The following is a 72089-nucleotide window of genomic DNA, read 5'->3' as shown; positions in this document are numbered from 1 at the left end:
AAGTGACAACAAACACAAAATCCAACAGCATAAATAAAAGTAGCAAACAGTAACAAAATGAAAATGAACACTAAAACTTCCATAATTTATTCATGCCGCAGTGCATGCTGGGAATCTGAGTACGTGAGCATGCTGTGCATAGTTCTGTGGACTTTTTTATTTATATATTTATTTCAGCTAAATAGTTTTTCTAAGTTCAATAACCTATCCTAAATTCAGCCAACAAAAACTTGGATAATTGAGTTGTCTCAACAAGATCAATCAAGGGCAGTTAACTCTACATTTTAAGTTATGATAACTAAAAGGTAAAATTGTGTGTGTGTGTGTGTATTTAGTCAATAATTTAGTCATTGCTTAAACAAAAAAGGAGGAAATTAAAGTATATAAAGTATATAAAATCACTTTTAGGGATGCTGATTCAATAAAACTGTACGCTGAAATTAAATTAAAATATAATGATATTCATATGACATTTAAATACTGTATAAAAACAATAAAATGTGTGATTTTTCATTATAATTACTTAATAACTTTTAAAAAAGTGGTGTTGGATAAGCTTGTTGGGGAGAGGTGTGCTATTACTTTTCTAAGCAATCAGACTTACGAGTTTCCTGGTAAATGATAAAACAAACCCCATATTAACCAGAATATCACAGAAACTTTGGTGTGGGTTATTTTGACATGGGATAGTAAGTAGTAGCATAGCAATGCCCTAGGAACTACGAAGAACACCCTAGCAACCACATAGCAATGTCCTAGAACCACCCAGAGTGCCCTAGCATCATGGCATTGAGTATTGCAGCGGCAAGTACCACTCATATTTCCTTCAGAAAATGTCAAAATTAACAATTCGACTGTACATGAAATAGGATAATTTAAGAGGGAAAATTGAGATGTGAATTTTAATTCTCCATGATTGCATTAATTGGATGTCTTACCCAAAACTGTACAAATTATTGTGGCTGCACTGGGAAAAATATTTTGTCAGGTAGCCTAAACTTAAAAAAAAAAAAAAAAAAAAATGCCATTCATGTTATCATGTTACTATATTAAATGGTTATGTCAAATACAAAAACAATAGTATTTTTTATCGCTTTGTTTAAATAGAAATAGATCCTTAAGGTAACAATTGGAGGTTACCACATTTTTCAGTGGTGTAGCCATTCTATCAATAAATGGACAAAATTTCAGCAGCCTCCCTGCCATGCCAGCTTTATCTTTGTGGATTCACATCTGTTGGACATGCTTCACCTAGTTCTGACCTATCACTACCTGACCTGTAGGGGGTCCTTCAGGCATGTTGGTCTTCACAGCTCAATCACTATGAACTTACAATGCTGTCACTCTCTTTCAATATCAACAGCAAAGAAAAGAAAGAGAGCCTGCTCTAAAAACTGCTCTAAGAAAACATTTCAGAATTTGTGGAGGTGTGAGTTTTAAATTTCACTCTCTTTTATTGCAGTAGCTTCAAAGCAATGACCAAATACTGTAACCAGGCCAAAACGTAATGGAGTCGAGGTTTGGATAAAGAGTGCAGAAGTAAAGCGGAACACCAGGTGAGAAGGAATTCAATATCACACTGCACTTGAACAAAACCTAACACAATAGCACCTGCACATGCACAACAAATGCAAACACAACAATGCAATCAAAAACAATCACAGTTACTGTGAGAATTTTCTAAAAGTCGTATTGTACAATGCAATGAATGTACAGTGGCCGCAAAATGAATTTGCACACTTAAGCCACACTTGAAAATGTATTAATTTAATTGCACTAAATAATAAAATATATAACCAAATGGTAAACAAATAATGCTAGACAGTTTGTTTAAATGACATTTTTGTGGATATTTTTAAACAACTGGTGGAAAGGTGATTTTTAATGGTTGTTTAAAATTTTTATGAACTTTTTAATGTGGCTCAACTAGCTAAGTACTATAAACTGTAACAGTGGAATCGTTATTAACTTTGGTGTAACACATTGTTCTATTCTGAATTTTTTTTTTGGGGGGGGGGGGGGGGGATTTGATTATGTTTATGTCTTGACTGAGAACTCCACTGGTTTACAGCTAGCCGTGATCTTCCTAACTAAGTGTGTAGCTGGCCATAAATCCCCTTACTAAACAAAAACAATGCACACAATTAGATGAGCAAAGTGTAAGGAAAGCTAACAAAGTTGGCAAATTTAATTACTTACCAAGATCAGCTGCAGAGGACAACAGTGATTCAGTGTTTGTCTCTGGCGTGTTTGTCGCTGAATTCAGTGCCCCGGTTAGTTAGCTGGCTGGTCGGTGTCCAAGCACAGTGTCCAAGACATCACAGTGAATGGTTTTATTGCTCTTTCCACTGCCGCTTTTGCTTAGGCCCATGTTGTTGTTGTTGTTGTTAAAGAGTGAAGAAGTACACCTTCCTGCAGATGGCTGCTAGCTAAAGCTAGCTAAACTGTAGTTGTTTGGAACACTTTACCTGGTGACGACACATTATTCCGAATCATGTCAGTGGAAAGGGTTAACAGGTGTCCTAGCAGGGTACCAAAAGGTGTAGTTCAACACATTAACTATGGACCTTTTCCACTAACGTTTCACAACCAGAAAATGTCCAAATTGTTTTTATCTTAATTTTGAATCGTACAAATATTTTGTTTTCTTATTTAAAACCTAAAAATCGTATTTTTGTGATTTTTATTTATTTTATTTTATTTATTTTTTTGGTTGAAAAGTGTGCTTGTGAAATCTTTGTTAAAAATAATAATTGATATCTAGTGCACTGACATTCATCCATTTTAAGTGTGGCTTCAGTGACCTTTTGGTGCCGCAGTATTAGAGGTTGCACAGACTATTCGACTATAACTAATATAGTCGACACTGTCAGCCTGAAGTTGACTAGACATTTTCCATGTTATTTGGCGGTGGGTGTTATACAGTGGATGGCGGATTTCAGAAACATAGGATGGCAAGCTAAAACTCATTCATATTAATGATGAAAGCTCTAACTGATTTGTTAGGGTCATTTAGAGGTTGGGTTATAGTTTCTCTGACCAATCAGGTAGCGCTTTCCTGATGAATATTACTGAATCGTCCAATCAGTTATAGCTTAAATCATGAATATAAATGACTCTTCCCCTGTCATCCTACATTTCGGAAACTTGTCAGCAGGTTTTCAGGCTGATGGCTCTGCACTGAAATAGCTAATTGCCTCAAATATACTTTTGCAAATAGACACATTTGCTACAATTACATCCAATATTATGCAAAGTGGCCTATAAATATAACAGAAATACTAGTGTTATGTAATGCATAAGCGATTCGGTTAGAAAAGTGCTTTAAGTTGAAGAATGATGACATGACGGAATGCATCCCCATCCTGCACGCTAGATCCTGTGTCCAACAGTAATCATCTGTACAAGTGGCTGCAAATGTAGGGGGAACCGCCAGCAGCTACATGAAGTCCAGGCTACACTAAAATATGTTCAGACACTTATGTTAACTTTTAGCTATGTTAAAGCTTGACATATGTCTATATTTTGTTTCACATTTCTAATAAAAATGTGCTTACGAGGAGCTAAAATAATGGTTGATGTTTATTCCATCCGATCCGTTCACATACAAAGCAACGCTCAGACCTTCACTAATAATTTTCCCCTCAGGTGTCAAATTACTACTTGTGTTTTCATGGCAACCTGTAGGACCCCAAGCACAGCCTAGCTGGCTTTCAAATGCCTGATGACATGTAGCAGCATTGATATTTTTTTTAAAATGACATATAACTAACCAAAATTAATTACATTGTAGTGAATGTAGACCTATTTATTGTATTCTGTAAGAATACAATAGGGGGGGGGGGGGTTGCCAATTACTACTCGAGTACTAAAAATCAGTAGTCGTGCAACTCCTACGCAGTATATTGAAAACAAAGGGTAAGGGATAACATTATGGCAACATTAGTAGAAAAACTCTCATTCCAGTGAATAGGTGATTTTAGATGCATTCGCTCTTTTCTTTCAACTTTTAAGCACATGTGAATCAAATGCCTAATGTTTGGGGCAAAAAATTATCTGTAATGCAAAATATTATTTAAAAAAAATGGCTTTATAATGATCCTATGCTGCTGCTTTCATCTATTGTATGATGTATGATAAAATACTGATGACACACTGACCACACACACACACAGGTTGGCCCCAAGCCCTCACTGACAATGTACTACAAGATGAATCATAGGCAGAAGCCGAGGATTATTTTACAAAGCAATATGAAAAGCTGCACATCAAAAGGATCTCTCAACATTAAGGTCAGTGTAAGGCCTCTCAACTCCCAGCAGCCGCTCGGTTTCTGAAATTATTATTACATCTCTGCAAGCCCTGTTGCTCTGAGGGAGGACAGCTCAGATAATGATCTTATGATCCATAAATGAGATGTCTCTGAACAATGCTAGAGGGCTACAATTCTTCATTATCACCACCAAGCAGTCGTGGTCAACTTTAGCACCTTAGACAGATCATTTTGACCATTTAAAGAGGTTTCGTGAATCTGCTTTAGGCCAGATTTGCTCTGTCTAAAGGAAGCCATCGATAAAGGCACATTGGAAAGGTGTATAATAATGCTTTCTGCTCAGGGACATAGCACATTCTCTTTTAAACAAATAGAATGCATCAATGTGTCAAAGTTCTGACATTACATGGATAAAACCTTGGCAGGTGGTTAGCATTAGGCAATGTAATGCCTTTAATGTTAGAAGCCAGAGATATGAAGTAGGAATATTCCACATCTGGTTAAAACCCAGAATAAGATTGCAAATTAAAGCAGTTGTTGAAGGGTCATATGTTTGGGCAGTGCTTATTTCTTTGGGTTTCCTGTTTCTCCTTCAGCCAATTGCATTTTTTAGAATATGATTTCCATGTGAATGTGCACTAAAATCCCTTTTCTTTTTCAGGTAGGTGCAAAACTAAGCCCTATGACTGCTGTCATCATATTCTACATCAAAATGCCATTGAGAGCACAAACAACCTGACCTTAGAAAGATTATTTCTAAAAATAGCCGCCATCAGTTTTTTGCTAAATCACAAGCTTGCATACTAAATATAGAAATGACGGAAAAAGAGTGTGACGCATAGTGAAGACGCATAATGTAATTTAAATAATCACAGCTGCATCCCACCATTCTCATTACATGGCTCTTAACCTTTATGAGAATGTAAATTCAATCCAGAATAAGATATGATTAAATAAATGAGAGAGATTGTGACGTTCAGACTCGACACCATTTCATTTTGGTTACCCAAGAGATTGTGTTAACGTAGCAGGAGGAGACAGAACAGGGTTTTTATGTAACCATGTAAAGGAGAGAATTACAGAAAGAATGAGTGCTTCATTGTGGCATTTTCAGGAATGGGACATCAATGTGTCCAAGCAACACAAAATGCATCCATCACTGCGCAACAAGCTGAACAGCAAGGGTAGATGCACACACATTCACAAATAAGTTGGTATTAAAATGGTAATCACATAAGCCTATCATGTAGTCTACAAGTGTTGTTTTCATTAGATGTGAGTCTCATCACTCAAATCTGACAGTAACATTATCAGTGCATGTGCATTTTCAATGCATTTCAGAGCCGTCATTTATCATTTTATCATTTATCATGTTCACAGCAATGCACCGTAAACCAGAGTTGTTGTAAAAAAACAGACCCTTCAAAACCCAGACCAATACCATATTCCATGAGACCCAGATACAGACCAGTGCCAGACCCTTCAAGACACAAATCCAGACACATACCAGATTCCCTGAGACCCAGATCCAGACCATTCCAGACCCTTCAAGACCCAGATCAGTACCAGACCCTCCAAGACCCAGACCTATAGCAGATTCCCTGAGATCCAGATCCAGACCATTCTAGACCCTTCAAGACCCAGATCAATACCAGACAATCCAAGACCAAGATCCAGACCAATACCAGACCCTTCAAAACCCAGACCCAGACCAATACCATAATTCCTTGTGACCCAGATTCAGACCACTATCAGACCCTTCTAGACCCAGATCCAGACAAATACCAGATCCTCTGAGACCCAGATCCAGACCAATACCACACCCTCCAAGACCCAGACCAGTACCAGATTCCCTGCTCTAGACTATTAACAGACTCTTCAAGTCCCAGATCCAGATCAATAACAGACCCTCCAAGACCAAGATCCAGACCAATACCTGACCCTCCAAAACCCAGACCCAGACCAATAACATATTCCCTGTGACCCAGATTCAAACCAGTACCAGACCCTCCAAGACCAAGTTCAAGACCAATACCAGACATCCAAAGTCCCAGAAAAAGTCTAGACCCCTTGCAGCCCAGATCCAGACCAAGCCTAGACCCCTCGCAGCCCAGAAATAGACCAAGCCTGACCCTAAAACTAATACCAGATTCCATAAGACTCAAATCAATTCAAATTCCAGACCCCTAAGACCCAGACCAAGACTAGACCCCTCGCAGCCCAGATATAGACTAATATCCGATCCCAAGACCCAGACCAATACCAAAAGCCATGAGACCCAAATCAAGACCAATACCAGACATCCTAAGACCTAGACTAATACCAAATCGCTCACAGCCCAGATCTAGACCAAGATCTGGCCCCAAAACCCAGACCAATACCAAATGCCATCAGACCCAAATCAAGACCAATACCAGACCCTTTAAGACCCAGACCAAGACTAGACCCCTCGCAGCCCAGATATAGTCCAAGATCTGACCCCAAGACCCAGACCAATACCAAATGCCATGAGACCCAAATCATGACCAGTACCAGACTTCCTAAGACCCAGACCAATACTAGACAGTTCACAGCCCAGATATAGACCAAGGTCTGACCTTAAGACCCAGACCAATAACAAATGCCATGAGACCCAAATCAAGACAAATACCAGACTTCCCCAGACCAAGACTAGACAGCTTGCAGCCCAGACCTAGACAAAGATCTGGCCCCAAATCCCAGAATAATACCAAATGCCATGAGACCCAAATCAAGACCAATATCAAAACCCCTAAGACATAGACCAAGACCAGGTTGTCCATTATATTTATCTGAAAGAAACAAACACACTGCACTGTAGCACTGCAATGTACAATAGTTGTAGTAAAGACTAGATGCTCCAAGACACAGATCCAATACCCAGGCAAAAACCTGACACATTGCAGTCCAGATCCAGACCAAGACCTAACCTCAAGACCCAGACTTGCAGTCATGTTGGTCCAATAAGCAGGTTGTCCATTTTAATGAAGTCAAAGATATTTTTTCTTAAACAATAAGCCACTTTGTACAATGACAAAGTAGCCATTCAGATCCATGGAATTCTTGTGAATTCTCTGTAGCAGTGAAGAAACCATGCAGGCTTGAGGTTAACATAATTATCACCTTTAGTACAGTGGAAATAGACTACAGTCATGTCTAAATGCATAGGCCAAGACCAGAGCAGTCTCAAGAGGGTCTCAAGAGGCCTCAATATCAAGACTCTAATTCTGCTGTGAACACAAGAAATATGCATCTTTTGTCATGCTTAGTTGTTCTGCCTACTCTAGTATGTAATTGTGGGAAACTGAAAAAACAAAGTATAGTTTATGCTCAAATCTCATTAGTACTGATGCAAGTAAAGAGCATAATGTAGTTGGGTTTGGTCGTCAATCACCCCTTCTTCCTTCTTGACTCCAGCTCACCCAGCTACCAGTAGGTTTTATCCTACTTGCAGCAGCTGTCCCTTAAAAAACCTGCTGATTCATTCACAGAGATCTCACTTGTTTTCTTATCATCCCCTAGCTCAGATAAACATTAGCATTTATTAAAAAAAGATCTTTAAGCTCTTACAGTCTTAACTTAGCAGCTCTGTATCACCGACCTGAAGGAAGGACTTCAAATTCTGAGTGAAAGATATGAGTAGGATCATTTTATACAGTTCTTAAGAGCCCGTTTTTCACATAGAGCGGACAGCCTTAGCTGCCCTACACCCATAATACCCGATCCCAAATTCACAATTCTCTGTAACTGCGCTCTGCTATTAACTCATTCATTTCCTAATTGCTTATGCCTCAAAAGTATATAAAATGGCTATTATTCCCCACAAACTTTGCTTTTGTGATCAAGACAATTTTACCTATTTTCCAAAACATTCCAGATAGATTCAGTGCTGAGCAAACTTGGAGTAACTTCTAGAACTTTCTAGAACTTTCCAGTAATATAAATAGTAGTATAAATACAGGGGCCTTAAGCCCACCCGTTCAGTTTTGTTCCAGCTGCCTAAGCGGATACATATCTGCATTTTTTTGAGATGGCATCAAGAGGCTGCAAGCATCCGGCAGATGCATTTTGCTATGTCTGCGGCCAATTTATCAAGACAAGAGCGAAAAAGTACTCCGTGGAAGCATCTGCTAAGATGTGTGAGGCCTACAAATCATATTTCGGCATGCCTGTCGGGGATCAAGACAAACCCTGGGCACCTCATTTCACCTGTGAGCACTGCAAAAAAACTCTGGAAGGTAAGATGGACAACTGTTGCTTGGAATTTTATGTTATAAAATTTGTTAATTTTTAAAATTGTAAAAGTTTTTAATTTTAAAATGTTTTTTTTGGATGCCTTTGGGACAGCAGGGACACCAAGCCACACTACCACAGGCGGGACTGGCCACAGTGGACCGAGTTCTCTGTGGGGAGGAACAACATTAAGTGGGAGCCACTGGTGGATCCCCGGAAGGTGCTGATGCCACCACTGCACATCAAATTGGGCCTTATGAAACAATTTGTCAGAGCTCTAGATAAGGAGTCGGCAGCCTTCAATTACCTTCAAGACTTCTTCCCTAAGCTGTCTGAGGCAAAGATCAAAGCCGGTGTCTTTGTAGGACCACAGATAAAGAAGATCCTGGAGTACAATGACCTCACTAGTAAGGAGAAAGCGGCTTGGAACAGCTTTGTCGCAGTGTTTCGGGGCTTCCTGGGCAATCACAAGGCCGAAAACTATGTGGAGCTGGTTGAGACTCTGGTGAAGAACTACGGCACAATGGGCTGTAGGATGTCCCTCAAAGTCCATATCCTTGATGCTCATCTTGATAAATTCAAGGAGAACATGGGAGTGTACTCGGAGGAACAAGGTGGGCACTTCCATCAGGATATACTGGACTTTGAACACTGCTACCAAGGACAGTATAACGAGAACATGATAGGAGACTACATTTGGGGCTCATTCATGAAAGTGATTTACAGTATAATTGTAAATCTCGAAAAACTACTCACTTCTAAATCTTTTGTAGTCATTTTTGTATTACTTTAGTATAAATATATGTTAATTTGGATTCAAAAGTTGTTTTTTCTGACTTTATGTGAACGAAAAGACACAAATTCACCCGTTTTCTCATTGGAAATAGGTCAGTTTCAAAATATCACTCTCCTGGTCACAAAAGCAAAGTTTGTGGGGAATAATAGCCATTTTCTATACTTCTGAGGCATAAGCAATTAGGAAATAACACGTACTACCCAGGAACAAAAATTGTGTTACATAGTGTAACAAAAGACAAATTCAATAAAAGATCTGTAAAACAGTGTAAATACTGTTTTATCCACATCAATAGACCTTAGCTTCCTAAGAAGTACTGTTCTGTTCTCAGTTTTCCACCCACTTTAATTTATTATCAATTACTGTGCCGAGATATTTATAGGAGCTGACCGTCTAAACCTCATTACCATCAATAATAATTTAGGTACTAAAACTTTTAATTAAATCTATTATCATAGCTTTAGTTTTACCCACATTTATAAAAAACAAATAATAATGTTTTGCACCAATCAAAAACATACTTAAAACAGGTCCATGTATACTCTTCCCTGTTTTAAGAGACTAAGAACAACTGTGTCATCTGCATATTTAATAATATGCCTATCCGGGTAGTGACTTCTACATCTATCAGTAAAGAGAATAAATAACAGCGGTTAAAGAATACAGCTCTGTAGAGAACCTGTAAAAGAGAAAAGCTCCTGGGAATATTCTCCATTTAATTTCACCCTTAGAGATCTTCTTTTTTTTTCTTTTTTTTTATCTACAATCCAACCTACCAGACTCTTACAGTAAAAAAAAAAAAAAAAAAAAAAAAAGGGAAATCAGACAACATTCTTTCTGCTAAAGTATGTGGTTAAATTGTATTAAACGCTGAAGAGAAGTCAACAAAAAAATAAACGTGTGTAAGTCTAACCAATGTCTACAGTATATGTTTATATGTAAAATACAAAAGAGTTAGAGTGGCATCCTCCACTCTCCTATTACTCCTATATGCAAACTGTAGCTGATCTCCCTATTTACTTGTTTCTTGTCTAAAGTTGTATCTTGATGAAACAAACCTAGCTTCTCTTTGTTTAAAACATAATTCAAAAATTTTGTCACCCAGGGCTTATTGTTCAGGCAAATTTTTATACAATCATATTCATATTTGTTATCCCCTAACCCAACCCCATCCCTAAACCTAACCACTAATATAAAAAGAATATAACCAACCAACAATATAAAAGACATAACAAGCAGATACAAGTACAGTCCCAATAACTTACCATGCTGCATTTAAAGTCTTCTGAAACCATACAATAGCTCTGTGTGAAGAACAAAGTGAAACTAAAGGTTTTAATTGCTGAAAATGTTCCTCTTTGTGAAAATATATCCAAACCTAGATTGTCACAGTCAATCACATGACAAGATCGGTCACATTACACGCAAGAACCAATGGCATTTGACATTTGATGAGTTGAATAGACGTATGAGAGTGACATTTCAGTAGTGCAGGCAAAATGTCCCTCCAGTGACATTTGGTCATGACAGTGTGAAGGCACATGCACGAATGAAATGCGCAATATTTTCAGGAAATAATTAGTCAAGTGTTTTAAGTTTAGGTCTGTTTCTCACTCAAAACTATCACATGGCTTCAGAAGACTTGGAATATAGTGTATGAGTATGGACTACTTTAATTTTGCTTTTATGGAGCTTTTTTGTTTTTTGGAGTTGTTCACTGTATGCTTTCATTCTATGAAAAAAAAGAAATTGTAACATTCTTCAAAACATATTTTGTGTACTAAAAAAGAAAGAAAGAAAGAAAGAAAGAAAGAAAGAAAGAAAGAAAGAAAGTGAGAGTGGTCAGTGATTACAGCTCAAGCTTGCTAAGTCGCTGTTGTGTTTTTCCGTAATTAACGGAAAAAATGACAAACTACAGGTAAACAAGCACATTTTTCAAGCATTAGTGCACATATTCAGGAATAAATCACTGTTACTGCAACATTTCCATAATGTTAAAGATATAATGTGCCATTTCTGCATCACCAAGCACTTGCCAAATTGCAAAAATAATTTCCCAAACACTCCCCCCATGTGCTACTGGTCAGAAGATAGTCTTGCTTCAATCTCATGCCATTGGTTGAGCCATGTTGCTGTACCTGGCTTCTCAAACAAACACAGCACTATTTTTAAAGCACCACAGAGTCACAGTATTCACACTGTTTAAGGAAATCTACCTAAAAATGTTTTACTACTTATCTACACAATTCACCTTTAAATGCATAACTTTTGAGATAAAGATAGAATATGGAACGTGGAACAGGCATTTTCTATTGAGACAAAACGACTTTATCTTCTTTTAAGTGAATACAAATATACGTCAAGACAAACATTAGTGCAAAAGAGCCTTCATGTCATCCGTGAGGCATGAGCTGCTGAGTTTTTCTGGAAGGTCGTATTGCTATCACACAGGGCACAACCAGAATGATGTCTCACATAAGCACACACACACAATCCCACATTATAAATGATGGTCATTCTGCGTACATTTCAGAGAGTTTAGGGAACAACAGGCTTCCAGCTAGGTGCAATCTGCATTTCTCCTCTTCTTCTCACATTACCCTTCAATCATACCTCCTCCTGGGAGCCATAATTATAGGAATGGTTCTGCTGTTCTGGTTTGTACATTTGTCCCCTGGATCTGTACTCCTTTGCCACTCCAACACCTGTGGTGGGAGGAGGGAGACTTCAGTAAGAAAGTCACTGTGTTATTGGGTAATTCAATACTCTGAACACTTGAAGCAAGGCTTGAAGCAAGGTTAATGTTAACCATTAAGCATCATTTGTAATTTTGCTCAAATTTCTTACTATAAGTTCTGCACTTTGACACATAACTCGTCCTGCACCGTTTGTGCTATGGATATGATTGATACCTCAAATAGTGCAGATTCTTGAAGGAGGTGTGCTATTAAGGGTTGTTGTCACAAAATGCCTTTTTTGTCCGCTGGTACGTGGTAGCTGTGCAGTGTGTAAACCTCACTCCCTGGTCTTAATAGACACACTAGTGACAGAGGCTAAAGGCCATGGCTAATAAAGCCTCCTTGCTAGCGCATCCGACTCCCATGCCGGGGATCGCTGGTTCGAATCCTACTCGGGGTGGGTCGAGTTGGACCGGTGACACTGCTGCCATGACTCAGATGGGAGTGAAGTGCGTGTAATGGTAGCCAGCTGATACATGATAGCTGAGCAGTGGGTAAACCTCACTCCCCTGTCCTTAAGAGACACACTAGCAACCGAGGCTTGAGGCCATGACTTCTATAACCTCCTTGCTAGCATGTCCAAATCCTATGTCACCGGTTCGAATCTCGCTCGGGGCGGGTCAAAAAGAAGCGGTGACACCTGCACTCTTTTTCCATTGTTTTTTTATGCAAACAATTTTCTCAGTTTCCTTGGCTCTGCAGGTTTTACACATACACAGGAGGGGATGTCAGTCTTGTCCACAAATGAGTGCATTTGCCACCAAAGCATTGCAGGTCACCAGCCCCAAACCAGCTATCTCATGTAAATGATTAACGTCACCCCCCTTCACCTCTTTCCGTCAATTAAACATTTAGTGGCTGGAATTACGTACTGCTGTGAGAGGTTTGTTAAGCGGAGATGCCACAAGCACTCACTAACACACTGTGACATACTCTGACTTATTGGAGAGGTCTTGAGATTCAGGGTTGAATTAGATGTTAAAGGTTGTTAAAGGGACAGTTTACCTGAAAATGAAAATTTTGTCATTGTTTACTTACCTTCACTGAAAATTTAGTCAGGACCACTTCCGTCAAATGAATACTAACTTGAATATTTAAAGAAATACTTTATTGACTTGTAGACAGTTAAAGCATCTGTTGGTGTTGGCGGTATGGTTCTGTTCTGGGCAAACTCCCTGTCCATCAATGCAGGCATCATGTACTGGCGGCTACTGTTTTTTAAAAATAATTACAGAACAGTTCTGGCAGCAGGGTTGTACATGTTACTGGCAACAGTTTCACCAGTTATGAACTGTTTTTTTATTTTATTTTTATTTTATTGTTTTTATTTTTTTTTTACTGCTCTGTAGCTCTTACTGTTGTAGTACATTTTAGTATAGTACTTTATTAATACAGCTGCTTACTGTATTTTAGTACAGTAATCTCTTGTATATTTATAGATTACTGTAATAGTGTGATGTTTACAGTATTATATTGTTGCTTATGTTCCCACCATGCACTGCAGCATGTAATGTTTGTTAATTGTTACTGTTGAGTTTTGTATGCTGAGTATTGAGGGTTTTTAAAGAAAAAACAAAATTAAAACTTGAGGTGAACGCATCAACACATGCGATTCATTTAAGAAATTAAATGCGCTAATTGTTCTTAATGTCGATTAACACATTTACCATTAATAAAGCATAAACCAGCATATACACTGGTCTTAGTAGGGTGCAACTTTTATGATGTGTCCGCCCGGAGTTATTACACTAACGCACACACCACAACCACAACAGCAGTGTCAGTGGGGAAAGGACCTCTTAACGCTATCTTTTGTACAAAACAGATGGGACTTGTGACTGAAATCAAGTACTTTGCAGCCTGTATACGTGCAATTTAATTACCACAGAAGCACGTCAAGTCTTAACTATTACGAAAACCCAGAAAGAGACGTTTTTTGCCAGGGCTTTTCATGTGGAGTTCAATGCGGCGCTTGACGCCCTGACACAAATCATGAATACGGCAATACAGTTTATGAGATTTAATGACCATTGCAATGAATATGCAACCTGTGTGGAGACTAATTCTTTCAATTAGTCAAACTCCCATTTAGACTTTGGGAAACATTTAATGTTACTTGAATTGGTGATATTTTAGTGCATTTCTGTCTTTATACTGTGGAAGGTTTTGTTTGAAAAATGTAAATAAAGCATCATATTGTTTCATATTGTTTTGTTTTCTTTCCTAAGATGGAAATAAATGCATTTTGACAGGAAAATAAGTATATACAGAGTAAAATTTCATAACTTTCAAAATCTGTGATTAATCACAATTTTTATGTAAAAATTATGCAATTAATCTTGATTGAAAATTTTAATTGACTGACAGCACTAGTTAAAACTTGTCAATATTTTTAAGAAACTTTTACTTTTTTAATTACACTTAGACAAGTGAAGGCTGCATTGTGGCAGGATTGGATCTAAGATTGTTTTTATGTCAACAGCATGAACACTTACAATATGGCACAGCTCTATTACACTTTGGATTTTAAAATAACAAGGTTCAAAATGTCACTAGCTTTCACCAAGATGTAAATAAGATTTTTAATATTCATTCTCCCAAAATGCTTTGCAAATAACATCTATTTACTGTAAAACTAGTCACTTCACAATGAGTCTGCTCTCCATCTCCCGAATGCAACATTTTTGCCAGCAAATTGTTGTATTTAAGAATTACAGTAGATTGCTGTTAGAATTTTGCCGTAAATTGACAGACATTTTCTACAGTGTGGAGCAGGGAGAGCAGTGAATAAACACCCCTCCCCCCAAAACAGAATAGATCCAGCAAATTTATGTTACAACATTGTACAATTTTCACATTTCTGACAGTGCAATATGGTACAATAGATCATTTGCATAATATTGATTAAATAGACACTTGATAGGACTCCAAATATAGCAAGCTGGTCAATCAAGAACGAGCCGCAAATGCACTGAAGAAAAACTGAATTGATTGAGATGTTGAGCTGGGGATGGAGGAGGGTGTTTTCAGTGTAGCTTGCATCCAAAGGAAAGGCAGGTGAGAGAATGAATTAAGGGAGGACTTAAAAAAGGGAGTGTGATTGGATACTGAATTGTATTGGTAGACGTCATGATCAGCTGGAAAATTGATCATTTGCTTAAAGTGCGCCGTATATAAGCACACTGCACAACATACTGTAGGTTATCATGCAATGCAATGTGTATGACTTGACCTTCCATATCTAATATGAGGAATGAATTGGAATCAAATATAAAATGCAATTTTTTTACACTGCTTTCATGAATCATTATTTGATTTAATTGGGCTGCCAAAAGTTGAGACATTTCAACATGAAATTAGATAAAAAATGAAAGAAAAAAAAAATCCTTTAGAATGCCTTTATGGTCGGAGATTATAATTATCAATTAGGAATACCCCACATCTGATTTTAAATAGAACGCACCATATGTTTAATGACTGGATACTATTGGTTACAGAAATAGCTCAAGTTCAGGTCAGTCTCAAACAACTCATGTAGCAGCATTAATCTCTCTCCTCTTAGCCCTTCCAGAGTCTGAAGTGGTTACAGACCTAAATCTTTAGCGCTGGCTAGCCTGCTACGTCACTAGATCACGCAACTGTGACTCATTGATCCAAAAGCCAATCAGAATCCATCACCCTACTGCGTTCTCTGTTCACCCTGCTTATCCGTCACTAACTCTGCCCAGAGGGGACGTCCTTATCAGGATGTTCTGTCTCTGCCCGGGAATAATGCTCCACACATAGTAAACAGCGTATTTACAACACACTAGACACAACAGACTGCCACTGTCACTGAAAGCCTATGTCAATGCTGTTAAAATGATCACACACAATTAGATCAGTCAATGTAAAACTGCAACTATCTACACAAAGCAAACCTTGCACACTTAGCACTGTAGCATTGCCAGCGCTGAACAGCTGAGGTTTTTAGATTAAGTGCAAGGTGTGTGAAAAACGCTGACTGTCTTTATCATCTCCTTATAACTGTATGGCTGTCACATAGCCCTGTGTAAGGTTGCTTTTTAACAGCAGTTATTTTGACCCATATAAGCCTGGCTGATCTGCTTAGTGAGAGTACTTTGGTGTTCAGAATGGAATATTAGCTTCCTGCATACTAAACATTCTGCAGTAGCCTACACTCTATACTGCCTACTACTCTCTTTTTTTAAATTTATATTAAGTGAAGCAGTAGGCATTTTATCACAAGAAACATTATAAACAGTAGTATGCTCCCAAAGACCAGAAACATACTGATTCAACTTACTTTCCCTTGATATTCTCTTCATACTGTTGCTCTGCCATGATAGTAGTTGATTTGAAAGAGAAAACTCACTGTAGAAGTGGACAGTTCACACTAATGTCCGCTAAAGCACACATTGTGGCAACATTAAGAATGCAACACATCATTGCTTGGTGTTATGGACTGGAGTCTGACACAGCTTGCATCGCTAGAAGCGTCTGCATTCACGTACTTGCATAGAGCTTGTTTCGGACTTAAAAGTGAAACAATTAGAAGGTGTGATTTGGGACTATATTACCAGGTTTGTTGAGACTGTACCAGTGTTAAACTCCCTTTTTATGGGATATCTTTTATCTGAGAAAGCCTACAAGCAGATACACACTCTCTAACACACACAAACAGAGCAAATCTCCTTCAAGTTCTGCAGTGTCCCTTGGGCGTTGTTAGGTATAATGCTTTAATCTGTGTCAAGGACAGCCTGAACTTGAGAGCACTGACACGTCAGATCACATGGGAGGACCCGTAATGTGAGGGAAACTTTTTTCTCAGTCTTTAACTCATGAGCTTGTCATGAGTCTTGACAACTGCTATATTGTAATAACAGAGAGTTTAGCTACTGCTTAGCATGATAATTTTTTTCTCCAGAACCTTAAGGCTTAAAAGCCAGTGTTTTATGAAGCAATCTTCTAAGCAATTTTAGACTGCCTTTCAAGGCACAATAACATCACGTCTGAGGATCTAGAACAAATTCAAGTGAAATTTAGAGTTAACCAACTGAGTAATTACTGCAATGCTTATTGGTAGAAATTGAATCAGTTAAAATTGAATTAAAAATTGACGAAAATTACAAAACATGTAGGCCTATAAGCTAATTTATACCAGACTGATCACACTATTAATTCAGTGACAGTAGGTTGAAAGTTCTTAAAGAGTTAGTTCACCCAAAAATGAAAATCCTCTTATGATTTAGTTAACTTTAAGCCATCCCAGATGTGTGTGACTTTCCTTCTTCAGCAGAACCGAAGTGAAGATTTTTATAAGCATGTAATGTATGTCTTCTGAAGCGATGCAGTCACTTTGAAACATATCAATATTTAAATCCTTTCTTACTATAAATCTCCACTTTCACTTTCAGAATGTGAAAGTGGCGATTAATAGTAAAAAAGGACTTACATATTGATCTGTTTCTCATCCACACTTTTAATATTGCTTCTGAAGACATGGATTAAACAACTGGAGTTGTGTAGATTTCTTTCATGTTTCCTTTATTTGCTTTTTGGACATTCAAAGGTCTGGCCACCATTCAGTTGCATTATATGGACCTACAGAGCTGAAATATTCTTCTAAAAATCTGCAGAAGAAAGAAAGTCATATACATCTGGGATGGCATGAGGGAATTTTCATTTTTGGGTGAACTATCCCTTTAACCATACGCCCTAACCCAAACCCCAATCTGTTGATGTGTATACTATATTTGTAATAGTGGTTTTATTTGTTGTGTGTGATTAAAACAAAGATCAAGAATAAAAAAAATAAAATAATATATATATATATATATATATATATTCAGTCCGGGCAATGTTACATAAGAGAGAGAAATTTCATTATTACCTTTTCTAAAATAAAAATATTTGCTCGCCCCCCAGCCCCCTCTCAATTCGAGCACTGCTTTCAACCAACCACCACTACACACTCAAAATGATGAGATATTATGGGTAGCTAAGGATACATCTGAAACACAAAAAACAACTATATGGAGGGATCTAAGTAGACAGAATATTTAATAAACATTGAATATGGACATGCATTGATGTCTTCCTTCTTCTATATACTGCCTAAAAAGCAAGCATTTTTCAAGTCTTGAATAAGCCTACATTTTATCTGCACTTTCAGGGATGGAGAGTATCTGTTAAGGTTCTCCATCTGTCCTTGCCTCCTGCTTCTTGCATTCTGTAAAAATCTTAGCCGATGCAGGTGAGAGCTTAAAATATGGCAAGGACATTTATAAACATTATTTTAAGAAAACTGTCCAAAATATTTTGGAGTGATTACATGGCTTAAAAATGTGTCAGTGTCAGCCCTATTAGTGGTGCTCAGATTGTTAGACTTTGCAAAGGTGCACAGTGCCCCAATAACCTCCGTAACCTTGCGAACCACTTGGGTATTTCGGAAGACCATTCATAGTGGGGAGACAGAGATCAATGCATTTTTAAGCCTGTAACAAGTTAACACACATATTATATGTCTGTCCTCACTGTAAGCGACCTGTCACTCGCAGCTGCAATGGGATTTCACACATGACAACAATGAAATGCAAAGCTCTTTAAATCTTCATGGGATTTAGATCTATGCTCCTAGTGCATGAATGTATCTTGTCAGCTTAGCCCTTAACACAAGCAATCTATCAGGTTTAACAGGGAGAGATCAGACAGGGATGTGGACTGCCCAAAGTCCATTCCTGACCACCTAATACATATTGTACACAAAAACATGATTGGCTGGATGCTACAGGAGTCAGAGTGCACAAGTTTTTATCAGTGCACTGAGAAACAAATTAATTTTTACATGGTGCCAGATTAATACTATGAGCGCTTCTGAGATAGAATAACTGGATTGTCAAAGTCTGCCAAGTTTGTGGAATCAAATCTTTACAAGACATTCAGAGTTTTTTCTGAGACACTTAGTAAGCTAGATTTCCATGAGCAGAAACACAAATTCCGCTTGTTATTTTTGCAATAATCAGTACGTGTTACTTTTGGATGGACAAAAATTCTGATCACAAAATGTAACCCTCCTGTTATATTCGGATTATTTTTGACCCGTTTAAGAGTTAAAAACAGTGGAAAACTGATCTTTATCTTGTATTTGATCAAAATGCTTTTGGATTCTCCACAACAGTTAATAAATGAAACTATTAAAATTAATAAATTCATTTTTTATTATTTAAAAAATATTATTTTATTCTTTTCTTTTTTTTCTTACCAGATAAAGCTGAATTTGTAGGCTACATTAACTGTGGAATATGTTGTGGTTTCTCCTGGTATTTCAGATATTAATATCTGCATAAAACAGAATTTTCATTTGTCTGTGGATGTTTAACAAAATTATTCTGATGGCAGGAGGTGTTAAGCAAAATGTGTAATGTCAAGCACACATTTTGCATTGAATAATAAATACAAATTCAAACATTAAAAGAAATGAAAATAAAATCAATATATCCTACAAACAGGTGAAAGTCCCATAAGTCTATCAGGAATTTTAATGACAGAACTCCATTATTTAGTTATTATAATTATAATAATGTTACATTTATATAGCGCCTTACCAGAGTTCAAGAACACATAACATTTTCAAATTTAGCACAGTTTAAAGAAGAAGAAAATAAGACAGAGTTTCAGTTTCTTCATTTTACATAAGGAGGAATATTCAGAATAGATGAATACCCTATGGAGCATTTAAATCTTTATGAAGCATTTTAACTTTTTTTCGGAATAAATTCTTAACCAGCTAATTATCTTAATCACTGATGTGAATATAAATGTGGTCAATTATAAAAGATGGATAGACGAACTCCGACATAAAATCACGTCAGGTCAGGAATTTAACATCGCGTTCAGGTTTAGGCTATAAATAAATACATGAGAATCACATGTGAATCGTGTGATACATTAACAAAGACAGTTCAAGAAGTGGAAAGTGTATATGATGTTGTATCTTAGATAATGTTACACTTGATCTCCAGACGCGCACAATTAACAGAGACTGCAAACAGAGTCGAGACCATGCTCATCCGATCTGAAATCACACCGTGCGAATTTTCATTCATAACAATTTATAAATATTGTCTGCACAGATTCATAAATTAGTTGTTATTTTGGATATGTTTATTTAAAATGTCACTTTATTCTTGTGCTTTACGGATAATCAGTCTATGAATCCGTTATTCGTTTTGAAGTCATTATCTGTGCCTTTCCGAATAAGGTATTCAGCTTCGGGCACATCCCTATATATAATATCATTATTATTATTATTATTATTATTATGAAAAGGCATATACAAGGCATATTTTATTAATAGAAACTATAAATGTAAGAGTAATACTTAAAAATGGGCGTTTCATTTAGTTTTGACACACTTCCAGTTTAAGCCCCGCCCACACCCATTTCTATCCAAATACAGATAATTTTGTCATATGAACAGATACAGATACAAATACAGATAATGTCTCCGCTGCATACCCCTAGTAAACAGTGTTGGAGCGTTTCTCTATTAATGAACATTATGTTTTTTGCATACACCGTGATAGTGTTACAGTGTAATATGACAACAAGCACTTTTGATCTGCTGGTCTTCTTGTTTTATCCCAACCTATAATTACGTCAGTAATCACAGAGAAAGCACGAAGGCACATTCAACTGATATCTCACCAGAACAAGAGAAACGTTATGTTATGTACTGTTTACGCAGCGTTTTATGATTTGACTTAATTTCAAATAAAAAAACAAGTGGCTACTGACTGGCACCAAAAAAGGGACCATATTACTCCTGTGCTATCCTCTCTTCACTGGCTTCTGGTGCGCTACAGAATTGATTTTAAGATTTTATTATTGGTTTTTAAAGTACAACACAATCTGTCTCCTCAGTACATAAGTGATCTCCTAAGCCACCACAAATTTTCTAGGCTACTGAGATCTTCAAACCAAATGCTGTTGGCTGTCCCTCGGTACAAGCAAAAATCTAAGGGGGATTGAGCTTTTTCGGTAGTTGCCCCTAAACTATGGAATAATCTTCCCCTTCATATTCGTTTGGCCCCATCTGTTGAGGTCTTCAAGGCTCAATTGAAAACTTATCTCTTTTCTATTGCTTTTGAATCTAGGGAATCTTAAACTGGAGTTATATGCACACACACTGTCCTTTTTAATACATATGTTTTTCCTGTTGAATTTATATTGTTTATATGTATGTTATGTGTGGTGATGTTTCCATAATTCTTAATCTCTTAACTGTTTCTAGATTCTTGATTGTGAAGCACTTTGGTCAACAAAGTTGTTTTTAAATGTGCTATAAAAAAATAAATTGACTGATTGATTGATTGATTGATAATTCGTACTAAACATAGATGATTTGTATTATGAACTAAGAATATTTTAAGTGGAAAATGAGAGTACTTGCATTTCTTAAGTGTATAAATTATATTAAAGAGTAGGCTACATGCACATATTATTTGGAGTCCTCCACGTGCGTTTTGTGGTGTTAACGTTAACGATTAATTGATTAACCCTTTTTGCAAGTACGATCAAACCGGTGTGATTACACTATTCTGGACTCAGAGGCGTATGATGAAACCCATGTTATCTGCATTCATGTTACTGTTTATCAGAATGTGTCACTGAAACGGTTGTCATAATGAACCAGCTGCTCAAATAGTCTTTCAACATCACAATATCTTTTTACATATTTGTTATGTTACAAACATTCATACAATCACTAAATAAAAATTTTAAGTTGTTACCGTTGGAGCACACTGTTTTGATGCAGCAATACGGCCATTTTTTCTGATGTCAAACAAAGAATGCAAAAACTAGTTAAAAGTGGAAGGACTAGGTCTTTAGAAACATCTATGCTTGAAGAACTCAGAATCCCATGCTGCATTGGAATGTAAACAAGATGGTGGCGCATAACCAGAAATCACGTTCGTGATCACATCTTATCTATCATAATCAATCATTATAAACATCTAAAAATGACATTATATGTTTGATAATATATAATCTGTCCTCCAGTGAAGTGTAAGGTAAGATTTGTTTAATTTAAGGGCGCATTAAAAAACTCCGTATCTGTATCCGTCAGTACAGGAAAAACGCACGTACAAAAGGGTTAATTGATTGTTCATTTCCACAATGATCAATTATGAAAATGTCTGAAAATTGATATCCCTAGTTTATCATAAACTGACTGTAAAAGAAATGTACCACCATTGAGGTGGTGCTCTTTATTTAAAAAGTTTGTGTTTAGTGTGAGAAATAAGCCTATGGCAATGTTTATTAGGGATGCACCGATCCGATACCTGGATCGGTATCGGCTCTGACGAGCCCGATTCAAATCCGATACCGTGTGTTAGTCATATTCGTTAGTGTCAAGCTCAATAAATGACAAAAAAGAACCATTAAAACACAATTAAAGTAGTTCATATGACTTGTGCATTTTACACAAACCCACCTGAAGACGTGCAATAGCTCTGTGAATCACAAAAGGCTGTGTTTAATAAGTAAATATATAAAACGCACGTGCAGCTCCAGCGCGTTATTGAATGGCGCTGCTCTGTTTACATACACCCTCAGCTATTTTTTAGCCTTCACAGCAGCGCGCAATATTTGAGCGCTACTCTCGAACAACATCTCAGATGTAGATACTCAATAGTTTGGCTCACTTATAATATGCATTTACAACAGCACCAGAGGTGCATTTTTACCAGAATTTGAATAAGAAGCGAATTAAACTACTGTGAACTTGCCTACAAACAGACACATACAGGACTTCCTGGAGAGTTCAGAATGTCAAAATAAAAGCATGAGGGTTTTAAAAGTTAAAAGTGTCACGGAGAGACTCACAGAGGCAGAGATATGAACTCAGTAGCAGGGTTTATTGAACAGATGATTGAAACAGTGATGTAAACATTGTGAGTAAATCCAGTTGAGCAGAGCAGCAAACAGCATGTGCGTAATATCCAGACAGGGTATAAACACAATGAACAGTCTTATGATACTTGCAGGCAATAATGAAGACACAGGTATGTCTGACATAGTAGAAAGTTATGAAGTTTCAGAGATACTATCAATGAGAACAGACGAAGAGTATGTGTGAAAGTGGGGTATATATGCAGTCCTTGATTAGCCACTAATGATATGCAGGTGCGTGTAATCAGAACTCAGGGGAGAGTGAGCCCTGACTGCAGTGAGGAAGAAAGAGAGAAGAGAGAGAGAGAGAGAGAGAGAGAGAGAGAGAGAGAGAGAGAGAGAGAGAGAGACCGGTGGATCCGTGAAAAAAGGTGCACATTTGAGATATATTACTATATATTACTACTATAATATATATTATTATTATTATCATTTGTTTACAAATTATAATATTTAAATTGAATGGGTTCCAAAAAACTGTGTGAATGAAAATTGAGCTGATATCTTACAACTAAATTGAAATCTGAATCCTTTAAAGTCCAGATACAAGTTGAAAAATGGCTTCTTTTCTATTGATGACTTATACTGGAATTACTGTTATTTTTGCTGCCACATTATCCAGTATACTAGTTAACAATAAAGTTTTTCTTAATGAGCTATACATTTATATTGAAATAATGTGCAGTTAGAGGTTTGTGTTTCTTTACATATTAAAGAGTACACCCAATTAGTTCCACACAATAATGTAAAGATATTCTAAACTGATTATGCAAAAAAACAATACTGGTATCGGATCGGGAAGGGTATCGGCCGATACTGAGAATTCCGATATCGGAATTGGATCGGAAGAGAAAAAGTGGTATCGGTGCATCCCTAATGTTTATGTTTATAATCAAAAAGAAAGGTGCTGTATATTTACTGTACTCTACTGGCGTCTTCTGTACAGCAGTTCGCAGTGACTGCCACACCATTATTTTATGTGGATTTTTTCCCCAATCCAATCTTGTGGTAAAATACGGTAGATTACAGATTCACCCACCTCTAAATGATTGCTAAAAACTCCAAAAAATTGGTTCGTTGCTACAAGTCAGTCAGGCAGTCTCTTCCGGTCTAAGTGGGCATTTCTTGGCCAATAATAATCTGCAAAGTGGACCAGATTTTATGCAGATACAGTAGTCTATTTTCTGGCTACCCAACACTAGGCAGGGTACAGCAGCAAGTAGATGGCATGCTGAAGTAGTTGTACATGGTTTCGAGTAAGCTTGGCCGGAATCTCAGTTCTAAATCCCACAAGCAAGGAGAACACAGATCTAATTACTCATGCAGTCAGACTACACTTCTTAGTTTCACAGAGTACGCCAGAACACCATAAATCTTTTACACAGCAAGTCAGAGGGCACTCCGCTATTTACTGACAGGTAAAAAAATAAAAATAAAAATACAGTACAGTACAGTATATAAATATGCAGTACAAAAAAGTATACAGTACATTGAAAAAGGTTGTTGCAGCTCCGCAGCTCATATTGTCGAGGGACTGGATGTGTTGCAGTAAGAATAAATGCAGATAGAGGGGCTGGCTGACTGCAGAGTATTCCCTGTCTCATTTCAGCCCCTTCTGTTCATATCAGGACAATGTGCTGACTGTGAATTTACAGTATAGTCTGCTCTTACAACCAGTCTAAATTTGCCTAGCTTCACTGCACATGTAAAAAAGCGCTTATTCTTTCCAGGGACAAACAAGGGATAATTATTACAAATTATAAATATGCAGAACTACATACGGCGTGTGTGCATTATTTCTTATGTATGTGGCCACACGTATACTGGCGTGATTGACTGTGGCATTAGCGCCTTATCTCCTTCTTTTCTAAACACTTTATTGGTATCTGATGCAAATGGGAAAACCTTTAATGCTGAAACATAATTAGTAGACACACACCCCCCTTTCTGATTAGTAGACCAGGGCTAGTTGTCATACTTTATACTCCAATGAATATTTTTCAGGGTAGATTTATTTTGAAAAGGTAATTTCTGTATAGGCACATACCTTAAAGTCATGGCTACATATTGCCCATTAAAAAAATATGCAGTTTATTTAACAACTGCCATTAAATAGCCTATTACTTATACTTTTGGAACATTTAAACAATTATTAAACTAGTACAAATTATTCAGAAATTCAAGACAGCAATAATGGAAAAAGTATTATACAAAAATATCAAACCATTGTTTTGACCAACAGAAATTGTACACATGTGACATCCTGTCCAAAACTGTCATTTATGAAAAATACCCTTATCCGGTGAACACAGTTCAACCTTCGATTAAAATCTACCTTTATTATATAGTTGACCCTTGCTGTATAAAGCATCTCATTGTGGTTGTTTATATCACTTGTTTACTGAACAGGTATTACAAAAATATCATGATATTGGAACTTTAATGTTGATACAATTCACAAAAATCATTCTAATCTAGGCGTTTGAAACCAACATACAAAACCACTTTTAGAGAAAACAAGAGTGTCTAATTGGACTGTTTACTCAAAACTTTGTAGTTACTGAGTTAAAGCCTTGTGACTTCAGCATGTGCAACATTTAAAAGTTAATGCTTCAAGATACAGGCAGAAACTTTGTTATTGGGGGATATCACTCACCCCAAGGCTTCATTGCTCTCAAAAGGTGTTATTTCAGTCTGGCTTCCTGAATAACATACAGCCATTGTCTCTCCCAGCATCTGGGATGCTATAGCAGCACAATCCTGATGCATTGCCTTTCCTTTTCATTGCTTTACCTTGCCTCTGCAGTGCAGTGCTTATTTACGTCTGGCTTCTATTGACTGCATTTAAAATCACATCAGAATTAATAAAGGTCCACACCTACTGTGCATTTAATAATTTGGCTGCTTCCAGTAATGCTGTTTGTCTGTGTATTATCTATATAGATTGTCAGCCCACAGTCAAATTCGTCTTTTTTCTGTTTTCTAATGCTTATTAATTGAATCTTGCGTGTGCATAACATTGGGCCGAGTATTTTTGATGCGCATAAATTACTTTGCACACAAATAGAGTTGGATATGCACACATGCAAGAACCTTAATGAGGATTAATTGGATTACTGCCGTTAAATCAGAAAGCTCAAAATTATGTCGTCTTCATGAGGTTATCCTATTTCAGTCACTACTGCAGCTAAAAATTATATAACATTATATAACATTGTGTACAGTAGCTTTGACTTCCTGCTGGCTAGAGCATGCACATAAATGCATCAGTCTCAGTCCTGGAGTTAATTGATTTTGTTCTTACAGGCTAAAACCTCAAAGGACTGACTGATTGCAGAGTGACAAATAGAGCAACTGTTGTTAGAACTAGCTAACTGTGGATAGCATTTAGCTGCATAACAATTCACATACTTCAGCATCTTAGCATCTTAAAACTCATTAGTTTTACTTAACTTTTGGGTTTGTGCTTAGAAAAACTACTGTCAAGGTGACTGGTGAACAGAACTTTGAAGCTTCAAAAATCATATAAAGGCAGAATAAAAGTAATCCATAAGCCTCCGGTGGTTAAATCCATATCTTGAGAAACGATATGATAGGTGTGAGTGAGAAATAGATCAATATTTAAGTCCTTTTTTACTATAAATCCTCCCAGCCCAGTAGGTAGAGATATGCACAATGAATGCAATCGCCAAAAAACAAAAGAAGAAGAATTTGAAAGTGGAGATTTATAGTAAAAAAGGATTTAAATATTGATTTCATATTGATTGCTTTTATACTGCCCTTATATGCTTTTTGAAGCTACAATGTTCTGGCCACCATTCACTTGCATTGTATGGACCTACAGAGCTGAGATGTTTTTCTAAAAATCTTCGGGGGTTTTTATATTTATATATATATATATATATATATATATATATATATATATATATATATATATATATATATATATATATATATATATTGATGAACTATCCCTTTAAATACATGTCATGTGTCACCTCAGACTTTCTAAGCATGTGCACAATGCCAAGGCCAATTGTGGCCAGATTAATGGGTATAATGCAAAATTCTGATTGTTTGATTTCAGTCGAACTAAATCGTTTACATGAAATTTTAAAAAGACAAATTAGTGTTTAAGTCTGACTGAAATCAAACTTTCAGTGTGCATCTAATCATACTGACTATCTGCCATCTCATTGGTTGTTGCCACAGCACATTTGCATAAAGTTGAACTCTGATCAACTTTGTCAATCGCCAGTGGTCGCTGTCGTCCATCCTGCCGAAAATCTTCAACTCTCTTTGAAAATGAATGACTTTGGTTGCTTTGCCACTGCAAATTGCCTTCACTCTGAATGCCCCTTTTTGTCCATGCACTAGCAATTAGGTTTAAAGAGCTTTCCATCTTGTGATACAGTCCTCTGACATTCTATATCAGCTTTGTACAACAGTTGGTACATTTAAATTTTATTTCTGTATTATTAATGCAATTTATCTCTATTTTACAGCTTGCCATTTCCTAGTGGAGCAGTCCCATGTGTTCAACATTGTGTATTCTCCACATGGTCAGGACTGTGCAGTCTGGGGAAGGAATCCCACATATCATAATACATTTGGCAAACAGAAGAAGCACAGCCAATGGTGCACCCCTGGAGATGTGGGTATATCAGCCCACTGTGGAACATCCTGCCTAGATTAAGTAATGATTGATGGTGAAATCCTGTCTGAAAAGTGAATCAATATTTATCAGCAGAGCCATTGCTACAGTCATCTTACACAGCAATTAACAGCTTGGAAGAGAAACATTGAATAGGGGAATTTCATAGAAAATTGGCAATAAGGATTAGTTTGCAGAAGAAGAGATAAAGAAAAATGAAAGATGTGGGGTGGGGGGGTTGCAGTGATTCAAAAGAAGAATGTAGGCATGTTTAGAACAACGCTTCAATAACATAAGACTTTCACAAAAGGATTCAGGAAAATTGGAGAGGAAAATCAACTACTGTATGTACCACTTTAATTTGTTGCATCGTAAAAGTAGTGTAGGCTCAATAAGGATACTTTTTCACCACAAAAGTGGAAACACCTACAAGTGTAGGCAACTGTAGTGTGACTAGTCCTTCAGAATAAGAGATGTGGGTTTGAAGCATGCATGTGGGCATAGTAATAATAGGACTTCCTGGTTTAACAATCCAAAATATGTCAGATACAGCCTGCATCATTCAACAAAATCTCTATAGTAATTAAAAATTTTACATATAAATAGGAGAGCTAATTAACTTGCTTCAGGACTAAAAGTAAACAACAATGTCCTTACAATCAAATATTGAAATTCATTAATATTACCGTGAACTGCATTGGCCCAACAATAAGAAATCATCAAGGGGGCTTAATTTTACATCGAGGATACACTTCAGAAAGACTGATTTTTGAATGCAATCATCAACACTTCCTAGGTAAAGGCAACACACACACAACACACAACAGAGATGTCATAACAGTAACCTGCTATGGTTAAATCATTATCAAAAGACATAGACCCAAACCATTATCAAAGGACATTATTTACTTTAATCATGATTGGATGATACATCATGTGTGTTTTTCATATAGCCTACACAATATATTTTCAGTAACAAGTAGGTCTTTGTGTGGTTTGACAGCTTGAATAAAGCCTATTCAAATAAGAGAGATAGCATAATAAACGTCTAATCGTTCAGTTTGTGCAGTTACACCAGTTTCATACACTAATCTGCAAACTCATCAACGTTACTTTGTTAATTCTTGAAGAAGTACAAAAACATTTGTAACTTATTCACAACTTTGGACTGCGACGCTTCCTGTGTGCAATACCTGTGCCTTGTCCTACTCACGATGCAGCGTGGTGCTTCTTGCTCGATGTGCGACCGGCTTAATGCTTTTAAACATGGTGTAACAGATATCCTACCTTTTCATAAGAGCTACAGTCTCCTTGTTTTGCTGTTGAATCTCCTGAGTAACGTGTTATTCCATTCTTTCGTCTTGAATTTTGCGGTTAGATTGGTCATGCCTTGTTTTACCCACCCCACAAAATAAGGAAGACCACAGGTGACAAAAGACGAGCGTCTTTACTACACATATATGGTAAATGACCATTCATGTAGCCTATTTAGACCATGAATGCAAAACTGTAACTGATGGGGCACAATCAGATCTACGGGGACAATGCCCCCTTTTGCCCCCTTGTGGCGCCGGGCCTGGGTTAGTTGCATTTAATTATTTTATTATTAGCCTATATTTTAAATGCAACCCTACAATTGAGAAACACTGTTATAACCAAGGATGAAGCCAAATATTCAACTTTGGGGGGACCACATTCAACTAAGGTGTAAATACTACTGTGTACAGTGGTTGTGATGCAAATAATTAATTATCCATCATTTTGATGGACTGGGTAGTTAATATTCCATTATAATTATACCTATTAGCTTCTTTACTGTGGGAATGTTTTGAATCATCTGTCAAGGTTTCTGGTTTTAAAAATTGGTAAATATTTGTTAATGCAACCTGTGACGTTTTTCATTTTTTGCAAGTAAGTGTGATTGGATTTTAAATGCTATCAAGGTGTAAATGCTAGTTTTAGGAGCAAAAGAAATGGCAAGAAGATGAATGCTCCCTCCTCCCTTCCAGATGAAACCACAAAGACTTGATGACATTCAGATCTGCTCAGAATTAAACTGAGGCTGCCCACCAACACACACACACACACACACACATCCTCCCTGCGGGACACGTGCGCAAGTGAGCAGCGCCACACACATGGGCTGTACTGATGACCGGGGGGCAGAGAGCAGAGAAGACAGAGATAAATTATGTTCAAATGGCCATGCATAACTCACATCTGCTGCACCTATGGATCCCAGGGCATGAGCAGGAAACAATGTGCCTGTTTTAGACTATTAGACATGTGGGCTACCATATTCTCCCCCCCAACTCTATTCATGTAGGGGTCCCCGAATCATGCTGGGTGACTTCCCACCAGCCACCAACCCCCAAATAATTCCTCCTGATTAAAGGTCTCTAACTAACTCATTACAATAAAACAAAGATTGTTGCTAGGGTGTTAGGAGTGGTTGCCAGGGCATTGCTATGTAGTTGCTAGGATGTTCTGGGTGGTCCATTATTCTAAAGAGTCCATCCTCAAGTCTCTATGACAGGGGTCGGCAACCAATGGCACATGTGCCACTAATGGCGTAATCACTGGCACGCAGTGTTGTATAAAGTATCCATTTGTCATACTTAAGTAAAAGTAAAGATACCTTCATGGAAATGGACTCAAGTAAAAGTTAAAGTAGCTCATGAGAAAACGACTTATGTAAAAGTATTAAAGTAACTGATATAAAATTTACTTAAGTATCAAAATTACAAGTAAACTGCATAAATTACAGAACAGTTCATTAAACCTATGGCAACTTATTTGATTGTTGGTGCTCATCATTTACTCACCCTCATGCCATCCCAGATGTGTATGACTTTCTTTCATCTGCAGAACACATACAAAGATTTTTGAAGAATATTTCAGCTCTACAGATCAATTCAATGCAAATGAATGGTGACCAGACATTTCAAGATACAAAAAGCAGATTAAGGGAGCATAAAGTTATCCATACTACTACAGTGGTTAAATCCTGTCCTCTGAAGCGTTTCAGTTGGTTTTGGGTGAGAATAAACCAAATTGTAACTTATTTTCACTGTATATCTTGCCATTGCAATCTCTAGGCTCGATCATGATTTCAAGCTTGATTTCACTTTCTAGTGCATGACGCATGCGCAGAGCCCTAGGTGGCGCTATAGGAAGTGTAATTGAGCTTGAAATCCTGATCGCCAAGGAGACTGCTAATGTCAAGATTTATAGTTGAAAAAGCAGTTATATTTTGGTCTATTCTCACCCAAAACCAATTTGATCCATTCAGAAGACATTGATGAGCCACTGGAGTCTTGTGGATTAATCTTATGCTGCATTTATGTGCTTTTTGGAATTTCAAAGGTCTTGCCACCATTCACTTACATTGAATTGACCTACATAACAGTGATATTCTTCTGAAAATCTTTTTTTGTTTGTGTTCTGCAAAAAAAAAAATGAAAGTCACACATCTTGGATCGAATGAGGGTGAGAGAATTTTCATTTTTAAATGAATTATCCCTTTAATGGTGCATTCAAGTCACATCAGAATGATCATATTTATGGGATGAGTGTAAATGAACACCACAGTCCATAAAAAATGAACCACTGAAGGAGGGAGTTATATTAGTGTCCAGAACAGAGACTTGTGGGGGTGGGTTCTTTTCATTTGGGTCAATTAGCAACCACCCAGAACACCCTGTCAACTGCAGAGCAATGTGCTGTAACACAGTTAAAACAACTTAACAACAGCAGAGCAACAACCTGAGAACTACCTAGAACACCCTGGTAACTGCAGAGCAATGTGCAAAAAACACACACACACAAAAAAAAAAAATAAAATAACAAAAAAAAATTAGCAACAGCATAGTAACAACCTGGCAACCACATACTGTAGCAATGCACCAAAACACACAGCAGAGATCACCTTGACAACTGCATAGAATGCCCTAGCAACCATCCAGAAAACCCTAGTCACCACACAAACTGTAGCATACATGTGCTACAAAGCAAATATACAGATGAAGTCAGAAGTTTGCATTCACTTAGGTTGAAGTCATTAAAACTCATTTTTTAGCCACTCCACAGATTTCATATTAGCAAACTATAGTTTTGGCAAGTCATTTAGGACATCTACTTTGTGCATGACACGAGTAATTTTCCCAACAATTGTTTACAGACAGATTGTTTCACTTTTAATTGACTATATCACAATTCCAGTGGGTCACAAGTTTACATTCACTAAGTTAACTGTGCCTTTAAGCAGCTTGGAAAATTCCAGAAAATGGTGTCAAGCCTTTAGGCAATTAGCCAATTAGCTTCTGTTAGGAGGTGTACTGAATTGGAGGTGTACCTGTGGATGTATTTTAAGGCCTACCTTCAAACTTGACATCATGGGAAAATCAAAAGAAATCAGCCTAGACCTCAGAAAAAAAAATTGTGGACCTCCACAAGACTGGTTCATCCTTGGGAGCAATTTCCAAATGCCTGAAGGTACCACGTTCATCTGTACAAACAATAGTACGCAAGTATAAACACCATGGGACCACACGGCCATCATACCGCTCAGGAAGGAGACGCATTCTGTCTCCTAGAGATGAATGTAATTTGGTTCGAAAAGTGCAAATCAATCCCAGAACAACAGCAAAGGGCCTTGTGAAGATGCTGGAGGAAACAGATAGATAAGTATCTATATCCACAGTAAAATGAGTCCTATATCGACATAACCTGAAAGGCTGCTCAGCAAGGAAGAAGCCACTGCTCCAAAATCACCATAAAAAAAAGCCAGACTACAGTTTGCAAGTGCACATGGGGACAAAGATCTTAATTTTTGGAGAAATGTCCTCTGGTCTGATGAAACAAAAATCTAACTGTTTGGCCATAATGACAATCGTTATGTTGGGAGGAAAAAGGGTGAGTCTTGCAAGCCGAAGAACACCATCCCAGCTGTGAAGCACAGGGGTGGCAGCATCATGTTGTGGGGGTGCTTTGCTGCAGGAGGGACTGTTGCACTTCACAAAATATTGAAGCAACATCTCAAGACATCAGCCAGAAAGTTAAAGCTCGGTCGCAAATGGATCTTCCAAATGGACAATGACCCCAAGCATACCTCCAAAGTTGTGGCAAAATGGCTTAAAGACAACAAAGTCAAGGTATTGGAGTGGCCATCACAAAGCCCTGACCTCCATCCGGTAGAAGATTTGTGGGCAGAACTGAAAAAGTGTGTTCAAGCAAGGAAGCCTACAAACCTGACTCAGTTACACCAGTTCTGTCTGGAGGAATGGGCCAAAATTCCAGCAACTTATTGTGAGAATCATGTGGAAGGCTACCCAAAACGTTTGACCCGAGTTAAACAATTTAAAGGCAGTGCTATCAAATAGTAACAAAGTGTATGTAAACTTCTGACCCACTGGGAATGTGATGAAAGAAATAAAAGCTGAAAGAAATTATTCTCTCTACTATTATTCTGACATTTCACATTCTTAAAATAAAGTAGTGATCCAAACTGACCTAAGACAGGGAATGTTTTCTACTATTAAAAGTCAGAATTTGTTAAAACCTGAGTTTAAATGTATTTGGCTAAGGTGTACGTAAACCTCTGACTTCAGCTGTAACACTTTAGCAACCACCAGAAAACTAGTTTTGCTTAGGCAAAGACCATTCACATCTTCATAAAATATAAGAATTATTGTTGGACATTTTCATGAGCGCTGGTAATTATTCACACACATCATACCTTGTTTAAATGTAAAATGTAAATGCATGTGATTGACTTTTATATGAACAGGTCTCCAGGAAAGGCGGGACACTGATCGCACATAACTTCATTATTTAACAGCTTTCATAACGTTTAAGCCTAAACTTATCAAATAAATTAGTAATTCAACTCAAATGAGCAGTTTTTCGTCTTCCCCAGTGGAAACAGACGACGGAACACTTACTGGCACGTGCTTCGCTTGTGATTATGATTCAGATTCGTGATTCGCAAAACAATTCATTTAGACCGCTTTTTGTATCTTTTTGTTCAGTTCAAAGGAATCAAATTTAAAAGATTCTACTCAAACGATTCTTTTGCATTTTTGCACATACAGCTGTTATTTTATTTTTATTTTATTTATTTTTTTAGTCGCAAAAGTAACGAAAGTGTCTGGAGAAATTTATCAGAGTAAAAGTATACATTTTCTCTTCAAAATGTAGTGAAGTCAAAGTAAAAGTCCAAAGAAATATTTATACTCAAGTACAGAACAAATATTAAAAAACTGTACTTAAGTACAGTAACGAAGTATTTGAACTTGGTTACTATACACCTCTGCTGGCACGCAAGCAAAAGCGAGAGAGAGAAGTATGTATTTTATTGCAAAGTCCCTCACACCTGCATTCCAATCTACCTCTTGGTGTAATCCCTCTCATAATCATGCAATGTTTTTTATTTAGTTATGAGTTGAATGGAAAGCTAAATACTATGAAAGAGAGATTAATCTGTACCAGTCAACAGATGAGCAAAGCACGTGCACATTCGTGCATCCCTTTCGGTAAAGTGCGCTAAGTAAATTAGTTCACTATGTGTCATTTGTGATGCACATTTGAGCGGTTGATGGCCTTGATTTTCTTTTATTTGCTGCATATAGAGCTGTTCAGCTGTGACGTCAATTTGTAGGTGAACCCGGAAGTCTAATTTGCCATGGGTTCCCTCTGGATTTTCCTATAGGTTTTTATAATGGGGTTTTTGAACTTATAAGTAGAATAAAGTCTGTGGTAAACGTTACTTGACGATTTGTGTATGTTTTGTTCTATAACATAAATTACACACTTTCATACCTGAATTTTGAAGCTGCCGTGTGTGTGTGTGTGTGTGTGTGTTTAAAATATGCAATTCAATATGGCTTCAAAATTCACGTTTGAGGTATGACTGTGTGTAATTTACGTCGTAGAACAAATTGTCCTGGTAACGTCAAGTATTTTGGCATTTTACTTAATGCAATTTTGCATTTTTAATTGTATACTATATTATCAGAAAAAATAAGGTCCAAAAAGCACATAAAGGCAGCATAAAAGTAATCCATAAGATTTAAAAGCACATGGATTTAATCCATGGTTAAATCCATGTCTTCTGAAGTGATATGATAGGTGTGGGTGATAAACAGATCAATATTTAAGTCTTTTCTATCAATCTATCAACCTCCACTTTCATTTTCACATTCTTCTTTTTTTATTTTTGGTAGGGATGTCCCAATACCATTTTATTTAATTTTTTTTACCGAAGTACCGATACTTTCTTTCTGATACTTGCAGATACCGAGTCTGATACTTGTTTTTTGTATGTTTTTTGTTTTTCTGAAATCCATATCAACAGATTATCATCAAAATGGTGTTTAAATAAATGAATTAATGAAAAACAAATTCAAAAGAAAATATAACATATTATTTTTTAGCAAATGAAGTGCTTATATATAGAACCTCACAGCACAATCCAAAATACAGCATTGGAGTTATATTTTATCATAACAGAGTTGCATAACAGAGATACTGCTTAACTATAATACAATTACCATTTATTTATTACTATTAGTAATAGTAGTAGTAGTAGTAGTAGTAGTAATATAGTGAATATTACATAACTTTACAATCGAGATATATATCTGTCATACTTTTTTTCATTTAAAATGAGCTTTTATTTTGAAGTGTTTCTGTGTTATGACGTAGATTTTGAGTTTAAAATGCCGGGTGTTATGTGACTCAAAGTGATTATTAAACTGCAATAGCCTGCTATTTTATTAAATAAGTATGTACTTTGTATGTGTCTTGCGCTACAAAGTGAATTTGCGCTCTGTTAACTGTCATCTGCAACAAACAGAGCGTTCTGTGCTCATGACAGTGTTTTCCTAGTATAAGCAAAGGAAAATAAAAAATGGCACTTCATGTCGAAAAGGTTGCCGACCCCTGCTCTATGATATTCTGGACCCTATATGGCTCAGGTCCCTCCTTTAATGGGATTTTTTCACACAATTTATCATCCAGTTTAACATGATCGCTTAGAAAGTTAATGGAACATCTCTACAAGTAATGTAATGACTGAACAACCCTCTTACCCTTAGTATGTACAATAAAAATGCAAGCACCACTGATTATGATCATTAACATTTTTGAGAATAGCAAAGCATTAATACTTTACAATCAGTGATGCTAAATGCAACAGTAAAATACATGATCCACAACATTAGAATTAGACATGATAGAAGAATATGATTTCTGTGTCCCCCTCCTTCACTGTCGTAGAAGATTGGGGTGGTAAATACGGTTTATGTCCTAACTGAGGTCTGTACACACATTTACCCACACGTCCACAGTGTGGGACAAACGGCAACACAAAGGCAGGGCGGAGCTGTAGAGTTTTATGGGGCTTGATGTACGTCTGGCATTGCCCTTCAGAATCCAAAGCGGACATTCTGCTCAAATAAGCATCTGTCTGATGACTGTGGAGTTATAAGCAACATTCAGATGGGATTTATGGCATGCTAATTACAGTATGACGCCTTCTGTTGGTCTGCTGGAGATTCTAAATCAAATCAGAGGCTAATATATTGCTCAAAGTACACATTTAATTATTTTTATGTGGAAATGAATGAAAGAAATAAAAGAGAGAATTCCTAAACATTCTGCATAAGCTGCATTAAAGCAACAGTTTAAGAAAATAAACATTCTGTCATCATTTATTCACTCTTATATCGTTCCAAACCTAACACAACGAGAAATTTAACATAATGATACTTTTATGGTGTATTGAAAAATGTATGGAAAAGAGCAGCGTGAACTTTTTGTGTACAATGGAAGAAAGAAAATCAGATTTGAACAAAATGACATAATTTCCATTTTTAGGTGAAATATCCCTTTAAATACTTGAATATTTGCACATATTGGGCCTTATTTATGAAACACAAGCGAATGAATTTGAGTTTATATTGTTCATAAATCCAGTCTAATGTAAATTGTTCCATTTAATTCAATGGGACAATTTATGTAAGAATTGTTTTTCTAACTATTTATTTGTTATGCTTGTGTTTCATGAATAAGGCCAAGTGGCCAAGAATAATGTGACCTTGCACTCACTTTAAGTCTACATAATCTTCAACATTAACTGAACATTGAATCGTGTGTTGAAAAAGGAACAAGTCAGGACAAAATGCTCAAAAATGTCCCTTTGTCATATTTGCATGTGTTGATCGCATTAAGGGGTGTGAGATACAGCACAACCCCAAGAGAACTGCAAGGACATCAAGAAGCACACAAACTGCACACCCCACCTTAAATATCCAGCTGCCAACATCACTCCACGCTAAGTACCTGTGAGAAACAGGGATGGGCACTAATAGATTTTACATTGGCGCAACAACCAACACAACACCATCATTACTCCTACAGGAGGACAATGCTTTAATCCTCAAAGCTGTCAACAAACAGCGTTAATTAAGCCTGTGGGAACTCAAAGAGCAATGTAAGCCTCTGTGCTCCAGTCCTGTTCGGCGTGCTAGATGTTTGTCAGAAAATCATGCTGATTGTATATTAAATAAGAAGCCTTGGGGCTGAGGGAAAATAGACAGAGAGGAAGAGAAGAAATTAGGTTTGAATCCCAACGGGCCTGCGATATTCAAATGAATGCTGCATTATGAGCAAATGAAAGCCTCTCTTCATCTTGGAAAAGACAAGAAGGTTTTTAAAAATAAGCATCAAGCTTGTTTTCCCTGTCTTAAATGAACAGTTCACCCTAAAATGAGAATTATGTCATTATTTATTCACCCTCATGTCATTCCAAACCTGAATGCTGCAAAAGGAGAATATTTGAAGAATCTTCATTCTGCCATTTTTCAGACAACGACAGTTCATGGCAACCACATCTGCCAAGCTAAAAACAATTAGTTCATATGACTAATGTGCTGTATTCCAAGTGTTCTGAAGCCATTTAATCATTATTCACCGAAAAGCTCTAAATTAATTTTCCATGCACATATACCATGTGTTCATTTACAGCAAATGCGAGAACTAATTTATTTATATTTATTCATTTAGCAGATGCTTTTATCCAAAGTAACTTACAAAATGAGAAAGGATACAACATGAGCAATTCATCTTAAGGAGACAATAACATCAAAGCACTGCAAGAATTTTTTTTTAAGAGTGTGGGGTTACGTGCTAACCAAACAGTCATAATTTAGTAATATAGGATAATTTTCCACCCTGTTTTTGGCCCTCTGTCTGAAACGTTCAGTTTTGGCCTAAGTGCCTCCTTAAAATTTCAGTGTAAATGCCCACTATTATGATTGGCTAACTGGTTAACATCATGCAGGTCCTCAAATTCACCCATATTTGAAACTCATTCGGAAGAGAATGAACAAGCCCCTCAACATTATAAAACAAAATTTCAGGGTTTACACATAATGCACATCCAGCACATTGCATCCGAATATATTAAACTGATCATCTCAAGCACAACTGTTAACACTTAGCACCATAAACTATCAAACAGTCATTAAATTTTGAAATATTCATGAAAGAAACGGTTTACTTACGATTGATCGGGTCCAAGTGTTTTTAACTGCCCCATCCTTCAATATCAGTTCCTTTGCAAAGCTTAAATCATATTATGACTGGTTCACAAACAATCCATGCTGTCAAGAACCGAAGAAAACTAACAGATCATAGTCCAAAGAACAGTGAAATGATGCATACATATACTGTAGGCGCAATGAGGTGCACATTGCTGGAAAAACATCGAAACGGTCAAAGACGTCCATCTACTTTATGTTTACATACACCACAATTAAAAAAAGTGCAGATTCTATTTCATTCAGCTGCTCTGCTTCTTGTTGTTTTGAGCATGTGCTCAAAACAACAAGAGGCAGCAGCTGAATGAAAGAGAATTGCTTCTCCCTTTCAGAGTTGTAACTTGACACCGCATCTTTTAAAAGCGGCGAGATACATGATAAGACGTCTGTGCAGTTCATGTTCATATACAAAATAATTCAAAATTCTCCAGATATTCAGGAATAGTTAGCCACACAAGGTCTGCTCTCTTTCACTGTGCACCAATGGGCGGGGACAAGGGTGCGATGACACATGTGGGATGTGTAAATACAAATGAGCAATGTTTCATGATGTCAAGAACAGACAGATTTCAAAACCGGGGAGGGACTGAGGAGGAGGTTTTGAGTTCTGAAATGTACAGTATGTTTTTATAGTACAGTTACCTCTTATACTGTATGTCTTAATATCAAGGAAAATTAGATTTCCCATTTCATGACCCCTTTAAATCATATGGACTACTTTAATGGTGCTTTAACAGTGTTTTTTGTCCTTTTTGTAGCTTGGTAGATGTAGTCACTATTGTATGAACTGGCATTGTATTGAAAAGAGGTGTGTGAAGATTCTCCAACAATTCTCCTTGTTGTGGAAAAAGTATTGTTCCAAGTGTTCCATGGAAATAAATATGGGTTTGGTACAACATGAGGGTGAATGAATTAAAATTTTTAGGGTAATCTAATCCTTTAAAGTAAACAGTTAGGCCTACATAATCCATCTATCATGTGTTGGTTTTCGCAACAGAAAGGGTGAGATTGGGAATCACATGACCAGCCGTGGCTTTGTGCCTTGCCACATTTTAATGAGGAAAGGATTGAGAGAGAGCGAGACGTCCATCTCCATGGAGACCAGAGAGATCTACAGCATTGCCCTTTCTCTGAGCAACCCTCAAGGCAACACTTTCTACCTCCAAATGAATCAACGATTCTGGCACACAAAACCTCAGCATTAAAACACAGCCCACTCCAAACACGAGCTTACACACTGACCAGTCCATATAATGCATGAACAGTAGACACCCACAATGGAAACTTGTTTTGGTCAGTTTTCAGTATAAGTCATGAGAACTAACTTTTGAACAAGTGATATATCTATAGTTTTAGGTGATACACCAATACATTGTTTAGGCTGAATAATCAACCGATATTTGGGGATATTTTTCTACTTTTCGAGATGACTGACATTTAGATTCTTTTAGATTACACTTCTTAGTTATTCTGATTACTTTTGGATTACTTATTGCATGTTTTGATTTTAAGTGAAATAAGTATCAATGTGCACTCCTTTTATTAAACATTAGTTAACATGATATCAAACAGCATTTTGCTTTTTTCGGTCCCTGAGCCTCTTTTAAATTCGAGATTTATAGAAAATGTAATCCATATGTAATCATGTTAAAATTAACTGTACTTTGATTATTTAAAACATTTATAATGTAACTTAATTATAAGCAGGCTACTTGATTTTTTCAATTTGATTACGTAATCCAGATTACATGTAGTCCAATCAATGCTGAACATTAATTTTATGTAATTATTGTGGAAAATAATTGTTTAATACTAATCTAATTTGCTGTCATTAATTGATATAATATACATCAGTCACCAGTCACCCTGTTCTATAGGTAGACATCTATATCTATTGGCATTGCCCATTAAACAATCTTACATCACTTTAATTAGTTTAAGGTGGTTTGCTTGCACAGCTGATGTGTTTCTGAGGTAATAAAGCACAACAGCTGCTTTGATATTAGGATGCACGCCTGCACGCCTGCACGCCGAACCTGATCCATTTCAGAAAATTCTGAGCTATTGCAACCTTTGGACCTAAAGGGCAAAAATATGAATGCCAAACTCAAACACATGGGGTGGGACAAGCAGTTTGCTCAGAACATATGTGTGTGTTTGTGTGTGCTGAATATGCATTAGTTCCTTTCCAACACATGCCCCTCTTTCTCCTCCCCCTATAAGGTGGCTTTTGTCTCCGTCCGGAAGGCAGGGTGCGTTGCCATGGCGACTACGGCAACAGAAGGCTGAAGGGTTTGACTTCCTCATGACCTTCACAGAAGGGGGTGATTGTCTCTTAAACAGAGCCAAACCTCTCCATCATGTGGAAAGTGATAAATCAAGAGAGAGAGAGAGAGAGAGAGAGAAAATAATCAGACTGTTCGAAGCTCTTCAGGATTGCACGCACAACTGCAATCACAGTCAGTCTGAAGCACCTTTCATTAGCATTACCAAGCCATTACGATAATATTATCAAAGGTAGCATTATGCTGCCCACTAACCAGGAGAGTTGCATGCACGGGCTTGCTTGTGTTTGCCTTCCATGTATAATCAGGATCAAAGAAAATATTTTACTTGAGCATTGTTTTAATACAAGCATAACCCACGTATTTGCTGAGAAGATGGCTTGTTTATCCAGTTCATCACTGTGCAAACAAAGTAGTTATGCTTCCTTGTGTCACATGGTAAAAGAGCCAATTGTAAGTACTACATTACTATTACTCATAATCTGGGTTTGGGATACAAACAAACCCCTAATTCCAAGTATTTCACTTTGCCGTGTACCATATGTACTGTGATCATGAATGATGCCTTCAGTTGTGTGACCTTTTGAGGAGAAGTGTGCTAGTACTTATCTAAATGCGAAACATACCCTACACAAGTATGTGAATGCAGACGCTTCTAGCTATGCCATCTTGATTGTGCATTGTTGCGTTCTAAAATGTGTCAGACCGCAAATAACACTAGCAAGAACACATATTGGCTGCTCGCATCTGTGTACGCATACTTACATTAAAAATGTTTCCAGCCTAAGTGATCAGTCTCCCCATTTTAGTCTGACAGATGGTAAAATGGTTGTGAAAAAATCCAATAGACTTACACTGTAGGAGGAAACCAAGCCACATCTAGGGACCAGAATATCATAAAGACTTTAAGGTGGGCTCTTCTGACTTGGTGCCAGTAAGCAACCACCTTGCAATCACCCGCAGCACCCTATCATTGCAGTGGTGGGTTTTGCACAAGCAAGCATCATTCTTATTTCCTTCAGAAACAAATCAAGTTATAAATGCAACATATATTGGAACAACATATGTATAACTAGATAATGTTTATCAAGACAAAGTTTGATGTGGGTTGACAAAGCACTTGTATGAAAGAAAAGATGACAGACAGACAGACAGACTAGATAGATAGATAGATAGATAGATAGATAGATAGATAGACAGATTAGATTAGATTAACGAGCATTCCATTGGCCCATTTGAACATTCTGTCAATGTAAGTCGATAGGAATTTAGATGGTCCGTTGTGCAAAAATGTTTATTTCGATCAGAACAGTCTGAAGTTCTGTGCTGAGTTTGGTGGATATAGCTTGAAATCTCTAGGACGAGCTACATTCGATCATTTTGGTCTTGGTTCAAAGTCTGTCAAATAACAGTATGTTGACTTTGTCAAGCCAACATATTTAGCTGTAAATCACATGCAAATCTCATTCAGTTGCTTAATAAAAAAAAGAAATGGCATTCATGACATACAGTTAAATTCTTCAAGATTGTTCAGTTATGTGTTACCGCTCCTGAGAGAGAAAAGGGAGAGGTGGAAGAGGTGTCTGTTGAAATGAAGGTCATACTGTAAAAGAAATGATTATTCATCTCATGAGTCACAAGATGTTCACTATTCCCTCACAAATACATCAAGTCAGTGAACAAAGCCCAATGGCTGCCCACAGCATGCAAGGACATGCACAGCACCTCTCAAAACTGCACCTAAGAACCTGGAAAGGAAGTTGTGTCCTTTAGAAGAGGCTTTTTGCTGTGAAAGATGCAGCTTGGTTAATGAATAGAATAGCAATGAGAACTCTGGTGACCTTGTGTTGCATGTATCGCTTAGACACCTCATCCATCCATCTATGCTAAAAGTTAAGATGTTTTTACACATTAGACTAAAAAGGCAAAATAACTGTTTTATAACTGGTAAATTGTGGCATTCTGCGGTGATATATTTCTGAATAATGACCATTTTCCATATAGAAACACTGTATAACTGACCGCTCATCGGGGCAATCTATATTGCCTTCATACTATAGCTGTAACTCCAATCAATTTTAATTTTCATTTATTTATTTGGTAAAGCCAGCCGGTTGTTATCGCAAAATAAACCCCTTTAGGGTGATACAAGACCATTTATTTTGTGATAATGACTGGCTGGCTGTACATTATCCATTACTCATAGCCACAATATCTAGGTGCCACTCACTGAATTAAACATAGACGTAACAAGCTCACGTGACAACAGTGTTTGAAATGTTCATCGTTATTTCATATACATAGACCTACTACTTTTTCCCAGTGTTCAGTGAATACTGTGCAGTATGCAGAACACATTTATATTCAATCCTGAGTCCTTTTGTGAAAGACTAATCATACAGCAGATGTTCAGAAGAGTTTTAAAAGCCTGAAGTCTTACAAAAGTTACAAACCCTCCACTGACTGGACAAAAGGTTTTTCAGAGAGACAAATATTTAAACTTCTAGTCTGTTATCCAAGTACAAATCATTACCCTGCTAATGACCTGCCTTTCAGTGTTAAGAGAGGGCTCTTCATGTTCTGACTAGTATATCATGTGACTTAATAAAAGAACTTCTCCAATTTTTGATTGTCATGAGAGACACTTGCAGATACACAGGGTTGTCGTCAAAAGAAAAAAATACCTTGAGATTGTCATCTAGGGTAGTTTCACAGTCAGTTCTCAGTTAACCTCTATGACTAGTAAGTGATGTCATGTGGTTAAAAACACTCACAAATCAATTCCATCACCACAGCACCAGACATGTAGTGTGAGATTACAGAACAGTGCAAAATAGGGCATGCCAGGTGGTAATTTGAGGCCACTGACACAAATACAACCAAAAAACACCTGAGAATTAAATTGAGAATGCCTTTTAAATTCCAATACTTCAATTTGAATGTAGGTAACAAGATTCAGAACTGTAATATGTATTCGAATTTTAAAAAGTAGAATCAAATGGAATGAAGTGATTTGATTTGAACTACCAAGAAATTCATAATTGCTGGACGTGTAGTTTTTAATAATACATTTCAATTTTAAATATGAGTTACCCATAAAGATGTTTTCATGCCCACATGTGGGGTATTTCCATAAATATTAGATGATTTAATATTATTACATTTAAAAATTAACTTGAAGAACACAAAAGTTTTCTGTTATTGGCCATTTTGTTGTTGGACTAAATAAAGTCCTCTGATGTGTAGCAATTCAATATCCTGTGGGGAGTGGCCAATTCAAATTCTAACTAATTCATTAAAAAGGAGCTCATTCTTAAATTTTGAATTTTGCTTTACCCTACTGACACATATTTATTTCACCAGAAATGTAGTTGTTGATATAAGCAAAAGACTGGATGTGATTACACAAAATAATCATTTATTCAACAGAAAAATAAAAATATGCTGCAAAACATACAATGAATAACAAAAAAGCTTTTCACTGTTTTCAAGATGTCCCAAAATATCCCTCAATTCACAAACCAGAAGTGTGACATACAAAGGTAAATACAAAGATGAAAAAGCTGTAAAAATTAGCATATTTGACTGATGATCTGAATTGTAAAAATATGTAATATTAATATCAACATATGTACATCTTGAAGTGTTGAAGGACTGGCAACGTTAATCATGAAGGAGGGTCATCTCCGTGAATGGCCTTATATTTAGCCATCTCTTCAGGGAAAACCTTCCCTAGCTCGGAAATTAGGAGGCTTTTAAATTTCTGGGGAGAGAAAAATAAAACATGCACAACATTGTAAGAGAGTGCCTTTGTTTGTATTAGTCCAAATATACCAGGAACACTAGCTATATACAGTAACAGGAAAGGAAGATCTGTCTAGTGTTTCATCCTAAGGACCTATTTAAATACTATACAAGTTAGATGTTCCATGTAATATATCTTCTGAAATTGTCTAAGCTGTTACAAGATGATCATCAGCCAGGTGTATTGTGGGACATTATTCCCTCAAAAGTTGAAAAAACATTTGTTATTTTGAAACTTTCAACATTAACACATCTGTGGGTCATTTCACTTCATTTTAATATACATTTCATTATATTTAATTGTGTTATCACTGTGCAATACGATTCTATTCATTAACATTAGTAAATGCATTCCTATATATTTACTATGCATTTTCACATTAAGAATCAATGGGTTCATCCAAAAGCTGAAAATGTTTGCTTTCAGAGGCTTTATATGGAGTTAGGATAAAAATAAGGTGCATTTCAAACTGTTCTGAGACCAGTGAAGACAGACAGCACAATGGAGGTTAAGTCATTCACTAAATAGGTAGCAAGGGAGCATGCTATAGCTTTCTATGCAGCTAAGTGCATTCAATCCTAAAATCCAGTCAAAAGTTCAGTTTCAGGCTGCAGATGATGTTTGGATCACTCGACATGTTTTGGAGACATGGGACAATGATAATCAGGACACAGACTCAGAATTTATAATGTATAATTTTATTTTAACATGGTTGGCAGTGATTGGATGATACTGGCCATTACTTTGAATCAGAATGAAATTTAACCTACTTAGTCCCGCTGTCCACATATGTGGACATTCATTTTCAGGAAAACTGTTTGCTCTAGAATTTTTTATGTTTTTGCTTGTTTATTGGGTTGCAAATCTAAAAGGGAAACGGAAAATGCACACAGCAGTCACCTGAAACTCAGGAGGTTAAATTATTCTGATTTAAAGCTTTAGAGAACATTTAAAATAAACAGACTTTAACATGATTCCAAAACCACACAGCAAATGATTCAGTGCTAAATAATCAGAAAAGGGGGTGGCAAAGCTCCTTAACATACTTCCATGTTTATTGACATCCTTTTCAAACATTTAAAAGGATGTCAACATCCTTTTCATTTATTACTTAAAAATGAGAAAGTTGCTTATACAGTGCATCCAGAAAGTATTCACAGCGCTTCACTTTTTCCACATTTTGTTATGTTACAGCCTTATTCCAAAATGGATTAAATTCATTATTTTCCTCAAAATTCTACAAACAATACCCCATAATGACAACGTGAAAGAAGTTTGTTTGAAATCTTTGCAAATTTATTAAAAATAAAAAACGAAGAAAAAAATAAATAAATCACATGTACATAAATATTCACAGCCTTTGCTCAATACTTTGTTGAAGCACCTTTGGCACCAATTACAGCCTCAAGTCTTTTTGAGTATGATGCTACAAGCTTGGCACATCTATTTTTGGGCAGTTCCTCCCATTCTTCTTTGCAGGACCTCTCAAGCTCCATCAGGTTGGATGGGGAGCATCGGTGCACAGCCATTTTCAGATCTCTCCAGAGATGTTCAATTGGGTTCAAGTCTGGGCTCTGGTTGGGCCACTCAAGGACATTCACAGAGTTGTCCTGGAGCCACTCCTTTGTTATCTTGGCTGTGTGCTTAGGGTCGTTGTCCTGCTGGAAGATGAACCTTCGCCCCAGTCTGAGGTCCAGAGCACTCTGGAGCAGGTTTTCATCAAGGATGTCTCTCTACATTGCTGCATTCATCTTTCCCTCGATCCTGACTAGTCTCCCATTTCCTGCTGCTGAAAAACATCCCCACAGCATGATGCTACCACCACCATGCTTCACTGTAGGGATGGTAATGGCCAGGTGATGAGAGGTGCCTGGTTTCCTCCATACATGACGCTTGCCATTCGGGCCAAAGAGTTCAATCTTTGTTTCTCATGGTCTGAGAGTCCTTCAGGTGCCTTTTGGCAAACTCCAGGCAGGCTGTCATGTGCCTTTTACTGAGGAGTGGCTTCCGTCTGGCCACTCTACCATACGGGCCTGATTGGTGGAGTGCTGCAGAGATGGTTGTTCTTCTGGAAGTTTCTCCTCTCTCCACAGAGAAATGCTGGAGCTCTGTCAAAGTGACCATCGGGTTCTTGGTCACTATGACAGAGGCCCTTCTCCCCCGATCGCTCAGTCGGAGTCCTGGTGGTTCCAAACTTCTTCCATTTACGGATGATGGAGGCCACTGTGCTCACTGGGACCTTCAATGCTGCAGAAATTTTTCTGTACCCTTCCCCAGATCTGTGCCTCGATACAATCCTGTCTCGGAGGTCTACAGACAATTCCTTGGACTTCATGCTCTGACATGCACTGTTAACTGTGGGACCTTATATAGACAGGTGTGTGCCTTTCCAAATCATGTCCAATCAACTGAATTTACCACAGGTGGACTCCAATCAAATTGTAGAAACATCTCAAGGATGATCAGTGGAAACAGGATGCACCTGAGCTCAATTTTGAGTGTCATGGTAAAGGCTGTGAATACTTATGTACATGTGATTTTTTTTCGTTTTTTTTATTTTTAATAAATTTGCAAAGATTTCAAACAAACTTGTCATTATGGGGTATTGTTTGTAGAATTTTGAGGAAAATAATGAATTTAATCCATTTTGGAATAAGGCTGTAGCATAACAAAATGTGGAAAAAGTGAAGTGCTGTGAATACTTTCCAGATGCACTGTAGTGATAACAATACTGAACTACATGCAAATGTTAAACCAATACTCACAGTCAATGTGTCAATCTTTCCCTTGACCTGCTCGTTTTTAGCCAACGCTCTCTCCAAGCACTCCTTGGTATAGAGTTGAGGGTTACGTCCCTGATCAATATATCTGTGGTTAAAGTGTAAAATAACAGCAATAATTAATGACACAGATATTTTCAGATCATGACGAGTTGATCCATTAGATGGCTAGAGAACCTAAAATTACCCAGATGGAGTTTATAAGTGTCACTTCATAGTGTCATTTACACCCATATTGTTTACAGTGTTTGTATCATCTAATGACTGTGAGTGGAGAAGATCCATCTATATTACATTTGCAGGTTGCTTGAGATTTGCAAAAATGACTCACTCAAACACTTCCAACGGTACGTTGATATCATGAAGCTGCTGTCGGCATTTCTCAATGTCTTGCAGTCCTGTGATCATAAAGTTCCTGCATAAATAGATAGCCAGATTATTAATGTAGTGACACAACTGCCAACAATCACACAGTACACACAATCATCACTATTATTTAGATAGTACAAGGAAGTATTTGTATTAGTCAATGTAGTGCTTTTGATTAGTGATAATTTAACTGATCACAACTCACAGTTTCTGATTGAGTCCTGTTTGACTACTGGGTTGAAAATCGCTGACAATAATCCCAAGTTGCCGTATGTTCTCGACGAATTTCTCGAGGTGCTCCTCGAGATTATCAAACTTCTCGGCCATGTCTATCTGAGTTTTACATAAAGGTGAGTCAATGATAAATTCAGTAGTGATAAACGTATCAAATGAATGACAAAAGACAGACGTCTGTTCACGTTACGCAGCTCCCATGACAGCGTCCCGCTTTCCGGCAGCGTTTTAACAAATAGCGTGCGAGAATGGGCTGTTACCCTGGTTACGGTTTCCTTCGTGGTGCTGTAAAGCGTTTCAAATTGCTGTAAAGTCTCTGTCGAGACACATTCCACATTTACTCTGAATCCAGGAACTAAATAACCAATTTATTTGACTGTAGACCGCTAAAATGTAGCAAAACAACATGCCGACACATTTATTGCTCGTTCTACAGATAGAAACACAAACGCTTTTAGGGAACATAGTCTGTGTCTCGTTTGGAAGGCTGCGTCCTCCGGAGGTCACATTTGTCGGCCGCATACCTCATCGAGGCTGTCTCGTTTCAGAAAAGCGAGTAGGACACTCCAAATTCAGCCTTCGAATGTGACCTCCTTTTCAGAGGATGCATGAGGTGCATCCTTCGTGGGCACTCACAACCCACAATTCTTTGCTTTAACAGAAATTAACATAATTTGACATCAATTATAGTAATATATAATTAAAATAAAGTATTATAGACTAAAAGTACACCTGTAAAATCTATTTTCTTTTCTCTTTACATCATTATAACTCTCCTAAATTTTACCTCATACATTCCCTTCTAAATGGACTTTGTTACCTCCTCACTCAAAGCGCTCGCGCTTGTTAAAGAGTGGCGTGCTGTCATAGCAACCATGTTACGTTCTGTTTCTGTTTGTCCTATGAAGGCCGTCTCGTTTAAATGAGGCTTGTTTAAAGAAGGATGCTCAATATACTGCAGGCTTCAAACTAATGCAAACTAGTCCTAACTAGTGTGCAGCCTTCGAAACGACACACAGCTAATGTCCCTTTGGAAGGGATGTATGAGGTAATTTTTAGGAGAGTTATAATGATGTAGAGAGAAAATAGATTTTACAGGTGTACTTTAATCTATAATACTTTATTTTAATTATATATTACTATAATTATACATATTATATACTCTGCGCCCGTCTACTGAGGTACTTCAACTTGAGAATTAACATTCCTTGCGTTTGAACATATTTTCGGGAAAATTGGCGTCATTGTTTTTAGACAAATTATGTTAATTTCCGTTGAAGCAAAGAATTGTGGGTTGTGAGTGCCCACGAAGGATACACCTCATGCATCCTCCGAATTCTGAGAAAGGAGGTCGCATCTGAAGGCTGCATTCGGAGTGTCCTATTCGCTTTTCTGAAACGAGACAGCCTCGATGACGTATGCGGCCGACAAATGAGGACGCAGCCTTCCAAACGAGACACAGCTCCAGTCTGCGATTGGACAATCGAGACGCCAATCAAACCTCAGGCAAACGGTACTGAGCTGGAGGGCAGGGCTTGTCGGAATACGTGTGGGAAGAAAAAATAACGCGTGCAAGAGACACTCGATTACTCATTCTGTCCAGGTACAGCGGAAGCCAGCCGACCAGAGGCGCTCCGCTCCTGCCATTCTTCAGTGTGTGTGTTTGTGTATGTGTATGTATGTGTGTGTGTGGATGTGTGCAACCTGCGCGCCAGATCATCGGTTCGTTTTGAGCAGCATTATAGTGCCTCTTGCAGCAGCTGCGGTGGCATCAAAGGCTTTGCCTCCTTGGGAATTATAGGAATAGACTGACGTACACCATCTCCGATTGAGTGCAAGCAACCGGTTTGTCGGGGTAAGTCGGTGCATGCATGAATTAGTGTTACTAATTATATGATCTGATGTTACCTCACAATTTTATAACACTCCATGCACGAAATCGACAGTCTGTGATACTGTATGCATGTTTATAAAATGATTGCTCTTGTGTTCCAGTGCGCTCGTGCGGGGAAATGATGCATTGAGGACGGGCTGCTGCTTTGCGGTCATTCCTCCGAGCTCTATTACATCCACCTCGATCGGGAGAGCTGTGAATATTTCGTGTAGAAAAACAATAATGGCTACTCTTTTGCGAAAAATCGGTCTCATTCGTCTGCACGACCGAGACACGGAGGACCCGAAGCATCACCACCAGGGCTCGTTGAAAGGGACTAAAGGGAACCAGAAAAACAACAACACGAAGCACTGCAACAACAGCAACGAGACCAACAACATCCTCAGCACGCCAGAAATCAAAGCCAAGCACTTCGACGTGTCCGGGAAGGACAAGCCGGCCGCCAGGCAGGACAAACCGAGCAAGGACACGAAGGAGACGCAGCAAACGGGGGGTAGCAAATCGACGAGCGCGTCCGTGGTGCCTCCGCTGGCGGCTAACCGACAGCACTGCACCCAGGTGCGGACGCGGAGACTGATGAAGGAGCTGCAGGACATCCAGCGGCTCGGCGATAACTTTATAACGGTGGAGCTGGCGGACGATAACCTGTTTGACTGGAACGTCAAGCTGCACCAGGTGGACAAGGACTCCGCGCTGTGGCAGGACATGAAGGAGACCAACACCGAGTTCATACTGCTGAATGTCACCTTCCCCGACAATTTCCCCTTCTCTCCGCCGTTCATGCGCGTGCTCACGCCGCGGCTGGAGAACGGATACGTGCTGGACGGCGGCGCGATCTGCATGGAGTTATTAACGCCTCGCGGCTGGTCGAGCGCGTATACCGTCGAGGCCGTGATGAGGCAGTTCGCTGCCAGTCTGGTGAAAGGACAGGTATCAGCATTGATTTCTTTACATGTCGTGTTTTTTGACGTCATTCTCCACTTCTGAATCCACGCACAGGTGATTTTCCCATCAAACAGCATGTAATGGTCATCCAACATCCATCAACATCAATACGGAGTCCATATAATGGTGTTCATGGTAGCCTACATGTGGTATTGCAAGTATATGTAATTACAATCTAGTAACACATTAATATCAATAGAATGTATGGGCACTGTAGGGTAATGTGTAACCAAAATAAGGGTTTCATTACGATAGCATTAGAAGTTTTTCTGTGTTTCTGTTTTATGCTGCTTTCAAATGCCACATTCAAAAGTAGGGTTCTTTAGTTCCTTTAATATTGTAATAGTTCAATTTAGAACCTTATGTAATCTGCTGAATGTCTTATTGGCATCTGAGACATACTTATTGACATCTCATAGATGTACTGCAGATGAGCAAACAACGTTAAAAATACGTCTTCCGGATGTAAACACACACATCAAACAGACGTCTGGGTGATGTACTCTTTTTTGTTTTTATGTTTGTTTTAGTTGGGCTTTAAAGGAATAGTTAGCCCAAAAGTTATAATTCTCTTATCGTCTTTATGCTGTCTCAAACGAGCATAAAGACATATGAGTTTCTTTCTTCTGCAGAACACAAACAAAGACATATTGAAGGAGACAGGATGTGTTTTTATCCAAACAATGCAAGTCAATGGGGTCCAAAACTTTTAAACTCCATAAAGGACATAACGGCAGAAATAAAGGTAATCCATATAACTCAAGTGGTTTAATTAATGTCTTCTGAAGCTATATGATCGGTTTTGGGTGAGAAACAGCTAGAAATGTAACTCTATAAATCCTGACATCAGCAGTCTTCTAGGCACAATCATGATAAGTAAATCATGATCATAAAGCTCGATTACACCTCCTTGTGCTTGACATAATATAAGGAGTTACATTTCAAGTCAAGCTCTTTATTGTCATTGTATAAAGAATTCGATCTGTTCTCACCCAAACATGATCGTATCAACATGGATTAAACCACTCAAATTGTATGGATTACTTTTATGCTACCTTATGTCCTTTTTGGAGCTTGAAAGTGTTGGACCCCATTGACTTGCATTGTATCAATATAAACACTTCGTATCACCATCAAAAACTATTTTTTTTCTTGAGGTTCACAGAACAAAGAAAGCCGTACGAGTTTGAGACAGAATAAGGGTGAGTAAATGATGACTGAATTGTCAGTTTTGGGTGAACTATCTTTTTAAAGTTCTTCGCACCTGCACTATAAAAACAGGGTTCTTTATGGAACCTTTAAAAGGCAATATTTAGTACCAAAAAGGGTGCTGTTATTAGTACAAGCCAAAGAAACTTTATCTGGTGCTATTTAGAATCTTTTTGTCTTATGGGTGTACTGCAGCCTGGAGCTTGACTAGTAACGTGATTAGATGGGCTCCACAGATAGATCACATTGGTCATTAGTATGTTCTAAGAATCATTGCAAAGACCAATGTGTGGATCATGGAAATGAGAATTCATCACGAATGTACAGACTGTATGTAACCCACTGCTGTAAATCTGAGAGAAGGGCTGTTCATCTTGCCTTACTTCAACATGTCAAGAGCTCTTAAAAGCCAAATTCGTGATGAGTCTAAGCCAGCAGTGACTAGATAACCATTTTTCCTCAAATGACCCAAAGCACTCAAGGGTAATTACCATTTTAGCTGCTGTTGACACAGCAGACCCCCAATTAACATGCAGCTATTGTATGTTAAAAGGAAACGAAAGACAACATTTAGCCTTTTACAGCAGAGCATTCAGGATTTATCATCCTTGGATTTCATACTTTGTAAAGGCAATAATTTTCCATGTGCTCGTTAATTGTCTTCAAAAAGCTTCTTTTTTACATTTGATTGTAATTCTGCCAAAGGTTCTTTATTCTTGAAATGCTTGGATTGTGGAAAATTTATCTGCAGAGCTGGTTTTCACTGGCGTTCCTTTGTGTACGTCAAGTAGTACTGCATTGGCAATTTCCTTTGTTATTTGAAAATGCAATACAACACCAATAACAAAACAGTGGAAAGCTTAACTTGATATAATCCTACATTAAATTAAAGGACTATTTCATTGCTATAGGCTAGAGCAGGGGTTTTCCACCTTTACAGAACCAGGGACCCCCTATATATATAAAAAACTAGATTTTTAAAGTAACATTTTTAATGTTACTTTAAGCACATTACATAAAGTTTAATCCATCCATCCATCCTCCACTGACTCCCTGGAATACCTTCAGGGACCCCAAAACCCTGGCACAACTCGAGCATGCCCAGACCAAATGTTAAATATTGGAAACAAGGGACCTGAATTTCAATGAAAATGGTTTTGATTAATTTTTATGTGGCTCCTACGATGGGATGTTGATTATAAGTCTTCTTTATTCTGTCTTTGTAATATTCTTGCTTTGCCTTGCATTGCATCTATAGACAACTTTCTCTTTGTCATAAGAACCTAGGCATGTCCGCATGAATCACAAGCGACGTACGCTTCATGTGATGCTTTGATGCAGCACTGTTTACCCTTATCTGGCACATTTTGGTTACATAATCCCAGCCGCCTGTGTTATCCCAGAATGCACAGAGGCCAAGTGCGGCCATTGATCGATCTCCATTCACAGGATTACCCATCGGGTACTTCACACGGGTACTGTGTTGCGTTCGATACACACTTAACCAAAATAGCGCAGTCAAACATCGCTGTTGCCGTTAACGTGCTGCAGGCAAAATGCTGATGCGAATAATCTGGATTAGCATTGATACAACTTTCCTCGCATTCCCATGTACCGCTCTCCCTTCGTGGCATTTCATGCATGAGAAAAGTGATTTCCAAGAGAAACCGCAAACACAATAAAGCTTCATTAAGGCCCCATTGGTTCCTTTTAATCCAAAAATCACAGGCTTTTCTAAGGGGATGGGGCAGCCTCTTTTTCGATTGAGCACACACTGTTACTTCTGGGCCATTAGACCTCAGTCTGACTGATAGAGCCCGGGGGAAGTGAGGGCTATTTCCGTCTCCATGTCCCTGCTGTTTACATCAGCCCTGGCATTAGATTGACCACTGTCCTGGGGCATTTAGAACCACATCCTTTTTGCTCACTTAGTGGATGCCGGGTCTATCACATTTGTTTCTCATATATAGCCTTGTAGTGCCAAGTGAATCTAATCCTTCAGCTGGTCCTAAATATGCCAATTTTTTCAAACCATATTTAGGCTCTGATATAAACCTAACATATTTACATTATTTAAATGGGGTATTTGTTTTGCTTATGCACTGAAAATGCACACTGTGCATCAATGACTAATTTTGGCTTGACACGTCTGTCCCATTGTGAAATCATCTGTTTGTCATGCCTGGTACTTGGCTGCCATTTTGAGCATGCCAGACCAAAAAAGGTTTCTCTTGTCCTTAACACAGTGGCTGAGTGCAAAACAGGCTTTAGGAGTGAATGTTTCAGAGAGATGCCATCTCTAAACACCTTTTTTCCACTGCTATACAAGTACCTTGCACAGGCCATAAAATTCTCAAATCAACATGAAATCAAAATGGACCCTGTATACTTTTTTAATATGCATTCCTGGTTTTATTGTGCACAATTCACCAGTGCATGTTATTCCAAAGAAGAAAATAGTTTGCCTTTGTAATCTTAAAAAAAAAAATCGTTCTGCATCTGAAATGACTCCTTTTCAGCTCACGTCATAAATCACTCTTATTTGTCAAACCCTCCCCAACAACCACTAAGGCCTTATTCTGGTATGTAACACCATTTTTTCATGATCCAATCAATTCCTGATTGGTCTCATCTGGTCGACTGATATATCACCAAGGCCGATAAATCGGCCGATGTTCTGACTTTTTTAATTATCGGCATTGGCCGATAAATTTTCCCATTTGGCCGATTTGTTTCTTGAGGGCGCCGAGAATCGCCTGCTTGCATGTGAAGTGACTGAGACATGAGATGACCAGTCAAGGTTCGTTTTGTTGTTATGTGCCATCATGTTACTACAATAATAGGCCGGTGTGCAACACAGTGTCATTTAAACGGTCTGCATATCAGAGCCGCAGCAGATGCGTTTGAGCTCATAATGTTAAAGTGCTTGCCTGTTTCATTCTCGCTCTCTCTCCTCAACAGTTCTCTGTAACTTTTGACTGTCTTGTCTAATGATAAAAAGGCAAATATCAATAAAACTAATATCATATACCATCTGCAAATATGTGCATATCTCGTTTAAACAGATATAATAAACCAACCTCACACAACTTCAGATCCAGCATCCTGTGGAATGCTCATAAATCTTCCTCTGAAGCACGTATTCTAACAGTCTCTCCTCAACAGTTCCCTGTAACATTTCTTATGATAAAAGGCAAATATCAATAAAACTTTTATTATATACTGTCAGCAAATATGCTGATATTTCATTTAAACAGATGTATTTCACGAAAATCCAGCATTTTCTTCCCGTCGAGTGCTCATGTAATGTCTTCCTCTGAAGCGCATATTCTATCAGCCAGAATCAAAACTTCAGGATCAGGATCAAAAGTTCCTCTGATTCACAAATCATGACAACAATCCAAGCAGGCAATCCAGGCTGTTTAAACTGTCAGGAGATTGAGGCTTGTGCTGGATACGCACGAGCGCGTGAGTGCAACCAAATTCTTTCTAGCAAGCCAATCCACTGTCGGACATGGAATGCTCTCGGGAGACTATTTCCAGTCATGAAAGTGCAGCTCCTATCTACTTGAATGGAGAAAGACCAAAATCTCCTAAACGGTTGATGAAGATTACAATCAAAGAACATATTTCAAATCAGCAGTAAAATCTGACAACACAGGTATCATAAATGGTGCTTCTTTACCTTTACGCTAAAAAAAAAGCAATTTCCCAGCTTTAATAGCTAATGCACATGCGCGTTCTCAAGTTGATTGACAGGTGATGTCTGTATCTAAAAGGTGATTGGCTCTTTTACCTGTAGGGCGGGACTTTCTATCTACATCCGTTGACCGTTGGCTGCAGTTGAGCATTCTAATTTTTCCCATTCATTTTAATAGAATTGGCCCGTCTCGCGTTTTTTTTTTGCAATTTTATGTTTATGTTATTTACTATATTATAATGTTATATATCGGCATTGAATCAGCCTACCGGCCACCCTGATCTCTGGATATTGGCATCGGCCATTAAAAAAACTCACTAGTCTCATCCATTTATATTCATTTTATGTCATTTTTTACTAAGAAATATAAAGGTTACAGAAGTATACTGTATTAGGAACACAATTTCACACTGTAAAAAAAAAAAAACAAATCTGTTAAATGTACGGAAAAAAAAAAAAAAACGGTAGCTGTGGTTGCCAGAAATTTACTGGAAAAAAATACGGTGATCGTGTTCCAGGCATTAAAGGATGTCAATTTGATGCCTGTATATTTTACAGTTTACTACCGTTTATATTATTAAATGGTATAAACTTAATGTACTTACCTTCTGGAACTATAAAAATCTGCTTTTCTTTTTAAAATGTATCTTTAAGGGGGACAGTTTGGCGAACAACATGGCACGTTCTAAAATTAGAAACAGTTGTTTTCAGTGGTGGTACGCACACCAGCTCCGGAGTCGTAGCTCAGTGCTGCCAACAGACGCCGAACAGCGCCGAGCTACGACTCCGGAGGCTGCTCAAATTTCTGCCACGCTGTGGAGCTCAACTCACATAGTTTTCCATTAAATTCGACCCAAATTATTATCAAAGGACAAAGATTATTTACTCTAGCCATCAGTGGATGATATATTGGGTATATGTGTCTTTCATATAGCCTACATAATGTATTTTCAGTTACTAGCATGTCTGTTTGTGGTTTGACAGCTGGAATGAAGCCCATTCAATGCTACAGAGAGAGAAATTGCATAGTAAACGTCGCCATTTCTAATCGTTCAGTTTGCGCAGTCACACACTAACACTAACTTGCAAACTCATAAACATCAGTCTGTTCATTCTTGAAGCAGGCAAAAACCTTGGTAACTTTTGTGTGCACTGTCTGCCACCTGAACCGCATCAACATGCCCTGTGTTTGATACCTGTGCCGTGTTCTACCTGCGATGTGGCACTTCTCGTCCGGTGTGTGATCGACTTTATTCCCCATAGTAACAATAGAAGGTCACATGATTTCTTAAAATTCATCAAGAGTGGCCCTTCCAGGAGCAATGATTAATACATATGTTAAAGAAATATTCCAGGTTCAATTGATTTTAAGCTCAGTTGACAGCATTTGTGGCATAATGTTGATTATCAAAAAAAAAAAAAAACATTTCGCCCCATCCCTCCTTTTTTTTAAATAAAGCAAAAAAAAAAAAAAAAAAATGGAGGGTTTTGGAGGGTTTAAACACAGAAATGTGAAATAAAAGCACTTACATTAATTCTTTTGTTAAAACTGTATCATGTATTATTTGAGCTGTAAAGTTGTTTAAATCGTCATTTATACAGTCATTTTAGGGTTTTAGGATTTGTTGACATCATCATGGCAAAGAAGTAGTAAAATTGGCTATAACTTTACACAGAAACGGTTAGTAAGTGATTTCATCACACTAAAATCCAGATATTATGCTATTGTTTGCATCTTGTGGCTATACTTTTGAAACAGTGAATATTTTAGCATTTACAGATTGACCCCATTCACTTCCATTGTAAGTGCCTCACTGGAACCCAAATTTTTGCTTTTTCTAAAGGGATGAGTCGAAATAATTTTTTGTGGGTATCAACATTATGCCACAAATGCTGTCCATTGAGTTTAACTTGTATTGAAATCCAAAACATTTTTACATTATTTTTCTGTTAAAATTATGGAAGTTTTTTACAGTGCATGTTGACTAAAGAATTCTTTATCAGTAAGTATGTGTTTTGATCATTGATGAAGTCTTTAATGAACATTGGTTCTCTGAAGAAGGGCAGACATCTTAACACATTAGCAAAGAGGACCACATTTCCTTGTACAACATTGACATCTCATCATAATTTGAAATAATCAATTTAGAGGAAAAATGTCTTAATATGGAAGAACTGCATGTTTTTACTGTGGGCTGCAGCAATCCAGAAACCATAGCATCCCTTCTGTTCTCATTATGCTTTAGCAGTGATCAAAATGGCTGAACCTGGTGTTAAGATGCTTGTGAAGCTTGTTTAAATAATTCATCCAGAGGTTTTATCAAGTACAGCCTCTTGATTTACTGCGTCTTCAAAGCTCAGAGCAGTCGGCTTTGAAATTGAAAATTGAAAACCCTCTAAAAAGGGTTCACCCTATGAACATTTCATCGCACCCAAATCAGTCACTCACACAGCATGTGCAGGTCAGTTACGTAATATAAGGAAAGACCTGCAATAACCCCCCAAAAAACAGGTACATAAATGTGACACAGGTACACACTTTTTCTCTCTGCTTGATTTGTAATCCTTATACTTATCAGTTGATTTTGACATATAGAGGAAATGTAGAAGTTTTGTCTACAAGTCCGCCTTCTTCCATTTTCTTAGCAAACCTCAGATTTGTTTTTTTGGACAAAATGAAGTACTTATAAGCACAAATATGTAAGCTTATAAAATTTTAAAGGCTTATATTAATGTTAAAGGTGAAGTGTGCAAACAGGTCCCCCAGACACTCCTACCACCCTTTCCATCCCAAAGCCCCCTCCCCTATTTACCATTATTTAGACAAACAGGTATCCCCGCACCAAACTCACGCCATTGGTTGAGGCCAAAGTTGACATGTCGAACTGCTAAAACAACAGAGACGTGTTGATAGCGCCACAGTGTTTAGTCTCCCAGAAAGTCAAACCATAAATTAGGTATTTATGTCTCTTCTTATTAAACTAGGATAGGAGAAAAAAAATTACACACTTCTCCTTTAAATAGTTTAGCCTATATTATATTTGGAAGTTAAATGCCATGTCCAACAGGGGATGCCCCAGTCCCTTAAACCCACTTGTAATTTCCTTCTTGGAGCTTGGAACACACACTCCACCCACTACATTGTGATTTAGGAGCCAAGAGGACATTGAAAAAAATTATGCTTTGGAGCTTCACTTTCATTCTCTTGAAATGTAAAGGATTTGTATTGATTGTGATATTTTGGTGTCTCTCTTTCTGTAGAAGGTAGCTTTGCATATTAGCTGAGAGTCATTCAGTCTGAACGAAATCTATTTAAATGTATTCAAAGTTTTAAAGACTTTGGAATCATTACCTTGTGTACACAACTGAATTAAAGGGACAGTTTACCCAAAAAGGAAAATTCTCTCATCATTTACTCATCCTCATGCCATCCCAGATGTGTGACTTTCTTTCTTCTGTTGAACAAAGATTTTTAGGAAAATATCTCTGCCTTGTAGGTCCATACAATGCAAGTGAATGGTGACCAGAACTTTGAAGCTCTAAAAAGCACGTAAAGTCAGCATAAAAGTAATCCATAAAACTCTGGTGATTTAATCTTTGTCTTCTGAAGCGATATGATAGGTGTGGGTGAGAAAACAATTAATAATTAAGTCCTTTTTTACTATAAATCTCCACTTTCACTTCCACATTCTTTTGTTTTTGGCAATTAACATTCTTTGTGCTTATCGCCACCTACTGGGCAGGGAGAATTTATAGTAAAAAAGGACTTAAATATTGATCTGTTTCTCACCCACAACTATCATATCACTTCATGGTGAAGACATGGATTTAACCACTGGAGTCTCATGGATTATTTATTGCTGCCTTTATGAGATGTGTGGACCTTCAAAGTTCAGGCCACCATTCACTTGCATTGTGAAGACCTACAGGGCTAAGATATTTTCCTAAAAATCTTTGTTTGTGTTCAGCAGAAGAAAGAAAGTTATACACATCTGAGACAGCATGAGGGTGAGTAAATGATGAGAGAATTTTTATTTTTAGGTGAACTATTCCTTTAAGAGTTACTTTAATACTTTTACTTGAGCATTTTTCTCATGAGATACATTAACTAATACTTGAGTCAGTTTCCATAAAGGTATCTTTACTTTTACTAAAGTATGATGATTAGATACTTTATACAACACTACTTACTGGCATGTAAAACAATAAATCACTCTTTGCTTTTTTACTTGACATTAAGGCCCGGCTAAATATGAAATTGGATATTATTATGACAACAAAGAAGAATATACAGGTTTGCTCAAGGATATCTTGTTTGCAATGTTTGTTTAAAGCAATTAAAAACAAAATAAATGTTTTTATTAAAAGATAATTAAAAAATAAAACTACACATAACAGTAGCTGACATTCTGCCCTGTGTCACAACAACACTTTGGCCAGGGGAAAAAACTGCCAATTGAATGTCATGCTGAAATCACACAAAATTCAGCCCAAACTGATTTTTGTAATCAGTTGCTCCTTAAAAACACTTTCAAGGAAACTACAAAAATACATCATCAATGTCAATGCCAATACTGCCCCCTCTATTATGCTTTTATGGAAACTTCATGTTTTTATTTTGACAAATGAAAATATTAAAAGATTCATTGTGATTTCTTTTTAGGGTCGCATCTGCAGGAAAGCAGGCAAGTCTAAGAAGGCATTTAGTCGCAAGGAAGCCGAGGCTACCTTCAAGAGCCTTGTGAAGACCCATGAGAAGTACGGCTGGGTTTCCCCTCCCGTGTCTGATGGCTGATGTCAGCGCCTTCGACCTAGCGACCTTGACATGGCTTTTTCAGTTGGGTTTTTCTTCTTTCTTCATCATCAAACTTATCTACAAAAAAAAAAAAAAGCTACTGCATCATATCTTACACATCTTGATCAACGTGGCACATACACCGTCCCATCCACCCATTCGTGTTTATCGAGGTACCATGGACTGAAAACTGGCTGTGACATCACAATGATTCATGAGCTGGCATCATTACAGCTGCATACAGCAAAGGACTTTGGAAATGAATGAGGCTCCAAGCAAAGTGAAATGTGCACCAACTAACCACAACCTTACTAGATATCCCAGTCTATCTTTCTTTGTGCCCCCCATACACACACACACATACTTTCTTTTTGTGTCTGACAATGTGTTGCACTGAACAGCATCAGACTTGTCCCCATTGACTTTGTTAATGCTTAATAGATAGGCAGATCATTGAGGTTTGGTTTTTCTTGTTTCCTCCTCATTGGCTGTGCTGTTTTTCACAGTTGGATGCAAAATGATGATTGTATGATGAGCTGTGCTCTTCTCTATTCATTTTCTCTCTCTCTCTCTATCTCTATTTCTCTTTACGCGTGGCAAAATTTAGACATCACTGTGTTGCGTAAATGGTAATTGATTTCCAATGGAGAAAAAATAATAATCTTGTTGCTTATGCAGAGGTCCAAGATGAAAAAAAAAGAAAAAAAAACATGGTAGTGGACCACCTATGTTGGTCATTATATCATATGTTTTTGGAGAAGACCAAAAGCTCTTAAAGGAATTGTTTTTCCAAAAATTTTCAGAAATTCTGCCATCATTTACAAACCGTCATGTCTTTCGAAACCTGTATGGCTTTCTTTTTTCTGTGGAACACAGGTGTTATTTGTAGCTGAATGTCCAAGATGCTCTTAGTCTTTTCCATACAATGAAAGTGAATGGTGACTATGACTGTCAAGCAAGATTTTCAGTGAATAATGACTTGAATTTCACTCAGTTCCTCACACAAAGCTATTGTATGGTTTGAGATTACTAGTAATATAGTGCACGAGTCATATGGACTTCTTTTTATGATGATTTTATGGTGCTTTTTTTGGAAAAGAAAAGCTTGGACATTCTACTAAACTTCTCTTTATGTGGAACGTCTTTTCCATGGAAGAATGAAAGTCATATGGGTTTGAAACAACATGAGGGTGAGTAAATGACAGAATTTGTATTTTTGGGTGAACTATCCCATTCATTTTAATGATTTAGGTACCAGATGGCATTAATGAATGTCAATGTCCCTGTGGGATTGTTGCGTATCTGCAAGAGTGAGGAATGTGTAGCATGTAACAGACATGGTAACGTTTGCACATGTGGTTTATGTGAGATCTTTGAGTATCCATCATGCCATCGGTCCCCATGGACTACTAAATGTCAGAACAAAGGCGAAAATGTGTGGACTGATCCCATGTAATGCTTTAACTTGGCACCGCTACATGCCGATGCCACGGTTTATGCCCCAAACACTATCAACATTAATTGTGCTGATTTGCTTGTGCTATTTCGGCTCATAGATCGATATGCTTGTGGTTGTGGGCCCAATTCCTCTGCCTTGCACCTAATCTGCATCACTGTGCTGTTGTGCTTGATCAATACTAGACTAGAACAACTGTAAACAGGACAAAATGGCCAACAGCCCAACATCATACTTGAACTGCGTGAAATCAACGCTCAAGCATCCTTATGACTTCAAATCTGGACTCTTTGAGGTGGTACATTGTGTACCTGGTACCACCGCTAACGATAAGAGCCAGATGAAGATGGACAGAAGAGGAGAGAGAGAGAGAGGCACTGAGAGGGCAACTCCTTTGTTCAGCAGCCTTGAGAAATGAGGGCAGCTCGTTTAGTTGCCTGATTGATGCTCTGAAAGAGCCTTGGTGTTTATTGACTTCTCCTTCAAATGTCAGCGTGAAGCCGGAACACCACAAGACTGCATCTGTAGCAAGCGCTGAGATGCTCTGTTTATTTAAGGCCCCACCCTACCAATGGCGCTCTCCGCATAGTGTCTGAAATACAAATGACAAGATGGTTTAAAAGGGAAGATAATTTCTGTGTTGTAAACATAATAGGTGTATTAAAGGAATGGTTGAGCCAAAATAAAAACAAAAAATCTGTCATTATTTACTCACCCTATTGTTGTTCCAAACCCATATGACAAGTTCCTTTATTTTCTGTTAAACACAAAAGGAGAAATGTTGAAGAATGTACTGGCCACTCTTTTCTGTATAATGAAAGTGAATGGGGACTGGGGTTGTCAAGCTCCAAAATAAAAAATAAATAAATAAAAAAAACACCATAAAAGTATCACAAAAGTAGTCCACGGCACAGGGCCGGCTTTAGGCATGGGCAGGGGTGGGCTGAGCCCACCCAAATGCGAGTCTTGCCCACCCAATAAAACATTTGGGAAACATGGTTTTAAATAAAAAAAAATAAAATTCTCCAATTTGTGCATTGGTTAAAAGCAATATGGGGCGGGCTGTGTTGCAAACATTGAGGGTGGGCTATAGACTGCCCAACCAATCACAAAACAGCACCAGAAATGTTTGGTGTTTTTCTATTTTTGTCATTGGCCGAAAGCAACGACACACTCAAGAAGCGGATGCTGCAATCCAGAGAGTCCAAGACGTTACGCAAGTGAGAACGGTAATAAGAGATATTTTTGTGCAATGTATAGGTTTTTAGTGCCCATATAGAAGCCTGGTGCTGTCTCAGTGTGTAGTGACCATGTGGCTGCTGTTAATGTATCACAGGCTCCCTCTTATCAAATATATCCCTCTCCCTCCACATCAGCTACCCAAAATCGTGCTGCGGGTGTTCGTGAAGTACTGGACCTGAATTATAAAGTAGAGATTTGTGCAGAATGGATTTTTCACACCAGCTCCCGAGAAATTCTGTCCCACTCCCGAAAAAAAAAAAAAAAATATATATTTTGTCCCGCTCCCGCCTGCAACTTTCACGTTTTGTTCCACTCCCGCCCACAAAAGCCTGCAGGTAGTGGTCTGTGTGAACTTTTCAGTCCCACTCCCGTACTATTCTGTCCCTTCTATCATGGGCTATTTTTAATAGTCTATTTATTTCGTAATTCCCATACGAAAAAAAATAATGGGTAGAGAGAGAAAAAATACGTTTTGTTAACACAAACATTGCCAAATATCTGTTTGACCTTTGGTTGCTTTCAAAGTTTTGTTTGTACATTTTTTTAATAAAGCATTAACATCCATAGAACTGGGATTTTACGCTGCATGGAGCACAAGGAAGAATTTGTATGAATCAATCCTGTGCTTGTAAATCGTTAATTTGTTTGTTGCTCTTGCGCAATAGACGGATAACATGAATAACACTCTGTACCTTAAATACATGAAATAAATTAATTTTATTTTTTAACAACATGGCATTACTTTCCATCCATCCATCCTTCCATCCAAATTCCTGTGTTCCCTAAATTACTTTACACATATAATTTCATTGGTAAAAATATCAATGCCCTTTGCTATCCTACAAAGGCCATACTCATTTGAAACTGAGAAAAATGGCTTGAATTATTTTGATGTGGATTTTGTTGTTACTGCATTTTCACACAATGGTTTCTCTGAATGTCAGCTAACGAGACAAACTCATCTGTCACCTGACAAATCATAAGAGACCTGTTTCAGTCAGAACTCTATTTTGCATTTTGCCTTTGTAGGGCAGTATCATTGCTTATTACATTTCTGTCAAACAGAAAGAATTGTCATCATTTAATATGATATAATTACTTCTTTTAGCAGTTCTCATCTGTGTCAAATTTTAGGATCTTAATTTTATGTTATTGATCTCTCCATCTAATATATTTCTTTTCACTCCATCCTTATTGTCCTCCTTGATATTATTTCTCTCCACTCCATCCTTGCATTCGTGGGGACTCTAATTTGTCTTTGTAATTTGCTTTAAGGATGTAATTCTAATTTATCTAAAAGTGTATTGCTTTATTTTGTTTCTTAGTAATGGATGTAGTATACTACCTCCATTACTTCAATCTTATGAGTCAAGTCAAGTCAAATTTATTTGTATAGCGCTTTTCACAACAGCCGTTGTTGCAAAGCAGCTGTACATGAAATGATGCTATAACAGAAAATGAATGAAGATGATGCTAATATTAGTTATCCTTAGAACTATTAGTGGTTAAAATTAGTAAACTAAGTAAGTGCGTGTGATTATATACAATGTTTATCAGTTTATTTATTTCAATATATTTTTTGAAATGGGGAAAAAGTGTAAAATATAGTTATAATGGGTCTTATGATCTTGACAATTGTGCCATGTTACGCCAATTAAAGACATTAAATTAGTAGTCTGAGTAACCCCTCCCCCATCCCAAATGCCCACCTATGATATCCCCCCAGCCCACCCTAGCATAGCTGTCGGAAGCCGGGCCTGTTTGTGCACTGTACTCCAAGTCTTCTGAAGCCATATGGTAGTATTGTGTGAGGAAAATACCTTAATTTAGGTCATTATTCACTGAAAATCATGCTCTCCGCTGTCTGCATCCATTCAAATATGGCACCTTTGGATGCAATAAGTCCAGTTTGATGTCAAAGGCATTGAGTCTATTGTGAGTAACATGACCAATTACAACACAGCTTGAATTTAAAGATGCAGATGCGTTAATTTTGGTCCTAGCTATCGTATGGCTTCAGAAGACTCGGAATATAGCACGTGTCGTATGGACTACTTTTCAGAAACTTTTTGGTGCTTGTTCATCATTTCGTAGCTTGACAACCCAGATCCCTATTTATTTTTATTATATGGAAAAGAGCGATCAACACATTCTTCAGCATTTCTTGTTTTGTGTTCCATGAAAAAAAGAAAGCCATTTGGGTTTGGAACAACATGAGGGTGAGTAAACAACACGGTTTTCATTTCCAGGTGATCTATTCCTTTAAAGTGACGCTTCAAGGTTGGAAAACACACATTTGCTTGTTATAATATGCTGTTACATGTGATATATTGAAGGTAGTATTTTCCAGACATGGACACAGCATGTGCCAAAAGCTTAATGTACTTTGTCACCATTCTTTTGTGTGTTTTCCTCTGTGTAACTGCTACTTAGTAGAAACACTATAATCACTGAAGATTTCAAATGTCACATGAGAAGCTGCTAATTAATATGGCATTTCAACAAAACAAGGGCGATATTGATGTATAAATGATAAAATAAAACAAAAGCTGATGCCCTGAAGGAGGATGGAGGGAAAACAACACTGAGATTAATCCGTTATTGATATATTATTTATTTCTGTCTAATAGCTTTTTGTGTTTATGATACTGAGGTTGTCCAATACAATGAATGGTTGATCATTTTATCCTGGTCATCAAAATTAAATACACATTAATCACCAGAGAACTTACAGTATAATTCTAACACAAATAATGTTCGAAATAATGCAGCAATTGTAAAAACATGCGTAATCCCTCGTGGGTGGCTTATTGCAGATTTCTGTGTCTGGATGCAGATGGTGTCTCTCATCACTACTGAAGTGCATTTGGTCTTCTCCACACTCTGTTTGGACATTATTGAGAAGTGGTTTTGTGTTTTCCTACTTAGCACGAGGAGATACTATACCAAGGACTTATTATAACCAGTCAAAAATATCTCAAAATTGGATGTTTTCCAGTTTAAAGAGCATACTTTTGTGATATAGTTTAGATCTGTAGTTTGCAGAAACTAACTGAGTTAATCGTCCAAACGAGTGAGATGATTCTGTTGTATTATATCTGCATGTGGTCTGTGATTGTTAGCTAGCTAACTTGTTTTCTTTTTCTTTGTTTTTACACACGAAAAAAGCAAGAAAGTAATGAAAAAGAACAGAAGACGCTTCTTTGTATTTTTCTTTGTGTTTGTCCTGACTTTCTTTATTAATGTCCTTAAATGTCGAATTGTGTTCTATGAATGTGTTTTAATTTATTTGTAGTTTGCCAAAATTAAGATTTTGAAGCATGTCGCTGGCATTGTCACTGATTAAAAAAGCGAAAGCAAAAATAAATGGAAAAAAATATATAATTTATGTATGTACCTGAATTGAAAGGAGTCTGGTATACTGTGTGTAGTGAACTCAGGCTTTCACAGGGTGAAAGGTAAAACTACGAGACAATGTGTTTTCTGCATAAACATCATGCCAGGATGTGGTCCAGAGCAAAACCAAACAGGAATGTGCAATAAAGGCTGTAGGCTGATTCCACCCTGCAGAACAATTTTGTGTTTGTCTTCCTTGCTGTGATGTCTCTCCACAGTCACTGAGGTTTGGAACATAAGGTGTTGTTCAGCCCAGTGGGTTCAAGGGTATCAAATCACCCATGACGGTGAATAATAATACCAGCTTCTCACGATTTTGTAGGACAGCAATAATCTGGTGAAACATCTTTTATGGTGAATCTTTTGAAGGAAAAAAAACCTCAAGGTCATACAGTATTTCATGATTACATTTCTGGAAATATCGGCAGTACTGAAAATTCTGCTATGATGCATAAATACAGTACTTTGCGATATATAAAATAATATATATTTTTTCACATTACTGTATAAGTACATAATGAGAATTGGGGGAGGGGTGTCTAGACTTGAGATTACTTAGGGGTGTGATCTTTTGACTTTTGCCAGTAAGTAAACACCTAGCAACCACCCAGAACACCTTAGCTACCACTTAGATCACCTTAGCAACCACATATCAATGCTTTGGAAACCACCCAGAACACCCTAGAACTGACATAGCAATGCTTTGTCAATCATCCACAACACTTTAGCATCATGACGGTGAATGTTGCACAGTAAAGCACCACTTACATATTCTAACCAGTTTCAGGCCAGTAGGTCACAGTTTGTTCTGTCGGCAGATCCAGGAACAGTGTGTACAGGAAGCAAGGACAAATCTTATACCCTGTCTACTGCTCTGGGGCCCACAAGGACACTGATAGGTGCATGTGTGCAGGTCATGAGGGCCAAACACATTTCTCACCCAAACAAAACACCCTTCACGCATGAGCCAGACACAGTCACAGCCGTACACACAAAACGGTCTGTCTGCAGTGAAAGCACCTCTAATTGATCCCAGAGTACAACATTGTTTTTCTCAACCACACCTTTCGCAGCATACAGAGAGGGAGAGAAAAACACAGTCTGGTTGCAACCTAGTGCACTGTGCTATGCAAAGGAAATATATTTGCATGCTTGGATTTAATAAACGATGAGTGTGTGGGGAGGGCAAGATTTCCAACATAGTGACAACTCGTAATAATTTGTACGAAGTATCGTATGACTTTTATTCCCATAGACACCAACCACTCACCAAACAGAATGTCAAATCGATTCAATAGAGGGATCAAATTGTATCTAGACTTCAATTCAACACTTTATATTAAGATAGGAAATGTCTGTGAAACACCAATGTTTTCTTTCTTCTATGGTACACAACAGTGATTTTCCTTTTAAACTCATGATTAGATTTACAGTTCAGTAAGACTTTATGGTTAGGTTTAGGATAAGGTTTGGGGTTTGGATTAAAATTGTAATAACATTGCTCGTTAGTTGACTTTCTCGTACCATTATTACGGCTTGTCATGAGACCGGGTTTAGGTTTCATTGCTCACCAAACATGAACCAGTTCACTCAAAAATGTAAAAGAAAATAATTTCTTCACCCTCATGGCATTCCAAATCCAAATGACGCTAATGAGATTTGAGAACTATGGCGAAGGGGAAGTGAATAATGCCTTAAAGTTTGGTATTTTCTTCACACAAATAAATATTGAATGGCTTCAGAAGACCTACACTCACTGAGCACTTTATTAGTAACACTATGGTCCTAATAAAGTGCCTGACATGGTCTTTTGCTGTTGTAGCCCATCTGCCTCAAGGTTCGACATGTTGTGCATTCTGAGATGCTATTCTGCTCACTACAATTACAGAGTGGTTATCTGAGTTACCGTAGCCTTTCTGTCAACTTGAACCACTTTGGCCATTCTCCGTTGACCTCTCTCATCAACAAGGCGTTTCCGTCCTCAGAACTACCACTCAGTGTATGTTTTTTGGCACCATTCTGAGAAAACTCTAGAGACTGCTGTGTGTGAAAATCCCAGGAGATCAGCAGTTACAGAAATACTCAAACCAGCCCATCTGGAACCAACAATCATGCCACAGTCGAAATCACTCAGATTAATTTTTCCCCATTCTGATGGTTGATGTGAACATTAACTGAAACTCCTGAACCGTATCTGTATGATTTTATGCACTGCACTGCTGCCCCATGATTGGCTGATTAAATAATTGCAAGAATACGTAGGTGTACAGGTGTTCCTAATCAAGTGCTCAATGTATATGGTCCATAAATCAGGGGGCCTGGGTAGCTCAGTGAGTATTGATGCTGACTACCACACCTGGAGTCACGAGTTCGAATCCAGGGCGTGCTGAGTGACTCCAGCCAGGTCTTCTAAGCAACCAATTGGCCCTGTTGCTAGGGAGGGTAGAGTCACGTGGGGTAACCTCCTTGTGGTCGCTATAATGCGAGGTTCTCGCTCTCGTTGGGGCACATGGTGAGTTGTGCGTGGATGCCGCGGAGAATAGCGTGGGCCTCCACACGCGCTACGTCTCCGCGGTAATGCGCTCAGCAAGCCATGTGATAAGATGCGCGGATTGACGGTCTCAGACGCGGAGGCAACTGAGATTCGTCCTCCGCCACCCGGAGTCACTATGCCACCACGAGGACATAGAGCGCATTGGGAATTGGGCATTCCAAATTGGGAAGGGGAGAAAAAATTAATAAATGGTCCATAAATAATATTGAGACTTTTATGGTGCTTTTTTGTCGCTTTTGGGGCTCTGGTCACTCTATGTTTTTTTTATTTTGAAAAGAGTATCATGAATACTCTTCGGAATAACTCCTTTTGTGTTCCACAGAAGAAAGGAAGTCATGGGCAAACTATTCCTTATTTATGGCTCTTTGCACAGGATATAGAAAGCCATTCTACAGGCAACTCTCAATGTTTACACTTTATAAGAACAAATATTAAATATGATTGAGAAAAAGAACTTTCGGTAACACTTACATTAACATTCCTTTTGTAAAGGGCTTATAAAGGGGTTCATTAATAATAACTCATCTACAAATGCATTATAAATCATTTATGTGCAGTTATAACAACATGAATAAAAAGGGCAACTTTCATGCAATACTTGCCAAATAGTGAGCCAGTTTTAACTCACATGTTATAAATGCTTAATAAAGGTATTTGATCATACTTGTTATAATCAAAATCATGAAATGTCATAATTCATCATTAATGTAATGATCCAGCAAAAATAGACTAGTATAGAGATTAAAAGGTGTTGTGTCTATATTCATTATTGTAATGTCTATGACTATGACACTTTCCTGGTAATGTTAATGTAAAAATATTGGTGCTACTCTGAGTGGTGTCTTACACAGTCCTCTGCAGGTCTTCATGCTCACACACAGCACTGTTTGATAATTCGAATTTCTTTATTGTTTATAAAAAGATTGTTCATGAATCTTTAATTTTATTGGCTATTTATGAACCAACTTTAATTGTACCTTATAAAGCCTTAAGATTAATATATCAACCTTGTAACCTCAGAAAGGGTACCTTAATGCAAAATGGACACCTATGTTGTTTATTCACGAGTTAACCATGAACCATTTATTACCAACATTATAAACCTATGAAAATGTACTTTATATTTTAATAAGGTACCAACATTAGTAAGCTGAAAGTGTACCTTAATGTAAAGTAAACAACTGTTTACCATTTATTAATGAGTTACAAATGTTAGTAAATGAAAAGGTGTAGTTCAATGTAAACTGAACACTTGTTAACCATTTATTAATGAGTTACAAACATTAGTAAATGTAAATGTGTACCTTAATGTAAACACCTGTGAACCATTTATTAATGAGTTACAAACATTAGTAAATGTAAATGTGTACCTTAATGTAAACACCTGTGAACCATTTATTAATGAGTTACAAACGTTAGTAAATGAAAAATGTATAGTTTGTTAAGTGAACGCCTGTGAACCGTTTATTAATGAGTTATAAATGATAGTAAATGTAAATGTGTACCTTAATGTAAAGTGAACAGCTGTGAACCATTTATTAATGAGTTACAAACGATAGTAAATGAAAATGTGTACCTTAATGTAAACACCTGTGAACCATTTATTAATGAGTTACAAACATTAGTAAATGGAAATGTATAGTTTAATGTAAAGTGAACACCTGTGAATCATTTATTAATGAGTTACAAACGTTAGTAAATGAAAATGTGTACCTTGATGTAAAGTGAACACCTGTGAACCATTTATTAATGAGTTACAAACGTTAGTAAATGGAAATGTATAGTTTAATGTAAAGTGAACACCTGTGAACCATTTATTAATGAGTTACAAACGTTAGTAAATGTAAATGTGTACCTTAATGTAAACACCTGTGAACCATTTATTAATGAGTTACAAACGTTAGTAAATGAAAATGTATAGCTTAATGTAAAGTGAACACCTGTGAACCATTTATTAATGAGTTACAAACGTTAGTAAATTAAAATTTGTAGTTTAATGTAAAGTGAACACCTGTGAACCATTTATTAATGTGTTACAAACATTAGTAAATGTAAATGTGTACCTTAATGTAAAGTGACCATCTGTGAGCCATTTATTAACGACTTTCCAACATTAGTAACCTCTGAGAGCAAAACATATTGTAAAGCACACAATAAAGGAACCTTTATTAAACTAGTTTCCAACACATGCACTCCATTTATTAATGAGTGACTATTAATGCTTCAAGATTACATAATTTATCATACATATTATTCCATTCATAAATGAACATACATAATGTAATATAGTCTGATAAACATTAAACCATTCTTTACATAAAGCAAATAAACAGTATAACACACATTTATTAACACTCAACATAGAAAAATAGACAAACTCTCATTAAAAAAATAAACACATGCATATGTATATATGCTAAGTCTTTCTTATTACATTAGTCTAGCCTATATATACTATAAATAGTAGACTTGTCACGGAATGGGGTGTTTTAAGGAAGGACCCAAGAGCAGATGGCATCAATGAGCTTTTATTTAAAATAGAAAACAAGCATAACATAAATTTCTCGAGGGAGAAAAGAACACAAACAAAACCAACTGAAATAAATACACAAAGAACTGAACCGACAGGGAAGGAAACCAACCAATGAATGAAACAATCCAGCACAGGACAGCAAACAAGAGGAGCTAATAAAGGGGAGAAATCAAACAGGTTAACGAGGGACAGGTGAAACCAATGAACTAATAATGAGGAGACAAGGAGGTGGGGTGTGACACAAGACTGAGAGACACGGCAACATGTGCTCAACAACAGACAAGACAGGACATTTATGCAAGGGTTTGGCCACAAATAAACAGGCACCAAGACCGAAGCCCAGCACAACATGACAACGGATCGCGACACGGACGTGCAGCACAAAGCGAGCACAACACGAAGCACGCCCGAGGTCGCGAGAGACCAACACAAAATAATTGACATGAGCACATGCCACAAGAATGACATAAAAGCAATGCACTCGTGCCAATAACCAACAAGACAAGCAAATGCATGACAGCACCAAAAGGACGAGCCATGCACTCTCACGTAGACTAGACAAGACACTAAACATGAATGTCAGAGCTCAGCCTTAAAGACAACAAAACATAATTAACATA

The 72089-nt window shown here is 37.5% G+C and overlaps 2 protein-coding genes across 2 annotated transcripts; one reads left to right on the top strand and one right to left on the bottom strand.

The window, feature by feature from the left end:
• Window positions 1-43953: 43953 nt before the first annotated feature.
• Window positions 43954-48164, bottom strand: med10 (mediator complex subunit 10). Its single transcript, XM_051671531.1, has 4 exons — window positions 47717-48164; window positions 47474-47557; window positions 47128-47230; window positions 43954-44320 (listed from the first exon to the last, which is right to left on the bottom strand). Exons 1-4 carry the CDS (start codon window positions 47836-47838, stop codon window positions 44225-44227), a joined length of 405 nt encoding a protein of 134 aa, XP_051527491.1. The 5' UTR covers window positions 47839-48164; the 3' UTR covers window positions 43954-44224.
• A 1040-nt stretch (window positions 48165-49204) lies between these two features.
• LOC127425472 (ubiquitin-conjugating enzyme E2Q-like protein 1) lies at window positions 49205-66555 on the top strand. The gene is made up of 3 exons (XM_051671527.1): window positions 49205-49600; window positions 49741-50569; window positions 60157-66555. Exons 2-3 carry the CDS (start codon window positions 49862-49864, stop codon window positions 60286-60288), a joined length of 840 nt encoding a protein of 279 aa, XP_051527487.1. The 5' UTR covers window positions 49205-49600; window positions 49741-49861; the 3' UTR covers window positions 60289-66555.
• The last annotated feature ends 5534 nt before the right edge of the window (window positions 66556-72089 follow it).

Source organism: Myxocyprinus asiaticus, chromosome 34, assembly GCF_019703515.2.
Source record: "Myxocyprinus asiaticus isolate MX2 ecotype Aquarium Trade chromosome 34, UBuf_Myxa_2, whole genome shotgun sequence".
Taxonomy (NCBI): Eukaryota; Metazoa; Chordata; class Actinopteri; order Cypriniformes; family Catostomidae; genus Myxocyprinus; species Myxocyprinus asiaticus.
This window is presented reverse-complemented; position numbering and strand designations above follow the sequence as displayed.

What these genes read in the sequence shown, in the direction of transcription:
- med10 (XM_051671531.1), bottom strand. Translation starts at nt 47,838, where the DNA reads ATGGCCGAGAAGTTTGATAATCTCGAGGAGCACCTCGAGAAATTCGTC. An exon ending in GTACCGTTGGAAGTGTTTGA is followed by an intron (nt 47,231 to 47,473) that starts GTGAGTCATTTT and finishes CTTTAACCACAG; the next exon opens with ATATATTGATCAGGGACGTA. An exon ending in GAAAGATTGACACATTGACT is followed by an intron (nt 44,321 to 47,127) that starts GTGAGTATTGGT and finishes TTCTCTCCCCAG; the next exon opens with AAATTTAAAAGCCTCCTAAT.
- LOC127425472 (XM_051671527.1), top strand. Translation starts at nt 49,862, where the DNA reads ATGGCTACTCTTTTGCGAAAAATCGGTCTCATTCGTCTGCACGACCGA. An exon ending in CCAGTCTGGTGAAAGGACAG is followed by an intron (nt 50,570 to 60,156) that starts GTATCAGCATTG and finishes ATTTCTTTTTAG; the next exon opens with GGTCGCATCTGCAGGAAAGC.